Source organism: Balearica regulorum, chromosome 1 (genome assembly GCF_011004875.1).
Source record: "Balearica regulorum gibbericeps isolate bBalReg1 chromosome 1, bBalReg1.pri, whole genome shotgun sequence".
NCBI classification, from domain to species: Eukaryota; Metazoa; Chordata; class Aves; order Gruiformes; family Gruidae; genus Balearica; species Balearica regulorum.
Window position 1 is genome coordinate 29,942,394 of NC_046184.1, and position 71,846 is coordinate 30,014,239.

Sequence of the window (71,846 nt, forward strand, 5' to 3'; positions counted from 1 at the left end):
TGAAATGTATGTCTCCATTAACTGCTACGGTACCTTTCTGCTCTATTTCCTAGTTTTTGAACATAACAGTTTATCAGTGTACCCTCAACAAATTGAAATGGTTATTTAATTTTATCACAACTCTACCTATCTTTAAATAAGCATTTTGGAACTGCTCTCTTCTTCTGCAGACTGAAGTCTCATTCATACCTCAGGGCAGCTGCTATCAGATCATTCTTAATCCATAGTAATAGGAGATAAAATTTTAAAAAAATCTAGTGTGGAGAATGCTCACTTCATGGTATTTGTGTCGCAGTTGTTTTATTAGGTATTTGGGAGAAGAAAAGAGAAACCATTCTTCTAACAGTAGATAATCTTTATCTGTGGTGCTCATATGGGAAAACTATTGCATGCCTTTGTGTACTTACTGTAAAAAATTCTGAAACAGCATTAATATTCGTGGTTTCATTTGTCCTACCATCATTCTTTAGGCTCCTAAGTCCTGATCCTTCAAACCGAAGACGAGAGCACTAGCCCTTTTAATTTTATTGATAATATCTCAGGCATTAGCGTCACTGAGGCCAGACTTACCCAAACGAACTGTGCACCGAATACCATGTGTGCAGGGTAAGAGGTTTGGCATTCCTTGCTCTTCCTGAAGTATATTATACTGCCTGCAACATGTTGTCCCAAAGATAGAGCTCCATTTGATGTTGTATGAATAGACTTTGTTGTTCTCTCATCCTCTTAACTGAAAACTTGACTTGAAATTCAGTAAAGTCCCAAATAAACCACATGACAATATTCAAGAGGCAGGAGAGATTAAAAGGGGTTGGGCAATCTTTGGAATAGACAGGAATAGTTTATGCATACTAGAGATGTATTCCTTTATAGGGCATAGCTAATGATACTCAAAATATCTTCTCCCACACCCTCTCAGGACTTAGGAGGGGAAAAAAAGAGACAAGTGAAATGACACAGCATACCCTGATCTATCCACAGCATCACAGAAATGGATTATTCTCCATAGATTTTTAATTTTTTTTTCTGTCTCAAAAACTCACATGCAGCTTAGTCTTTCTCTGGGTGCTTTTCAGTACCCACAACTCCAATCAGACTGTGAGGTCACCTTAGTTTATGAGTCAGGCTATCATACCTGCAGTACAAGATTACAGGGATACAGCAGTATTTGCCAAGTTGAAAATGACCTTATGTACAGCTACATTGCTATTGAGCTGAACTGGAATTATACATATCTGACCCATACAGGAAGACTGGAATTTGAATCCCAAGAATTGAGAACATCTTTAAGGCTACTGGGTTCCACAGATGCACAAATAATCAAACATAAAAGCTTTCCTACTAGCACCTTGAAGTTACTGTGTCTGAATTGATTACTCAGCAAGTTTACCCATAGCAGCTGACAGAAACATGAATCAGTGCTAAAACCACATACTATTTTGACTGACATTGGAAGAAAACCAGTTAGACCTGCTGGATGTTTTGACATCTCTTGCTAAATCAAAGTGATTTTATGAGTTAATCTTTTATGGCAGAAAGAAATCAGCTGAGAAGAAACTCAATCTAGAAAGAGTAGATAGTAGTCTTTCTTAAAGCAATCATTATATTGACTCTCTTCATTTAATAATTCATACATTCCAAACAACAGAGGAATGTGCTTAGACTAAAATCAATGAAAACCAGATTTTTAAGGGAATTTGGGATTACTTTTCAATAATTTATGTTTATATTAAATGATCTTTGTTAATACAGTATTAAGTATGTTTGCAATGCTTATGTTGCAAGGAAGTTGTACAACAAAGTACAGCATTTATTTGAAAAATGCATTATCTGTTCTCAGCATTAAAGGACTGTTTTACTTTCTACACATAGACATAACATTCAGAATAACTTGGGTATAAGGTACTGGTTTTCAGTAAACATTTCAGTAGTTCAGCGGAATTTAATTCCCACTGTACTATTAAACAAGTGACAGGCTGAAGGGATTAACAAAGTCTTAACTTTTCCCTGCTGTGTCAAAAGAAACAGCTCCTTTCCATGGTATTTCTCCAGTTGGTATGTGCTGGCCACAGTGGAGGTGATGAATGTATTGTTTACCAGAAATGCTGGCTACTGTTAAAACTATTTCTGCCTTACTGCAATGCAAGCTAACAAGCAATAGACACAATGTCAAGAAACAAAATCTCCTATCAGTATCTAATTCTCGTGGTCTTGAGGATACATAATTAGACTCCATAATGAGCCGTCATGTGTGAAGGACTTTTCAGCCTTCTTCTCCAGGTTGTGTGTCTCTGCCTACTTGAGGAGCAACTTTAATTGGTCTTTCAATAGAAGAATCCTCTCTTTTCCAGAAACAAAATGTTTATTTCTGTAAAGATTTGGACTTCAGATGCAAAATGAAGTAAATATCAAGCCTATTTTTTCCACTAAAATACACAGGGGACTAAGTAATGGGACTGCTGATGTAAACTTACTTTTAGAGGTGTCAACCTCCAGGAATGGAATCCAGAATCTGTAGTTATAAAATTATTGTTATGGGGTAGCAGTTTTAATTACTATGCAATTTTAATTACTAAATTACTAAAGTGTGTAGTCTGGAGAAATGTAATGATGGACCAGCTCTTAATAATTGCCTTAGTGCGAATTCAGGGATGTGACTCCCACTTTTTAAAGCAAATTATCTTATTTTTGTGGCTTATAGGACTCCACGATTAATGAAGAAGAAAAATCTTAAATTCAAGGCAAATGTGCTATTACTGCGTGTTTTTCTTCCCTTTGGATACACGTAGTAAAAACTGTTCTGCATCTAACAGAGAACCTTTTACTCCTTTTAAATTACCACAATGTTTCAGTATTCCATTAAAATCATTACATGGTAATATTTTTGCAGATTACATTGCATTAGAGACTCTTATGATGTCATCGCACTGGAGAGAGAGTGTTGTCTAGAAAGGTTTCTTCTCTTTGATGCTGTGTCATTTTTTTTGGTTCCTGATAGAAGGCATGAAGAGGCTGAGAAGACTTGATTGTCAAAAGTACCACTGAAAAAGAGACGGAAGCAGAGAACTGCTGATTTGCGCAGCTCAGAAAGTTTTTATGTCACTTTTCTTCCACAGTTTCCCTGGGGAGAAAGACTGAAAATATAGGCTGCTGTCACCCTTCCCTCAGGAAGGAAGAACACTTCCACTTTGTATAATCTCGTAGTAAAGATGTGGGTTCAGATCCCTTCGGGCAGAGCAGGGATGTGAACTGGTTTTCCCACATCCTCAAGTGAACGTTCCAGCCATTGGAGCACTGGAAAGGGCTGGGGTTATTCCTCCTCCTGGTCTGTGAATTGAGACTTTTGTTTCTAAAGCTATTAATGAAAACTGATGGGCACTGAAATACTGCAGAAATGTCAAAAGAAACTGTTCTAGTCTGCCCTAAATCAGCTTTTTTTTTCTTTTTTTTTTTTTTTTAAGAAAGTAACTAGTACACAGAGGATTGGTTGGCCATTTCCTACATTCAAGATAGTAAACCCAGCTGCTCAAAATGAGGCTTTCCCAGATGGTCAAACTCCATTGTCCCCATCAGGACACAGGTATTTTATTGTCTTATCCCCTTGGAGTAAGCACACGCATCCTTATTGCTTGTTCTGCTCTTGTGCCTCGGGGACAATCACAAGATTTATGTTCATCTTCATTTGTTCCTTGAATCTTCCTGTACTGTGTTCAAGAAATGTATTGAGCACAGATGTTTTTCTTGGAAGGAGCACTGGGTCATCAGTTCCAGGCCTGCCAGAACCAGTCCTGCTTTAATTGCCTGCTCCATCACCCCCTGGGTACCTCCATACAGTGCTCTGGGGAAGCACCTCCTTCGATCGCTTTGCATTCGGAGTCTGTTGCTGGGAGCCAACTCTTACCACATATTCTGAGGTAAGTATCTGTGTGTCCTGAAAGCATAAAGCCTCTTCCTCAAGTATTTCATTTTTGTTCCTGGAAAAACTTGACACCTGATAAATGCTGTTTACTTGCTTATTGAAACTAAACTTCTAAGTTACTTCTTTAAGAAGGAAGAATGTATTTTATATCTTGGTCTATTTTCATGTAGAACCACTTCTGTTAAAAATTCTATACTTCTGTATTTCCTGTTTTTTAATAATAGCTTGTACACCTAGATATGAAAGTAGTCTGCATTAAAATACTGAGTTGGATTTTTCCCTTGTTGACATATTTCTAAAATATCAGAAAATAATCAAAATGTTGAAAATATAAAGCAACATCATTAACTTTTATTAAAAATGGAGTCATGTAAAAACTCTACAATGTAAAGTCATGCTAACAAAGTATGTCTAATATTAATACTGTAAGTTTTGAAATAATTGTGATAAATTAAAACCACTTTGTATTTAAAACTGCTTTGTTAGTTTTAGAAAGAATTCCTGAGAGCTGAAAAACAACAGTGATAACATCATTCGAACACTAACTTTTTATTATTATTCTGAGAGAGCATATTTCACATAAATGCAATTTCCCCCCATTTTCCAATTGTACAATTAGATTTCCAACTTTCCAAACCACAGATACACTCATATTTTGAGTGTGTACTTCTTGAGTCTGGAGGCTCGCAGCTGGGGATGTTGATGCTACAGCAGTATCTGTTAGGCATCCTCCAAATGCCTCCATCTCTTTTCTGTCTCCCTGGTACCCATACTCTTCTGAGAAGGCTCCCTCACTGCTCTCCTAGTATCATGCCACAAGCAGAAGACTGGCTCATGCTTTTCCTCTTCATCCTGTGTTTCCCCAAATCCTACACAATGTGAAAGTGGAAGGCACATTAACCACCGTGTAGGCTGCCTCTTAACCAAGATGTTCCTAGTAGTTATCAATGTAACCTCTTTTTATACTGACTTAATTCTTCTTATGTGGACTTGCATATAAAACTAGAAACAGAAATATTTTACAAAGCTGTCATTAACCCCAGAACCAAGTCTCCTTTCTAATTCAGATTTAACTCCCTGGATCAGTTTGGTGAATATGAAATACAATAACTCATATGAGAAGCTGACTTTCAGATGTTTTCCAAGTAAAGGTAAAATTAATATATACTGGTATTTTTTATTAATTAACATATGCTCCTTTTTTTTCAGTTTCAAAATTAAAAGAAAAATGTAACTAAAACAGTAATTAAATCACTACAATTCTCTTTCCTTTCTTAGTGCTGATGTTGGTAGCAAAAATTTAAATTCTCCTTCCAGCATTCTCCGGTACTTTGAGAAAAAAACCCCTGAAATACTCTGACAATAAAATACATAATGGTGTGTAAATATAGTGATGGAAGATCCAAACTATACTGAAGGTTTTTAAGCACTTAGCGAAAAATAACAGTACTGAAAAAGCTGGACCTTTAGTCATAATGTGCAACCCACTTTCAGAGCAATGGGTGCGAAGCAGTGTTTGCCTGCATAGCTCAGAGTGACATGAAAAAAGGATGTTTTTGCAGTCAATAACGATGAAAAGCTTTTGTTTGGACATAGCTGTTTCGTTTTGATAACTGGACTTTCAAAAAGTTTATCTGAAATGCAGAATACCACTGTGCTCTGCGATGACCTCTAAAATCTTTTTGGCAGGGCTGACAGGGCACTGATAAGGACCCGTCATATACCCTACCGCATGAAGTCGCATGTGTCACTGACTTCTCATTAGCATGAAATCTTGACCCTACCCAAGTCAGATTTGTCACCGATTTAATTGTAGCCGCAATTACCTCCTTAATGTTTTTGAACACCTTCAGAGAAGACAATAAGCTGCTGCTGGCCAAGTCAAACAAGAAAGCAACTTCATGGCAGATTTCCCTGCCGTGATCTCCTGAGGAGTGGTTTTGTCTATCCTATTTTCAGCAATGACTGCAAGAGAGAATTGAAGTTCTTTGCGTTTGCTGAAAGGTTGAAGCTGGGCAGAGAGACCTGTAGATGAAGGTCTTCCCCCGTAGAGGGCCGTTTGGCTGGCTGCAACTGTTGCTCCTGCTCCAGCAGTGCATTTCCACCCAAATAACGTCAAAAACTGTACTCCGCCAAGAAACGGGCCTGGCAGCTCCATGAAGACAGCCTGTGCTATTCAAATGCCTGCATCCACACCGCAGACACCAACTTACCAAGGTTCGCTTTAACTTATTTTGAATTCAGTTTGTTTCCACAAGATCTTACCACCCCGCTTCAGAGAGGGACCCACACCCCCAGATCTTTAAAGGGGTCTCTGGGGTAGTGTGTGAACTGAGGAGACACTGGGAGCACAGAGGAGCCCCTGCTGCAGCAGTGCCCTGGAAGATGCGCTGCCCCTGTACCCTTAACTTCTTTTCATCTGATTTCTCCTTATTAAGCACCACAGGGGTGACCTGCTCCAGATATGGGGTGTGGAAAGTTTTTCTGCAAATAACCAAGCCAACACCTCCAGGGTGCCCGGGGCGCGGCCAACCCCGTGTCTTCAAGGACGAGAGAGGCCACAAGGCACCGGGCGCCCCGGACGGCCTCCCCGGGAAGCCCATTGCCGAGGCCCGTTGCCGCCCGGCGGAGGCGCGGCCATGGGGCGGCGGGGACCGGAGAAGACTCCATCTCCCGGCATGCCGGGCGGGGCGGGGCGGGCGGCCGCGCATGCCCCCTTGCCATAGCGCCCGGCGCTCACGCCTCCCCCTCAGCCGGGCTGCGCGCGGCGGAGCAGCGGTAAGACCATGGAGGCTGTTCCACAGACACGGCCCCGGCCCGGTGGGGCCTCCGCCGCTGCCGCCGCTCCTGCCCCCCTCCTGCCGCTGCCGCCGCCCCCGGAGCAGGAGCGGAAGCTGGAGCAGGAGAAGCTGTCGGGGGTGGTGAAGAGCGTCCACCGGCGGCTGCGCAAGAAGTACCGGGAAGGTAACCGCGGGGGAGGGGGCCGCCCCCTCCGCGCCGCCCGGGCCTGGTGGTCCCGCTCCCTTCACCGCGGCAGCCGGGCCGGGAGCGGGGGGCTGTCCAGCGGGGAGCCGCCGTGCCGCGGCGGGAGGAGGGGAGCCGCCCCCGCGGGGGGCTCCGCGCGGATCGGAGTGTCCTTGTCCACCCCCATTCCCCCCCCGCGGGAGAGTCGCTGCGGGGCGACCCGGGTCCCCCCAGCCGCTGCTGGAGCGCTGCGGGCCGCCTGGGCCGCGGACCGCTGCCGAAGGGGGTGTGTCGGTGGGGGGGGGTGGCTGGGAGGAGCGCCGGGCTTGCTTCCTGCTCCTCCCCGGGCGACCGGGGCGCCGCTACCGTCGGCTGTCCGCAGCCCCACCGAGGAGCCCCGGTCGGGTCTGCCGAGGTTTTGCCGCTTTCCGTGGGCTCTTGGCGGCGGAGACCCCTTCGTGGTTCAGGAGGGCTGACGACGCATCTCTAGGAGCTTTTCCCGTGGGATGTAGGAGAAGAGGATTGGTGTGCACGGATAATGCTGCGAGGTGAAAACGTGCGTTTGGCTAAAGGTGTGCTACACCTCTGTATGGACATGGGTCCGTCCCTACGTTACCGCTCCGTGTGACGTTTAATAACTCATAGCTGCAGCGAGGCCTTTCACCCCAGGCAGCTTCTAAGTCGTACGGCAGTGTTTTCCAAACTGGGAATCTGCAGGAGTGGGGAGAACAGTAGGTCATGAATGCCAAGAGAGATTGAATGGTAATCTGGAGAGGCAAGGGTCTTTGTGAATTGTTTGTGCCTTCTGTCTTTCAGATGTTGAGAAATAGTTCACGCTGGAGCACTAAGCAAAAGAGTTGGGGAAAAGCTGATCTGAAATAAATTACTCTGAGTCCTTGAAAAATCTACTTTGTCATCAGTATTAATGCTCTTACGCAAGGTTCTTATGGGTGGTATTGGAATGCTTAAAACTTCCCAGAAATGCTTTCAGATGAATGTCAGAGTTGAGACTTGTTTGCTGAAATCTGTAGTCTCCTCAGGTTGATGGTAATGATGTGCCTAATCTTTGTAAGACAGTTAACAAAAAATCATCCATTCATTCTTTCAGTGAGTCCACAGCTCTTTGCTAACCTGGTGCATCCCTCAAGAAGGACGCTTACGAAGTGGGAACTCTTTCTGTTGTAGGCACTAGTTCTTCCCTCTCTTCTATGTCTGCCTATGACACTTCTGTTAAAGTAACAAGGTCATTCTGCTTTCTTCACATGTCTCTGTGGGAGCCTGTCCGTGGGATTTGGGCACAGATACCTACCTGTGTAGACACTGATCAGGAGTCACTGTTTATTTTGGCCTCGGTGAGCCAAAACTGAAGGGAGGATCTCCCTTGTTCTCTTGACATTTAAAGGAACATAGTGCATTTTAATAGTCAAATCCTGGCAAAAGAGCCCAGCTTTGAGAAGTTCATATTTCTCTGTTATTTCAGAGTGCCTGCAGATTAAGACAAGCATTGGCACTGTTAACTTTAAAAAAAAAAAAAGTGAGTAATTGCTATAATAACTGAATTTTTTTTAGATAAGAGCCTAAATTACACAGAAGTCTATGTAAGCCTACTTCTCAGCAAAGAGCAAGTTAGTATGTGAGGGTAAGTTGTGTTTTATGTTTAGTTCAATGTAATTGGTTAAATGAAAGAGCAAGTAGTACTCTTAACTTACTTCCTATGTCCTATAAATCATGTGCTACTGAAAACTTTACAGTGACTTTTCTAGTCACTCTAAATTAGCAACATTGTATGTATTTTCATGGAGAGAGTTAAAACCCAAACAGTTCATCACATCACATTTGTACAACAAGGAGAGTTCTACCTATTACCTACTCATCCAATAGTAGGTGGTCTTTACAAGTTACTAGTTAGTAGTAGTTGTAGTCCTTCATATATGTTAGGTTGTTTCAACTACAGAATTTTATTTTTGGAGTCTTTTCTCCCTACATTTATCTGTGCTTCTAAAAGCAGACTTGAGAATCTCCTCCCTAAATGACTTTAATGTCATTCTGAAATCGTAATACTAGTACGTGCTTGACCTCTGAGGGATCTTTTCCTGGGTTTTTTTGTTTGTACCCTGACAAAATCAAAGTTGACAGTTTGCTAAAGAGAAGTAAAAAAAGCAACAAATCATGTGTAATTTCTCAGTACAAATTGAATTATAACTTGGGTATGAAAAAGCAAAAGTAAAAAAAATGCACTCTTGGTTATATGCTTACAGCTTATTACACATGGAAAGCCTCTTGTCTCCACAGTGCAGTGCATCCACCTCCATATGAAACAGAGCTGTCTGTATTATTCCAGAATATTGTATTGTCTTTTTTTTGTTTGGTCTTCTTTTTTACTCTGCCTCTTCTCACATTTACTAGAGTTCTATGAAGCTAGTTTCCATTTTGTCTAAATAAACAAACAGTACTGGAATTGCTGTTGCATGGACTTCGGTGCTTTGTATGTAGATATTAAAATAGAATTGCCTATTAATTTTGTTGGTAGAGGAAAAAGCATGTTGAGTATCTTTCTGAAAGCTCTATGATTACGTTGCACGGAGTGCAGAAGTCTAAGAAAGCCCTTGGTATTGTAATATGACCTGATGTTGCTGTCTTCTGTTAGAAGTGTAGAAGGGAAATAGATGCTTCCTTGAGACACCGAGATGTTTGTTGATAGAAGTTACACGGGCTTGATTTTAATAAGCTGATTTGAGAATTGATTTGCCTTGCTGATGTTAGCAAGCCTTGAGTTTCAATGAGCAATTGTAAAAGGCAAGCTAGTGTGTTATCTGACTTGCTTATAACTGGCACCATTGTTATAATTTTGTTTCATTTCCCACAATGGTTTCCCTCCTTTTTGAAGATGAGCCAGTGGGAAAGTGACAATATGCTTCAAAACTGCAAGCTAACATGTTTCTGAAGAAGTTGCATACTTGTAAAAGTGCAAAAACAGTATTTCTAACCTAGGGATGCATTGCAACTAAATTTTTGGATTTTCTAGGGAATTACTAGAGTAAAGTTTAGTCAGCATCATGTCATCTAAAGGTTTGGTTTTGTGGGGTGTTTTTTTTTTCTTGGTGAAAAACTATAACTCTTGAGATTTATCAAAGCTGAATCTTGGCTTCTTTTTTAATTTCTGCATTTGTTGAACTACTTCTACTTGTAAGTATGGTGGATGGATTTTATGTGTACTTCTGTACTGTGGCTCATGTCATGTCAGCATGCCAGTGTATTTATGACAAGCATCTGCCGTGTTCAGAATGGTTCAGCTTAAATTTTTTGAAGTTTGCATTGAAGTGCATTTTTTTTTCAACAATTTTAACTTTTTTACTGTGTGACAAGTACTTACCTTTTCCTGTTTTTGGGATACTACTAATCTAATATGACTTCTAGTGGGAATATTTATAATTTTTCTCCTTTTTAATCCTTTTTGATTTCCTTCCCTTTCCCTTACACTCTGTTAATTAGTAAATAAAGAAGGGAAGCATGTAATCATAAGTGCCATGGCCGATTTGGTGTTTTGCAATGGTAGGATTCTCTTTCTTCCACTGTGGATCCTATGGTAGTATTATATGTCATATATTTTAAAATGGTTTAATGAAGTTTAAGAAAGTTTGGAGTCTTTAGTGTGGGGGGAAAGAAAGTGTTTGTTTTTTTTTTTTAATTAAGGTGTTGATTGGTCCTTGTCCACACTGAGTAAATATATCAACTAAATTAGCTAATCATTAATAAGTTGTTTGAAACTACTTTTAAGGCAGTGATAGAGACAGATAAAACCTGTCTAGTTCGTAAAAATACACATAATTTCTCGTGTTAGCCTATAAACTTTGTCTTCATGAAGAAAACGTTAAGTGAGACAAAGCACACTGAGGTGTAATGTGTTCACTTAGGAGTGTATCTCATTAGCATAAGATTCATGTTTTTCTGCCTTTTTACTTCTGCTTCCTGTCCAAATGGATTACTTTAATCTTAATTACTTTACTCACCAGGGTAAAATCCAAGAGCTGAAACAACTCTCAAGTGCTCAGTTACACACTTAGGAGAAACTTCAGGGTTGCATGCTTGACACAAGCATTTAGAAAGTACAGAAATCAGGGGTTTTGATGAGACTTGAATTTCTTCGACTAGCCTGTTACAACATGGGGATGGAGGGGAAAAAAACCCAATATTTGTTTTAGGCTCTTGCTCTTGCTCTTGTTGCCTGGTACTGTAGGTGACCCCCAATTTTACAGGATTTTCCTCTATGCATGTCTGAGGCACCTGCAGCCACGGGCTGGAGCATGTTGTATCGGTTGCATATATGATGTATGTTGCATATATTGCATGTGTGCTGATGTCTGTCAAGCCTGACAGACAGGCTTGTAAAAGCAGATTTAGTGGTTCGTAGGGAAATAAACATGACCTATTGAACATCTGCTATGTGATGTTTGTTTGTTTTTTCTGTTTCCAGTTGCTTACAGCAGCCAAGTAGGTTTAATTTTGACTGGGATAAAAATCCCTTCCCTGATACAGAAGCAGCCTTTTTTTCTCCAAGTTGCTTGTTACCTTTGTAGTCACGCAGAGCTGCATTAAGTAAACATTTTCTGTGCAGCATAACTCTGTTATAGATGGTTTTTGTATATAGTCTGGAAAGATGATTTACAGGACTCTCTACTTCTCCATGGAAATCCTGTATTGAGTACAAGTGGAAAAATTTGCTGAGGTATTTGTAAAGGTATTTTATGAAATATTTTGCTTCGTGTTTACTGAAATGTTTCATTTCTCCTTCCATACACCTGTTAAGGCTGGTCAGGCTTAGAATCACACAGAACTGGTATTTGTCCTGATAGTAGTTACTGGATCACAGAAGCTGATAGAAACGTTTCTAGGTGGTAGTTTGATTCCTTAAAAGAAAGATTTGTTGAAACTAAAAAGAAGTGGGTAATAACTTTATTAAGAGATTTTTAAATCCAGAAGATTAGGAAGAATTTACAGGACCCTGCCTGAGAATAATAAGTAGCCTGAGTAGGTAAGTGGTTTAGATGTTCATGGGAGAAGTGTCAGTTGTGTCGTGAAGTCAGTTGTTTTATGGTCTCTTCCTCTCTCATGTTTTTCATGAAAAACCTTGAGAGAGCTTAAGTTCTTCCTGATGTGAAACAGGAAACATTTTGAAATAGTGGCATTTTTCACAGGGCAGGAAAACTTTGTCACTGAACTCCACACGATAAGTGAACAGTTGGGTTTTTTTAAAATATAACTGGTTTACTGTAGAAATAGGTTTATAAGTTTTCAAGATCTCCATTTGTCTTTCCACACTTGCATTAATTTCTTGGAAGAGGGAGACATTTTATAATACTAAGTGTTACATTTTCAAGCAATAGAAAGTAAATGTCATTTCATTAAAATTAGAATTGATGCTATTTTATGGCACTTGCAATAAGATATGATTGCCCTTACTGTTTGCACACCACAGTTTTGCAGTGAAACTTTCATTAGAAATCCCATAATATTTTACGGTTTGGGGGATTGAGTCATTGGTATCATTTAGTTAGCCCACAAATTTTGAAAACCCACTGGCTCCAGCACAGACTTGCATGCACTGCACAACTGGCTATATGTAACCTTCTTCCCTGCTTCTTTATTGCCTTGACAGGGAAGATGGTGTTCCTATTGCAGGGTCAGCATAATGAAATCTGTAACTGTGCCCCAGCTGCTTCCGATTTTTTGCTCCTGTGTTTGCACAAATCTACCAAAATCAGTAGTTTCTGTAATGTGTTCATCTCTGCGTTGGTGGTGTTAAGGTGCAGCACGTAGTCCATCCCACAAAGTCAGGTTTGGGGGAAGGGAGGGGTGATAGTTTCCAATAGAGTAGAACCAACACCTGGGGGCAGTAATTGCTTTAACTATCACAAATAGGCTCCCCACTGTTTGTGTGACAGCCATCGCAGATCGGAGACACAAATCATTCCTTAGGGTGATATAAGCTGACCCCCAAGAGATGCTTTAAGTAGCAGAGGGATTGTACCCTGGCAGTCTGTTTAGTGTAAACAGATAGATAGGAAGTTTACCCAACCGGTCAGATGTAGAAATCTGTATTTGGTCAAATGTATCCTTTCTATGTGAGTAGAAGAGCTAGATAGAGGAAAATGAGTCTTGCATTCCTCCCCCCCCCAAAAAAAAAAAAAAAAAAAATCCTAAGAAATCCTAAGAAAAGTAAAGCAAATACTAGTCAGACAAGAGAAGAAAAGTATTAGCTCTGATTGCTTGAACTTTGCCCAAGTTGAAGTTCATGCTCTGTATTTAGACATGTAAAATTGGAAAACAGCAAGGCCAAAAATACCTAATGTCTTTCACAAAAATACTGGATATGCTGTTTTAGTAAGACAGATGTTCAGTAAGTTTCTAGTTTATCTTGTATATACTGAAAGTTATAAATAGCATAGTATTAGCTGATATTCCTCATGTAATTAATTTTATTAATCATTGCCACAGTATCCAGATATTTAGTAGTACAGCTAAATTTCGACTAACAAGTCACTGTTAATAAGGAAATTTTGTTGGATATTCATAGGAATTTGATTTCAGCTTTAGCCTAGTGGACAGTGTAGGGTTGCTTTTCTCATTTACTGTTTAGCATGTTGTAGATGCTAGTTTACTGTTTCCAGCAAGTACGTGAGAGGCGGTCTGAAAAGGCTAAAAATGAGATGGATTTTTTTTTTCATTCTGCAGTGCATTTCCATCAACAACAAAAAAGAAAGCTCAAAGATCTTGCTAGGCGTTGCTATGGCCAGCAGCCTGTCATCTGAAGTTATCTAGCACTGTCATGGACACTTGTTAATTGTGGGGATAGGTTTGCTTTGCACAGTGAGCAATTCAAAGAGTTTTATTAATACTATTGTACAAATATGAACATACTGCTTTTGCTTTCGTATTTCAGAGTTAGTTAATGTATTGAGCTTATTTTCTCTTCTTACCAACTTACTTGTAGTTTTCCAAAATGAAATAATGGCTGTTCTAATTCCAGTTTTCCTTAAGTCTTAAACAATTGTTTCTTTTGAGGGGAATTCTTGCTTAAGATCTAAAACCTCACTGCATCTACCACAAGTGCATGGTGTCAGTTAAATTTTGGAATGCAAGATCTTGTTTGGTGATGGATAAGTATGTTGTACTTGAGATTGTTTTGAGATTGTCAGAGATGACTGCACTGTTTTTTTGAAGGACGCTGAGGGAATTAAGGAAAATAGTAATTACAAAACCGGCTTTGTGGGTGCAGATAGTACCTTAAGTCTGTGATTTAACTATTTTATTGCTTGCTAAAACAGAATGATTCAAATAATTTGTTTGGGGTTTTGTCCCATTCTAAAATGAAAAATTCTGCCTTTAGCAAAACTGAGCTGTTTTTTATATGCAGAGGGTTGTGTTTTGTTGAAGAATTGACTAACTAATTTTTTGACTTATTGCATAAACATGCCTTAAATGACAGTTCCATTTAACACTCTATAAAGAAATGTCTTATAATAAAAAAAAAAAAAAACAAAATCTAGGATGGAAAAAACCTGGATTTTGTTTTTGAAAAAAGATTGCCTGGAGAGAGGAGTTATGGTGTTGGGATTGTCCCACCAAGAATGGCAAACCTGGTCTTCTCATGCTGTGCTGGGCACCTTTAATGAGATCTTGTAAATAAATGTGGAATGAAGGGAGTTTTTACTGAGCTTATATGATTCTTTCTTCTTTATTAAAAATGTTTTCAATTGTTGAAACTTACACCTAACGTTAGATCTCTATTGCTGTTACCCACAATTAAAACTGTCTTGTAATTAGGATCACTTAAAAATAACTTTTGCATGCCTGCCTCTGTGACAGGATTTGGTAATTCTTGATTACTCCGTGGTTTAGTTTGGGGGTGTGATTTGGCTATTCTTGGGCAATATTAATGTGGGTGGAAAATACTTAGAGGGATTCATCTGTTCTAGGTAAATTGTATTGGATTTTTGTTACTGCATTAGAAAAGGCTGTGTTAGGAAGAACCTATGAGTTGGTCAATCATTTCTTTACTGACAGAATTGTTAGAGGTGGGCTTTGGGCTTTTTGTTTTTAGAGGAATAGCTAATCTTCAAGGTGAAAAGTAGATAATCTATTCATTTCTAGGTAATTCTGGATAGAGAGGAGAATAAACATTAAATAATTTTAAAATAGTGTCACTGTAGTGATTTGAGAGGTGTGTGAAACTCCTGTTATGAGCCAGTCTTGCCAATCACATTTTCAGGCATAACTGGTTCCTTGATGGAGATCTGAGGTGTATGAAGATCTCTGAAGAGTCAGTGCTCAAAACAGGTTTTAAATTGCGTGAAAGGCGATCTCCAAGTGCATAGTTAAGTGTGTTGAGTACCCTTAAACTTTATATTATAGTAAGGTCATGAGTATGTGAGATGAAAAGTTTCATGCACAAAAATGAATATTAACTTTAAGATGTAATTGAAGATGCAAGACTTTTTTTATTCCTTTAGATTAGCCTACCACAAACGTCTGTTTAATTTACAGCAATATGGATTGCTTAACAGAAGATTTTATTTATCTTATTTCTTCAGTAACCATTAGTTTTGTGGTGAAACCTTCCTGCATATTTTACTGCCTTTTTAGTTACACAAACAATGATTCATAAATAAAAGTTTAACTCCACTAGAGTTAATACAGTATTGGCACATGGTTTATAATGCAGTGTTTGAAAAATTAATAAACAGTGGATTATAATGTATTGTTTGAAAAATTTAATACATAGCTCTACTGAGTTCTGGGTGTCAGTCTGAAACTGGATGCTGCGAGACCTGTTGTAGTCACTACCCTCAGAATCTCAACAGAGAGGAAGCGTTACTTGCATTTTCAACTCAAAGTTAGTGCAGAGTTCCTCTAAATCTGAAGCGCCTGTCTGTGCCTTCTCAAAGCACACTGTGGAGAAGAATGTGGGGAAAAAAAACTCCAAACAACTCACTACCATGGTACTTGCTCAAGGGAAACTGGACCTCAAATGCTTCTTTAAAAGTCCCTGCACAGTGGTGCCAGTATCTTAAGAAAATCCTTTATCTGCAGTTGTTTTGGAGCTTACATTAATGAAAGGGCAGACAAATGGGCATCATATCGAACCCAGTATTGACAGTGGGTTAACAGCAGATGCTTAGACAAGAATATATGAGAAGTCCTCCTGGAGTATCACTGTATGCTTGCTTACCATTCTGTCTTTCAGTGATTTCATGGTCTAGCAGCTCCTGAGTTAGCAATTGCATCTTCAAATATGGAGTTTGTCATGGATTTTCTTCCTTTAGCTTAAAGTTCATGTAGCTGGGCAAGTTTAATTATACATTTTGTGAAGAAACATCTTTTTTTCTTCTTTCTTTGAAGCTGTCCTTTTATGTTTTTCTTGAATGTCTCCTCTTAGAACAACCAGAAGTTGTTCCATATTTACCTTTCCTGTGTCACTCGTGATCTTGTGGAAGTCTGTCCTCTTCTGTCTTCATGCATCTTTTTCTAGCCTCTATTTAGGTGTTCCTCATACAGAAGCTGTGCTGTATCTGTCCCACGTTGCCATTTTCTGTATCTCTAGACCTGCTGTATTGCTAGATAAAAACAAACCAGAAGTGCACACAAAATTGACTTGATATAGGATGTATGATGGAATTATTTTGTCCTTAATTTTTCACTTTTGTTTGGCATGTATCTCCTAATAGTCTGTATCATTCCATTTTATTTTTGTGTCAGCTCAGTGCCAAGAAGCTGTTACTGTCATAGGCAGCTCTGTTGTAACCCAAAGTTCATGTCTTGGAGTGCTGGTAGTCAGCTCCCGGTCTGTTGCTATATATCTAAATTTAAGATCCCTTATCTGTGGACGCTTTTGCTCCTAATCTGACTTTGAGAGGTGCAAATCTCTGCCTTGTTCAGAACAAAATAAGAAGAGTTGCTATGAGAGCAGGATTCAGTGTTCGGAGGCGTTGCTGCTTTGCAGTAAGAAAGGACTGGCTAGGTAAGAACATCTGGTCTTTGCATATTTCTTCTTCCCCAACTGCCTTATTTCTTAAGTTTTAAGGAAAAGTGGTATTTGGAAATAGAATAATTGCTTAAGAATAGACCAAATGAAGTAATAGACTAAAAGAACAACAGTATTAAGTTTGGGATTTTGTATTTGTGATGTTTTCCCTCAGTAAGTGTTCACTAGTTCACTTTTTTCTTTTCTAATTAGCTGTGTATTTTTCAAACAAAACTTTAGCAACTGCGTGTCATTCGAGCATTTCACAGTTGTCTGGAGCATGCAGTAAGATTCAGAATATTCTGGCAGACAAACTATGAAACTTTAGATAAACTGCACCAGAATTAATTGGCTTTTGAAAATACACTTTGAACTTGGCTGCTGCTTTCTGGCTTGGTGCTGTATAGGTTCTGCACTTTGGCAAGAGAAAGATTCCTGAGAGTGGTGCTTGTTTTTTCCCCATTTGCTGATAGGACACCGTCTATACCCTTTCTTGCTCTCTTTTGTCAGCAGAGTATGTTCTGTCCTGCATGATTGTTTCTACATAAGTCTCTCCTGAAAGCTCTGGAAAAGCGACCAACGAGTTTTAGCAGAAAGCCTGGGGAGAGGGGTGTGCCTCCAACTTGGGTGTTTCTCTGCTCTGGTGGTCAGTTAATGACCACACTAGTGCCTTTTACTATAAAGCATGTCTCTCTGAACTTGGATCGTTCGGGAAATACTGAGGGATACTACTCAAATATAATGCTATAATTTTTTTTTGTCCAGTCTAATAACTTTCTCATGCTTGTTGAATAGCAAGCAGAATATGTGATTTCTTGCATAGCTTCTGTATTTTGTTAAAGCTAAGTCATATCCACTCCCTTCCATCTCTGAACTTCCATCTCACACAAGGGATTATAAACACCTAAGTTTAAACATGACTCATTTTAATGATTGTACAAGTGTGCTAGATGATTGTTTTTGAAGAGAAAATTGGTGCGACATCCCTAACCCAAACTTAAATAGGGAGTAACCTGGATGGTTGGTTTACCTCTTCTAAGTATACAACTACCTGTACTTGTCCATCAAACCCAGTCTTGCCGTAAGTGAGGCGAGGGATTGCTAATGCTTTACACACACGAGGTGGGGGGAGGTCGCCACTGGAAAAATTCTGTTATTACTGCCAATTAAAGTATATGAAAGAAATTGCCATAAGTGGGTTAGAAACAGAAATCTCTTACTGATATGAGAAGGGCAGGTCATACTATAAGCTACTTTCAGGCTGTAGCAGACATGAGTAGTTAGCACAATGTACGCATATGTGATTAAGAAACACAAAAGGAATTAGTGAAGAACATGCCAGTGAGCACATATTTTTCTTAGGGCAGAAATGTCCTTTTAATAAGGTATACCAAGGATTTGCGCACTGTAGAAACCACAGTAGGAATTGTGGCTAGCCACCACTAGCGTTTATCTTGTTTTTGTTTAGCAGTACATTATGTAAAGTTAAGCTAGAAGTGGATACTTAGCAACAAAAGAGGGAAAATCATCATGTTTAATTACATTGAAGTACCAGAATTTAACCTGCAAGACTTCTTTTTAGCAAGGTGAAAAGCATGAAAATAAGTCTGTCCCTGGGGATCAGCAAATTAATCTATCTGTGATTTTTCTGACTGTAGTTGGTTTGATTCTTCACTACCGTCTCCTAGAAGCTAACTGAGACTGGCTAGATTAGGCAGACATCAATGGAGGCTTCAATTCCTTTTCCAATGTATCCAAAGAAATCTATAGTCTAAGTTAAACTTCCATTTTGGCATTTTTGCACATATCCACAGCATTTGCCATGCACATGAATGCTACTAGGAAACTTTTCAGTTTTTCATTTCTAAAATGTTTGTCCTGTTAATGCTCATGCACAGAAATCTGAAAGCAAAATTTCCCAGGGACTTGAATTTCACAGAAAAACATGAACAAAATCAGTATACTGAGAATATTGCTAGTTTCTCAAGTACTCGATAGCCCCTTCCTTCTCTGAGACCTGGAATTCCGTGTTTGACTAGAGAAAGGGGACCTTGTTTTTGTTTCAGGCAGGTAAAGTAATCTCTTGGTGCATTATGTAACTTCTTTTACTTGGAAGATGGGGATTTTGCCGTGGAAACAATGAGACACTTTGTATCTAATGTGCAATTTTTTTGTTGTTGTTTTGTTTAGTGGGAGACTTTGATAAGATCTGGCGTGAGCACTGTGAGGATGAGGAAACTCTGTGTGAATATGCTGTGGCAATGAAAAACCTTGCAGATAATCACTGGGCAAAAACTTGTGAAGGGGAAGGCCGAATTGAATGGTGCTGCAGGTAAATCTTAACATATTTGAAAGATGTAATTGCATACTTCTACTCGCAATTATTTGTAATACAAGGCTTAAGCATTTTTTGCGCTTTTTTGTCATTTTAAGATTTCTTCTAAAACATGTTAATAATTTATTGCTTTCTAAAACAAGTACTTTCCTGATGTTCCAACTTACTAAGGAAATACAGGTTATGAAGTGTTTTGTTATAAGGTGGCCCTTTTTTAAAGTATCTTCAACAAACAACTTTTTCCTCAAACACTGAAGCTGTTTGCAAATAAACCTATGAAGTAATTTTCTATGCGTTTGTCTGAACCTAAACTGAACAAACACAGTGAGTGTAGCTCAAGTTTAATTTTCAGGGCTTTGATTTGATTTGTGTGTACAGTATTGTTTGATCTCTAAATGCAAATCTCTGATGCTTAATTTCAAGTCTAAATCTTGACTTTAACCTCTGTGAAACTTGTTTTAAATGGATTTTAAACTTTTAAATTCCTGTGTCATAAACATCTAATTTTTATTGGGTTGTCCTAATAGTAAGGTCATGAATTGAGTTCAGCTAAACTATTTCAATCCTTGAGGAAAATAAACTTCTGAAAGAGGAAGGTTCACTCGGGGTTCCTGCATACAGTTGGCATCCAAGGCATACCATGGAATCTGTACAACAGGCTACTGTTGAAAAGTAACTGGGAAGAGAATTGATCAATGGTCTGTCCTTTGGGAATGGAATGAATGTCCTTTTCACCTTTAGACAGGTGAAAAGTAATGTTGTGTGCCAGTCTGTAGGGTGTTGCAGTGTGGTGAGCAAAAGGCAGCAAAGAAAAGCGGGCATGGCATTGCTAAATTTAACTTCATTACATAGGCCCTTTGAGCCCGTAAACAAACAAACAAAACAAAAACGGAAGGGAGGAACAGCTATGACACAGTTGATCTAGTGTACATCTTGGTGGCAGCTCGAGCTGTTCTATGGCTTCTGGAAATGGAGAAAGTAGTAACAAGCTGGTTTCCTTTATCCCTACACAGACTCTTAAATATTTGAAAATCATTTCTTTATATATCAGTCTTTTATCTTTTAGCTTAAAGCCCCCCAAAAAATAGTTAAGTGTTTCTCTATAGACCCTCTTCTGGACATGTTTCATGTATACTTATCCCAGTTACAAGAGAGGTGAATCAGTTGGAAAGAACGACACCCAAAAATAGACGCAGCATTCCCCTGGCCTTGTCAGGGATAAATAAAATTAAATATTATTGAGGTCGTAGTTAACTCTTGTTATGCTGCTGACCTTGTTTGGTGGGTTTTCTGTTGGTTTTCAGTGTGGGGTTGGTGTGTTTGTTTTTGTATTGGTGTGGCATTGATTTATGCTCACTTGCGATCCCCAGCTGCCCGTTTCTTTTTTTACAGACTTCCTCAGTGGCTAGTTATTTTCTTGTATTTGTGCTACTCATTACTTTTATGGAAATGCTGAAATTTGTACTTTGTTTTTATTAAATTACATTCTCTTGAATCATACTGAATTGTAATTGGTGGATTTGGCAGTGCTAGGTTAACTTTTGGACTTGATGATCTTAAAGGTATTTTCCAACCTAACGGATTCTGTGATTTCTTGCAGTATCTTCCCTCCCACCCCACCCCAGCTTGGCATAGTTTGCAGATCAGTTAAGAGGAGTACTGACTGTTCCCAATGTTCAGGTTGTCTGTGAAAATACCAATTGTACTGGACCCAGGAACATTGCTTGCTATTTTCTTACAATTTGATTGTCAGCTATTATGTGAAACTTTTTTCAGTAGAGCTGTGTGGCTTACTTTAAAGTAATTTCAGCTAAACTGTATTCCTTTAGCTTGTGGCAAGCTTCTCTGTTACCCTGTAGGACAGGGTAATGTTCCTTCTGGACACAGTTGATGGCCTGTGTATTGAAATTGCTTGGCTCTGTGTCTCACTTGTTCTCTGTAGTTTCTACAAGATTTACAAAGTAAATATTTAAATAAGTGTCCAGTTTGGGCCTTGCAGCATCAACTCATATTAAAAAGAGAATCCACATGGTAAGAGACACTAAAATGCTCTCAGTATAAAGCTTCAATTAAAGCATGTATCTTTTCAGTTTGCAAAGCCAAGGGGTCAGGAGTTTTACGTCTAGAAGAGGGGGTACTTTTCACTTTTGTGTGTCTCAGATTAAACCAAGGCCTGGATGGCTAGATACCAGAACATATCAGATTGACTTTGTGTTCTGCAATTTTTTGTTCCTTCTCAAAGGGCCAAGAGGTGTGCCAGACAGATGGCAGGTCCTATTGTTGCTACTCCTCCTTGTGTCTGGGTGCATAATTGCATGCCAAAGACCTTGACTTGCATGAGACTCCCCTGAAAGCTTTTGCTCAGTGCTTTAACTGTGTCACCATGATAGCAGGAAGGTAGCTGATGTACGAGCTGAAGTTTAATTTCAGAGTGGAATGCTGAAAATACTTGGGAACCACTGGTGTATACCCGCTGAAGGAAGGATAGTCTGGGCTATTTTGTTTTTCTTTGAAGAAATATCTTTTCCAAGATCTGAAACTTAGAAGTGTTTTTTCCACTAGTTAAAAAAAAAAGATGGTTTTTTAATCTTCATTTTTCTTGTGTGCTCTTATAAACAGGCATCTGATAAAATGAATCAGAGAACGCAGAATAACCACTAGAGAAGCCATGAGGATGTCTCGGGATCAAGAATAAAATTTTTCCCCTTTTGAAATTTTTTCTAGCTATTTACTTGAAGCCACTGGGAAAATGCTTATTCTGATATTAATTCTTAAACCAGATGACATAAAACTTACTATTTTACTTCTTCATTAGTTGTTGATTTAAACAAGCACGTATCCAAACTTTAGAAACTGTAAAAGATGGAAAGCAGTACCTGATAGACTGTGCTGATGACCATATGCTGCATTGTAGAGGGCCAGTTTTATTTATTGTTTCAGTGCAACATTATACAACTTTTAGCTGGGAGGGGAAGGGGAAGAGGGGTTAAAACTTTGTCCTTTCCAGTTGCACTTAAAGATCCCCTGAGTGGTGGTGTAAAAAGCCTGCAACATTCAACTGTCCTTCCCTTATGTTCTTTTTATATCTTTAGAAAACCAAATGCAGTAGCATATGGTATTTGGAAACTAACATTTCTGTTTCTTTTTTCTTTCATTTCTATTACAACACAAAACTTAAACCAAAATGGGGTAAGATGATGTTTACCCTGATTAATAGTCCTAACTTAATTTTTGCTGGCATAGGTAGGCTGATGAACCTTTGTAGGAACGATGAATACCAGCCTGTTCTAGTTAGAACAAAATAAGCTAGGCCAGCAGGTTTGCTTCTTTCTGTTGCTTTTGCATTAGTGTTAAGACTTGTGTTGACTTGGCTATTTTTTAAATAACAAAAAAATTCTGCACTTCTAACTTAAAAATAGCTATGGTAACAAAGCACTATTTAGACCTGCATTTTTTAAAAAAGTCTTTTGACTCTTTCATGAGCAAACCAAAGAAATACGGACTTGATGAAGTTACTGTCAGGTGAGCGCAGAACTGTTCGGAAAAAACTTGCAGAGAATAGATTAGAAGGTTATCTTAAAAATGTGATTTACTGAGGAGGACTCTGTCAGTGTCTGTCCCAGCATCCATTACTAATCAATATTTTCATTAGCAATCTGCTAGAATAAAGTCTCTTTATTAAATTTTCAAATGAGATAAATCAGAAAAGAATTGTCACTCTGAGAGGGGATTAAAATTAACAGTGTTGTTAACTAGACCAAATATTATCAACTATGCAAATACAGGCTAGGGAGTAATTGGTTCTGTCAGGCTTTCAGAAAAGCATTTAGATTCTGTAGCAGGCCACAAGCTGAATATAAAATAGTCATGGGATGCTTTTGCAATAAAGGCAAATATCATACTGGAGCATGTTAATCAGATTGTTCACAAGATATGTAAAGTACTCCTCTGGCTTTATTTAGCATTGCTCTTAGCCAAAACATCACCTTGGCCACTGCATTTAAAAAATAACAAACGGCAGCTCAAGTCCAAGACAGATAAAGAAATTATTAAAAAAAATATATATATTTTTTTCTACAAAAGCCTTGTGGTTTTTTTTCTAGAAACTGGCTGGACCTGTGTAGTCAAAAGAAGAGAAGGCTAAGTGATCTCTTAGAGGATCTTTGAGAATAACAGATCTCTGCTAGAACTGGAAAGTTGATCCTGTTTGTGTCTGGAAGATTGAATGAATGAATATGTTTAAAGTCCTTTCAAAACCATTGCAGCTTTTCTTGATGAATGCAGTTAGTCAAGCAATTCACTTTCAGGAGAATGGAATTAAAAGGGAGGTGGCATAAACAGGAGGAGGAAAACCATTTAAAATAGAAGAAAGACTTCATGTTCATTGTTCATCTTTGATAATACTTGGTTCTGACAAAACTATATACATTTGAACAGTAGAGCTAATTAGAGCAGTGATCATATGATAACTGCTAGCTATTTTTGAATTCTTGGAATCCCCCAGTAATGAAAGATATTGCCTCCAGAAGCTAGCTTGGGGTGGATGGGTGGACGCAACACCAGAGAAACATCTGATTACAGACTTAATTGTGTTTCTCGGAAGGAAAATGTCTCAAAACCCTGGAATTGAGACCAGGTATGAAAAAAAAAAAATGGAAAAATGTATTGTATACAAGTTTCTCAACTTGAAGTTTAACAAAATATAATTATCAGGAAAAAAAAAAATCTAATACTTTAGATTGAGAAACCTAGTGCTCTCACTCATGCTGAATACAGGATTTCCTTAACATAAAGTGGCGTGCACATGACAACAGCAAAGTATTTTCCAGTCCAGAGGAAGCTTTTCTGCTGTTCTAGGTATGATTAATGGGTACAAGGGAAATTGAGAATTCTCCTTTCCTTGATTTTCTTGGGAGGCTGGGAGGTGGATGGGTTAAACCTATAGAAGAGTTTACACTTTTTTTTCAGGCCAGCAGCTCTGTCAATTGACATTAATAAACTTATTCCTCAATGTGTGGGAGGAGTGGAGAAACATTTTGCAGCTCTGAAGGGAAGCGTGTTATTTCTTTGTACCCTCACTGAGCATCATCTTCAATATTAGGTTTTGGTTAGTAAATATTGTAAGGAACATAAGTCAAGCTCACCTTTTCTTCAGTATAAAGCAGAAAGAAAGAGATGGACTGTGTGAGTTCTTAACCTGCAAAACTGGCTGCTTGAAACCCTTGAGTATTCATAACAGCTATCAGAAACTCCTTTTTGCCATGATAAAAGCTGACCACACCAACTTTCATTTAGCTCATTATTACTTAACAAACTTAGTAAGATTATATTAAGTTCAAATAATTATTACTTAAGAGAACTAACTACTGATTCTTTCATGGCTTTTAAATTTCATATAGTGTTTCTTTGGCAATTTCCCTCTCCTTTTTTAAAAATTATATATTCTACTGAACCCCTTGGTTTTGGTCACTGTATTTGAAAACAAAGCTTCTCTCTCATTGCTGGAGAGTATTAAGAAATTAATATGTATTCATATTGGCTTTTACTGAAACTTTCTATATGTGTCCAGCCCACATGGCAGAGCAGGGGGGGTCAACTTGAACAGGTTGTTTACCATTTGAGATTTGAAGTATGGAAAACAAATTTCACTGAGGAAATACTCAGATGATTTTTTTTATTTATTTTTTAAAAGCCAAGATTTGCACTGGACAATTCACCCATGTCTCTGCCAGCAAACTTAAACAGTTTAGACCCAAAATGTTTGTTTCGCAGTTTGTGTAAACTGTAGCAAGTGTTAGCTCAGGTAGCTCAGTACATTGCACAATTCTTCACCAACAAGTATGTTAATTGTAGAGCTAATATTGTATCATCACAGACTGAAAGTTTCAATGTCAGTTAAAAATGGAGCCATGACAGTTCTCAGAATTATAAAATAGATTCCTTAATTTTATTTCCCTTTGTAGATAATTAAGGGATGTACTGTTCATTACTTGAGACAGTTGTTAAATGTAGAATCTTATATAGCTGCATATTCAAAAACACAGTGTGATCCATGATGGCTTTTAATGGCCATGAAACGTGTGGCATGTAACTTGTACATCACCAAGTTACCATGGGATAAACTACTGAGTGCATGACCTCTGGTTAGCTACTGTGGAGCGACTGCCCATGTGCTTACTCTTACCCCAGGGTAGGTGCGAGGTCTGCTCCCATGAGAGGGGTACATAGACAGCTCCTCTGAGGCCACAGGAGCCAAAAGGGCAACACGTAGCTGTCCTGCCAGAATTACTGTAACTTCAGAAAGGCATGAAATGGAGATAACCATCAGTGGTTATGAAGTGCAGTGTTGCCAGGGTTTTTTTGTTTGGATGGCTGTATTTGGTGGGGTTTTTTTGGGTTTTTTTGCTTCCTTGTGGTACTGCACAGGTGTGCAGGCTGGCATCTGAACATGAAGAATTTTACCCAGTCTTGGGCCTTCTGTGGCTCCGGCCCCTCCGTTCACTAGCAAAAACCCAGAAGTAGAAGATGCTTCTCCTCATGGTTGACTTTGATAGTGTCCTATGTGCAGACATTGAAGGTCAGTTAAGAAGAACATAGAATTATGAGAACTCAGTTGACAAGATAAAAAGGGGTAGAAGGATGGAAAAAATACCGATCTGCACCAGTACCGAGAATGAGGAAGAAATGGCTTCTCAGTGAGAAGAGGAGCTTATGCTACACTTTACAAGTAGGTGGTTCTCCTGTGCAGCAGCTCATTAAGTGTCAAGCAGGGCAACACATCAGCTTCTAGTGAGTTAAAAAAGGTTGACAACATCAATAGTTGAGGAGAAAAAACAATACATTCTCCCAAGGTTGTGAACTTTTTGATGTGTTCTGACTGACATGACAGCATCAATGACAGTGCAACTCTATTTAAACTGCCATTGATTCTGGATGTTTTAAGAGATGTAATGAGAAAAAAAGACTTAGAATAAAAACAAAAACATTGCAAGACACTAACAAAGTAGCAAGGTAGCTGATAAGCAGTAAGGAAAAAGATATTTTTTTCCTGAGTTTCATTTCTTTGACTAAGTGACACACAGAACTAAGTAGTTCTAAACTGATCATATGCTTATAAACAAATAATACAATATAGTGTAAAATACAACTTTAATTAGCATACCAGCAATAATTCAAGTCTGTTTCCTGGGTTCTCTTTTGTTTACTGATGTTTTTAATCTCTCTCCTGCTAAGTTAAATGATTGGCTCCTTCTACTTTGTCAGTTTTAGAATTGCTGTCTTTCCATACCTGCAGTCTCTAAGTGATGGAGTTGGTATGGTTTCACAGTCTATTATATCTGGGAGTACTGCAGCCTGGACTGCTGTTCACGCTTCTGCGTGCGATCTTACTCCATACCGATAGGATGTGGCTTTTATTTCTTTATTCCACCTAGCTTCTCTTTGTTCTGAAAACAGCTGTGGTTAGTAAGGAATTCTAACTTGTTGATTATAAATACAATGTTTACTGAGTTTATTTCTCATATAGCTGTCTTTTCTGCTCTAAGGTTACTGTCTGCATTTTAGACTTTCTATGTTTAGTGCAAGAGTGCCTAGGGCCTGCTTGAGCAAACAAAACTTGTTTGTGCTTTGAATTTGTTAGATGCAGGTCAGTTTTGATCTTGAGGTCCTGTAAGTACGTCAGCACAGAAGTGTGTCCAGGAAAACTTGGTTTTTTTCTCCTGTGTTGGTTTTGCGTGGCAAGGTTTTGGTAGCGGGGGGGGGGGGGGCTACAGGGCTGGCTTCTGTGAGAAGCTGCTAGAAGCTTCCCCTGTGTCTGACAGAGCCAATGCCAGCCGGCTCCAAGATGGACCCACCGCTGGCCAAGGCCAAGCCAATCAGCGCCTCTGTGATAACATATTTAAGAAGGGAAAAAAACAGTTAGAGGGAGCTTTTGCAGCCAGAGGGAGGAGTGAGAAGATGTAAGAAACTCTGCAGACACCAAGGTCAGTGCAGAAGGAGGGGCAGGAGGTGCTCCAGGTGCTGGAGCAGACATCCCCCTGCGGCCTGTGGTGAAGACCATGGTGAAGCAGGCTGTCCCCCTGCAGCCCATGGAGGGAGGATGAGGGGGTGTAGAGATTCCACCTGCAGCCCGTGGAGGACCCCACGCCGGAGCAGGTGGAGGCACCCGAAGGAGGCTGTGACCCCGTGGGAAGCCCACGCTGGAGCAAGCTCCTGGCAGGCCCTGTGGACCCGTGGAGAGAGGAGCCCACGCCAGAGCAGGTTTGCTGGCAGGACTTGTGACCCCGTGGGGGACCCACGCTGGATCAGTTTGCTCCTGAAGGTCTGCACCCTGTGGGAGAGACCCACGCTGGAGCAGTTCGTGAAGGACTGTAGCCCGTGAGAGAGACTCACGTTGGAGAAGTTGGTGAAGGACTGTCTCCCATGAGAGGGACTCCATGCTGGAGCAGGGGAACGATGAGAGGAGTCCTCCCCCCGAGGATGAAGAAGCGGCAGAAACACCGCGTGATGAACTGACCGTAACCCCCATTCCCCGTCCCCCTGTGCTGCTGAGGGGGAGCGGAGGTTGAAGCCAGGAGTGAAGTTGAGCCCGGGAAAATGGGATGGGTGGGGGGAGGTGTTTTAAGGTTTGATTTTTATCTCTCATTCCTCTACTCTGTTTTGCTTAGTAATAAATTAGATGAATTCCCTCTCTAAGTTCAGTCTGTTTTGCTTGTGATGATAATTAGTGAGTGATCTCTCCCTGTCCTTATCTCGACCCATAAGCTTTTCGGTGTACTTTTTCTCCCCTGTCTAGTGAAGGAGGGCAGTGATAGAGCAGCTCTGGTGGGCACCTGGCCCCCAGCCAGGGTCAACCCACCACACTCCCTCACAGCAAGAATTAGTAACCTGGACATAATATGCTACTGTAAATGCATTTACTGATTCAAGGTGGTCATTTCCTACCAGCTTTGGAGTAAAGTGACTCCTATCTGTACCTGTTTAATTGTGTGTGTTTCCCTCTAAGAAACTCAACTCTAATAACTTGTTTTTCCCTTCACATCTTATATGGTGGAGAGACTGGATATATTTGGTGCCTATATCACCAACCCTTAGATAAGGCCTGTGTGTTCCAAGTCCTTTTCTCTGTGATTTAAATGCAGCATTATACCAACACGTCCTTTCCTGAATCTGTGGTGTAAAATACTGTGGTGGTATGTTGTCTTGATCCTGGCTTGTATAAGGTGTTATTAAACTATACTTGATTCATGTTTTCTGGAATGTTTCCTTCAAACCTCTGCAGCTTTGTTAGAGGAAAATTGAGTGAGTTTCAAGAAAGTATCATAAAAATGGGTTGTTATGAAAACATCATTCAAACAAGTACTATTTTTGTTAAACTTTCCATGCAAATACTTGGCTGGCGCATCTAATTAAAAATATTGCTTTGTGCAGGGTGAGTCAGGCTTTTTAATTTCACAGCAACAAATTGTTTCCAATTCTAGTTCTGTTTTGTGGACAAAATTCAGTTATTCTCTAACATAATGGTTGCTTCTCGTACGCTAATGCTGACTACTGGTTGAAGTATGCAGGTGCAATTTAACTTTTTTGATAACATTCATTCCTTTACACTGGTTAACATTTCTGTTCAAGTATGACTAGATTATTTTTTTCTGGTTCCTATTAGCAAAGTAATTAAGTATGGGAAAAAAATTGAAAGCTAAAGTAAGTTTTCCACAGTAATACAGCTACCGCAGATGTGTTACTTAAAATCTGAAAACACCTTGGGCAAACTCAATTAAAATTAACAACTGGTGTATGTAAGTCAGCCCATAAGCCTGATTATGTTTCTTTTCCCCCACATTACGTGCCTTGCAAGACACAGATGTTTCAAAAGCCCCTGCATTTATGAGGAGCTAGTTAATAACTCTTAGTTACTTAGTGAAGAACTGTATTGCTAGTTAATAACTCTTAGTTACTTAGTTACTTAGTGAAGAACTGTATTGCTCAGGTCACACCTCCAGTTTACCCTCTGGTGATATTCTGACAAGACTTCTGCTGTCTTGCTTTAGAAGTCTATCCAGATAAAACTATTTTGAATCTGTTTACTCAGCTGTGACTTATGGCCTAACTTTTGGAAATAAAACACCACTCGACTTCAGCTATGTCTTTGGGTGTATTGCATCTTTCCTAAAGCTCATTTAAACTGAAAGAGGGTCGATTTAGATTAGATGTTAGGAAGAAATTCTTCACTGTGAGGGTGGCGAGGCACTGGAACAGGTTGCCCAGAGAGGTTGTGGCTGCCCCCTCCCTGGAAGTGCTCAAGGCCAGGTTGGATGGGGCTTTGGGCAACCTGGTCTGGTGGAGGGTGTCCCTGCCCATGGCAGGGGGGGTTGGAACTAGATGGTCTTCGAGGTCCCTTCCAACCCAAACCATTCTAGAATTCTATGATTTACCAAAGTTGCAGTAAACCCCAGATTTGTTTAAAAGCTGATAGCACTTGCATCTCTTAAACCTCTGTCTTGTGTCTTATCTATAGTAGTAACCAAAAATAGCATTCTATTTTTCTGGGGAATTTTTCTTTTTGTCTTTTCAGTGTATGCCGAGAATATTTTCAGAATGGTGGGAAAAGAAAAGCACTTGAGAAAGATGAAAAAAGAGCACTTCTTGCTTCCAAGACCACTCCAGCTTTAAACGTTCCGCAGACTCCCAAGATTGAAGATCCCTTGCCAAACTTTGGCTTAACAAATCATGAAGCTATAACAGAAGAGTAAGTTTTACTTGTTTTCCGGACTCTTTTTTCCCTTTTGTGTGTGATAAGACTTACCTGGACATTTTCTCCCCATAACATACTAGATCAATCTGATATATTTTTAATAGTTAAGAAAGGGCACTTTCATGTGAACATATATGCATGTTTCAAGAAATACTTATGTTGTATTATATGTTGGTGGATGCCATAAAAAAATTGCTTTAGAATGACAACTTAGTCATCTTCATTTAAGTGTTAGAGCAATTTCACTTTTGTATGTCATTGGTGTGCAGTGCAATTTATATTAAACCTTGAGGTGAAATAAGGGAGACGTTAATTAAGTTAGAATCTAATGGCTGTTCAGCATTGTTGAAAAGTCAATTGCTTATGTAAGTACTAAGTGCCAAATGTAAATATCAGAGTACTTAAAACTTTCTCTTCATAAATAATTGCAGAGAAACTCTTGATTCCAATTATACACTTCAAAAGCAATTTTGAATTATAACAATTTTAAATGTGCTAGCTTTCTGATGACTGGCTCCGCAGAAGTTGTAGTATCCTTGAGGTGTTTTCTTAATAACAGTTTTAATTTTGTTTTTGACCTTCACTCAAGAATTTTATTTTTGGCATTCAGGACTAGCTTTATTTCAGTCACAGTCTCATTCTCCTTTTTTCCTAAATAACATTGGTCACACTTTTGGCTAGTCTATGTATGACGGAAAGAATTTAATATTCTGCATGTATAATGGCATAATGAATGCATAAGCATGTTGTTATTAAATGTTACACTTACTACTTGCTTCATATTCTTTATAGGCCAATTCTTACAACTGTCTGCAATGAGTGTTTGTTCTGTGAAGAGGTTTTTCTCATTACTGTAGCCTGTGTTCTGTGAATAGCACTTTAAGTTAGATACCGTATGAGTTAGGAAAGGAATGAGCATGTTACTAATTCTATGAGCAGATGTGTCTGTCCTTATGATCTGGTATCTTCTGTGATTTCTCATGTTTGTAGAGTAACTTGCAAAAGGCATAAAGATTCCAAATGTGTATGTAGTTGAATAGTTATGTGCAAAATGAAAACATTTTCCCCGCTGTTGCCCTATTATGACAAGACAAAACAGATGCTTCCAAAATGTAGTAGCTTCTCATAAGCTGGCTTCCCCCACCAACTCCTGTTTAGTGCTCATTTTGCTAAGTCAGCCTCAAAATGTGAATACCTGTTTTTAATAAGAACTGCAAGACACTTTCACACAAAGGGCTGATGAGATATTAATACCTTCTGACATCTCGATAATACTGTCATTTTGTTAACGCATAATTTTAGCTTTACTATAAATAGCAGCTTGTTGGTACTTGTTTGTTTAAATCAATAGATTTGATGATCATACACTACTTAAAGTTGATTTGTCTTCCAGTGGGAGGCCTTGTCATGATAAAGCATTAGCTCTGTCTTTGCATGGGCTCTATCTTCATACTTTGTACAGAATTTATAATGGCCATTGCAGAACTAACTTCACATGAGTTTCTTCTTGCTGCCAGTAGTCTGTAGCCTTACCTTTTGTTCTGACTGTTGTGTATAGAAAGTAGTTAATAGAGAAGTTTTTATTTAATAATTTTAAAAGTATAGTGAGTGATGATTACTTTTATCTTCATTCTCAAAACTTTAAAAATACATACATCCATAAAGACATACCTGGCAAAGGCAAGAGTTGTAACATTGACCTGAGTAAGCAATAAATGAGAGTAAGGTTTTTAGTTGCTGTACAGACCTTAAAGCAACAAGGCATAGCTGTTTTAAGTTACTGCCTAAAGAAATAAAAATTCAGTTCCTGCTGCATGTCTTATAGAAGAAATCAGAGTTTATCAGAATAAAAATGGATTGCGCATGACACAAAGCATACTTTCCTCCTGAAATGCTTTTCTACCATGTCTACACTGATCAGTTAGTGAAGTTTTTCAATCTTGGTGAGGTCTTGGTAGAAGGGGTGTGGGGGACCTTCCCTCCCACACACTTGTTCAAATACTGCCACTCCATTCTGGTCATGTAACTCTACAAGTAAGAGTGTGGCATTGTCTATAGGTATGGTTAAGTCTGTGGCTTTTTGCTTTACTCTGGTAAGTGTAAAGACAATGATTTTGTTCTTCCCATATATGATCCCCTCTGAAGTAGTATTGAAAACAGGTTGCTTTTGTAGGAGCTCTTTCTGAGCTTACCTTTACTGGCAAGCCATTGTACAGAGACTCTAATTTGCTTGGTAAGGAGCAAAGCTAGCTCAGGAATGAAAGGTCCTACAGATAGTGAAAAAGATGCTGGGAGATGTGGAGAGAAGTAGGAAGCACTCAGCCAGCTCTTAAAGGCAATGGTACGAAACATCACAGGAACCAGAAGTGCAAAGTTTACTGCAACTCAAAGTCACTCAGCGCTTTTGGTGAACCTACTTCCAGTTGCTCATGTTGCTCACCTCTTTGTCTCACAGAAGTAAAGAATGTGAACAGTCCTCATTTACTTCCATCTGTATGAAAAGTAATGTATTGTCCACAGTATGTACTTCCATCCCAGAATGAGTTCTTATGTCTCTAGCATTACTACTGTGCCTGTTGTGAACCTGGACATTAAAGTGGCACAGGCTTGAAAGATAAAAGAGTCTGTTATCTGCTGTTTAACAGCTACTCCCTTCAATAAATCAGTTCCCCCTTTGTTCTCTTTTTGAGTATTGTTTCTCTTCTGTCAAATCAAGCAGTCTTGCTTTTTATCCTTAATGTTAAAAATCACAACCTTTTTGGTATGGATTCTTCTCAGGTGCTAGTTCAACTGTTTCTAAAGGTACAACCTAAGATTCCTTCTTTCGTGTATATCTCGGCAACCTAGATCTTTCCATTGGATACCTTATGTATGAATGTTACAAAAGATTTGAGGCGTACCAGTGTTGCCACTCAGAACCAGATGTATAGCTTTGTTCTGCTCTTCTGACAGCAGCATTCTGACAGCTTCTGAATTTTGTTCCACTCCCATCCTTGATAAATAATAGAGTAATTGAAAACTGTAAACTAGGAGATCAGCGCTTTAAGTGATTAATTTCAGAGATAAAGTGACTTTCCTTATGGTCATATAACTGTGTTCTATTTCTATCTACTAAGAGAAAATGTGCCTTACCTGTACAACACCTAGTTGAATAATACGTGCAATTTTAAGGGGCGTAATAATCAAAAGCTGCAGTGCATTTAATAAAGTTCTTGAAATAAACAAGTGCAAAAATGCAGTCATTCCCCAGGTTATGTACACTTCTTTACCACTTTAATTTTTTTTCCTGCAGTATTCCTTACTGCTTTGTTGTTGTTATGAGTACAACCATGGCTTTGTTGGACTCCATTTGCCCTTTAGATCTGTTTCTGAAAGTTTTTGCAGTTATCTGTCTCTCTAGGGCTCAGTCTTTCCCAGAAAGATGTCAAATGATATTTTGGAGATGCTAGTTGGACTTAGCTACAGAAACTTGAAGCAAAAAGCAACATTTGCTTGCTGGAAAGTTAGATCATTCTCCTCCCTGTGAAAGCTGTGAGTTCGCCTTTGTTTGCCTCTGTTAATGGATTTTCGGTATTCTAAGATCTTACAAATCATGATGGAAACTTGTAGATTTCCACCCTGTAAATGATCCAATGGAAAAAGCTCGAACTGTTGGGTGCTAGTGGTCCAAGGGATTATTGTTGACTAAGCTGTATATTTTCTTTCTTTTTTTTTTTTTTTAAATACATGGATGCAGTCATCAAGTTGTTTTAAAGAACAGGCAGATGTAAAGTCTGCACTAGTGGACTTGAACAGAAATGTTTAACTGCAGCATTTACTGGTTTGTTGCAATTGCAAAGAAAGAACAAACAGCAGGGGCCTCCAAATTCAGAATGCAAGGAAAATGAAAAAATAAATAACAATGTCTTTGATTTTAGGATGTATTCAATAGCTGAGTTCTCGATATTAGTGATAACTGAGTGCAACATTCAAGTTCTGATTCTTTCAAGAGAGATGGCATATCTATCAGGTTAGACACACTAAGTGCCAGGACAAGGCAAAACATTGTAAGTGATGACAAGATAGCTGACTGCCAGTACTTCTGTACAGGTCATTGATCTTATCTGATGCTACGTTATATATACTGCTAACTGCCTTAGATATGAAGAAAATGCCTATGGTTGCAAACTTGAAGACCACAAATGTTGCTTGAGGCATTGGTCAAGGAGACTGTCCTTTGGAAGATAAGAATTCTTTCAGAGGCAAGGCAGCAGTCATTATTCTCAAAAGTTGCCAGGCATCTTTTTTTTTTTTCTTATTTTTTAAACTATTTATTTAACTTAAAGAAAAGAGCAGTGATGTCTTTATCTTCATAAAGGCATTTCAGATTGGTTTTGCAGTTGGTCACAGATGATGTCAGAGCTTCCCGAGTAAAGACAAATGTCATCTGCCAGTGTCTAGCATATCTTCTGCTATGATATAATGGGAGCTTCCACCAGACACTACAACAATATCCTCTCTTCATTTCTTCATTCTGCTATTTTCTTTCTGATCTCCCGCTCTTCCAGTTTTTTTACCTCAGGAAGTTTTGGCTGAGATTATCATGGGCCAGTCTTTCAATGTGTGATTGTTTTGGGTTTTGATTTTGGTGGTGTGTTTTTGTGGTTTGTTTTTCTCCCCCCCCCTCATTGTCCATGATGTTTTGGAAGGGAGTATTTGCATCTCTGCAGCATTCTGGAACTAAAGTATTAAAGTGTCCTCAGCAATCTATCAGCCTCTTTCAGTCCAAGCAGTAAGTCATGATTTCTCAAGTTAATCCCCCTTCTTTTTTTTTTTAATAATTCACCTTTTGTTGTTTGGTAGCATAGTTAAGTATATAGCATTACAGCCATTGGCCTTCTTGCCTATAATTTCACCCTGAATAGTAGGGTAACCACATAATGGCAGATAAGGAGATAGTGGTTTGGGTTTTTTTGGCTTACTAAAATGTTCTCCAGAATTCTTATGGAATAAATCTTCATTTTTGAGTATTTCAGAAGTGCTATGATTAGGACTGTCATTCTTAAACCAGACGGCTATTTTTGACTATTTCTCATTAAAAACCTTTTGGATACTCCAAAAGAAAACTGATTGCATGGCATGCAATTTCCTTTTTTTCCCAAGTAGTTTTGAGGGAATACTTCATTTAGATGTTTGGAATAACTTCCCTACAACCTGGGCAGCCAGCTCTGCATAAACTGATCTAACTCTTTCACAGCATCCATTGAGAATAGAATTGGAGTGAGCCTCCAGCGTTTTAAAAATATTAGCTAACATAAAGCAAATTTTTTTTTTTTGCAGGGAATAAATAAATGCTTTAATTTTTGTATATTTTTGTTTCCCTTGGAATAATACCATTATGTGTTCTCTTGTCTTTATTAAACTAATTATGGCACTTGACTTCAGACACCCTTTAAAATGGGACTGACAAGTAGGTAGGTCATGAAGTGTTGTCAGTTTCTCTTTTAAACTCCTGAAACTTCAACTCTGACTTGTGTGACTTCAACACCAGTAAATACCACATAAAGGTAAGTGGGAAGCACAAAGCAATAAAGAAAGCCTATCTAGTGGACATGCAAGTTGCCATTTTAATTTCTTACAACAAGTTAATAATATTACAGCGGCTCTGAACATAAACTCTTCCACTTGAGGACCATCTGCTTTATTAATGGAGCTTCATTCTTTAGGTATCTCAGCAGCTGAAGGCATTCACTTCTCGTAGTCACTACTGTGGTGTTCTATGAGAAATTTTTTGCATTATTTATCTGAAATTGTAATTCAGAATATAGCTTCAAAAATAACATTCGATACAACTGTATTCTTGCTGCCTCTTAGATTGCTCCACTCTTTGGGGAAGATCAGATTACTTGATGTTGGTAGCTGCTTTAATCCATTTCTGAAGTTTGAAGAATTTCTGACAGTTGGCATAGATATTGTTCCAGCTGTTGAGGTAGGTAATGTTTGCTCAATTTAATATAAATTTGATTCTCACATATTTTGGAATGCTTCAAAATGACTGTAAAAAAAAAAAAGTAGGTTTAATATGTAAGTATATATCCTAAATATCTGTCTCTTACTACATCCTTTCCCATGAACAGGCGCTGAACTGTAGTTGTGTTTTGTTTTAAAAACCCAATTTTTTTCAAGAGTTATGCCTTTATAATGCAATTGTGAATCTTTAAATTGGAAAATCTTAGTAGCCATCTTTTAATGGCATTTCAGATAAGTCCTTGCATTTTAAAAGGCATATATGAAAATTGAGTAGGCTTATGTTTTGGCATGAACCTCTCAGAAGTTGCATTCGCTGACAGAAGGAAATGATCAGTGACGTGCTTGGTGAGTTTTTCTGGGGAGTTTTGTTAACCAGAATTGCACTGTAAGGGGGCTTTTCAGTTTACTGCTACAAGTATTACTGAACTTCTGCAATCCTGAGGACAAATTTATCAGAATTTTTGGGGTACATTGCTTCATTTTCTCTAGGTAGTAAGGTTCTCAAATGCATTCATTCTGCTGTAATCGTATGTTCTGTCTTTTGCTCTTGACCCAACTTTTGTCAGCCCTAATTGTCATTTTGCTTGGCTGATAAATGCTAAGTGGAATGAAAATAAAAAGATCCAGAAAGGAATGCATTTCTGCCAGAATACAGAAAAACCTTTGGCCATACACATCTTGATCCCTTACAGTTTAAAATCAAACTCTTATTAAAATCAATGGCCTAAGGTAACCTTCTCTAGAAATGGAGAGGTGAGAAGTGTACGAGTACAATAATACAGTTAACTTGAAAGCTGTGTTCTCTAATTTAGTCCACTAACACCTAATTTATATTTTTGTATATATTCTTAGAGGTAATGAAAGAGATTCTTGAAAAAAATCTTGAGTCTGAGAAATTGCTTTTTAAAGCAAATCAATGTTAGTCTCATCTGAAACACAAAAGCCATTTTGAGTGGACTCCATCTTGCCTAACTTGAAGAATAGGTATCAGTTGCCCAAACATGATTGCCTTCCACCACTTCAGAGGCTGTAGGACATCTGCATAGGGCTGTTGGGCATGACACAGGATGTAAAGGAGACACATGCCACTGCAGTGGCAGCCTATGGCATCTAACATGGTAATACTTGGCAAGTAAATTTCCAGCTAAGACACATAGATCATGGGTGCCTACATCTGAGGTTCTCTGTTCCGGTTACAGTCAGTGGAGATCTATTAAAATAGTCAGTGAAACCTAAATGTCTGCTGTTTCACAGTGAGGTGAACTGTGTTTGACCTTGTGAGCTGTATTGACCAGCTCTTCAGAGACTATAATGGGTGCCTAGGCACCTGCAGATACATGAGCTGAATCTAATGAGTAATTTTTGGGTATGCATAGTTAATATTCTGCTATCTAGTCTATCGTGCTGTTTTCATAAGAAAATTACTTTTGTTTTCATGAAAATCAATTTAAATGTACAGTTATGTAATGGTTTAACCCAGCAGGCAGCTAAAACAACCACTCACTCCCCTCACAATGGGATTGGGGAAAAGAATTGAAAAGAAAAAAGTAAAACTTGTGGGTTGAGATAAAGACAGTTTAATAAGACAGAAAAGGAAGAGAATAATAATGAAAAAAACCAAGTAATGCACAGCACAATTGTTCACCACCCAGAACCAATGCTCAGCTAGTTCCTGAGACACGCTGCCTCCCAGCCAACTCCCCCAGTTATATATGGAGCATGATGTCATATGGTATGGAATATCCCTTTGGCCAGTTTGGGTCAGCTGTCCTGGCTGTGTCCCCTCCCAGCTTCTTGCGCATCCCCAGCCTTCTCGTTGGCAGGGCAGCGTGAGAAGCTGTAAAGTCCTTGACTGCTGGGCAACAACTAAAACATCAGTGTGTTATCAACATTATTCTCATCCTAAACCCAAAACACAGTGCTATGCCAGCTGCTAGGAAGAAAATTAACTCTGTCCCTGCTGGAACCAGGACAAGTGACCAAAACCATTATGGGAAGACTCCCACAAAGGTTACTGTGGATGTAATGGAGGAATGTGAGTAATCCAGGCCAGAACACAGGAGAGGGAGTAGTCAGGTAGCTGCAATTTCTGTGTACTAACCAGTTCTTCAGGCTCTCTCCCAGTACAAGAGAATGATAAGATAATTGATTTCTTGTCATCTGACATAGTACCATAGCTTGATGATAGGAAGTCCCTGGAGTGCTACTGTACAGACCAACATAGTTACTGTGAGACCTGTCTCAGGCTCACCAGCTTCTCTTACTTCCATTCTCTTGGATGCTGTGGTGTGTTCAGGGCACCTTGAAACCTAGCTAGCAAGCATTCTTGGAGTGACATGGAGTACAGTTTGTGCACTCAAACGCATCTGCTGGAATAAGCTTAGGCCCACCTCCAAACCAGAATTAATAAGCCCTGACATATTCAAGATGACTCTACTTTGAGCTGCATCAGCACCATAACCTCCTGAATAAATTTATCTTTAGGCCAGCAGTTGCCTGGGCTGATTTAAGACTTCAGAATAACAGCCAGAGAGTTCTTATGGTAGTTAATGTCATCTTCTGACCTCAAAATTTGATCTGATAACTTAGTGGTAGAAGCTGAAAATAGAAGAACTGGTAAAGTCTTCTGATTTAGCAGATCTTTTAGGTAAGATACCAAAATATTTTCAAAACACACTGAAGCATAGAGGCTTCTTAGGAAGTCAGTTTCTTGAATAATGTTGAATAGAGGGTTAAATAATTCCTTATTTAATAAAAATAGATTAATCCACTTTCTGCATACAGAAATGCTTTGGATATAGACTAAAGAGTTGAGTAAAATACTTCAGCTAATTTGAGGAATAAGAAGGATGTAATTGTGGAAAAATTAGGAGAGGAACTGAAATGTTATGTAATAAAAGAATTAATCTCTTTAAATTGTGTAGAATCTATTTCATATAGAGAGAATGTGTAAACTGTAGAGAGATGAATATGGAAATATATTTCCATTAAAAGGTTTTGTGTTTTGAGATGGGGCGGGGGAGCTGCACCAAGAAAAGATCGGTATTCTCTTTAGCTAGGCATTGTTCACTCATCATTTTCGGTGTCTTGGTGTAAGGTAAGAATCTCCACTTTGGGAAAATCCAAATACAGTTTCATGCTTCTGGGAAACATGCTGAATATGCAGCAGATGTTGTATTGAAGTAAATATAATCTGAGACAAAAAAGAGGCTGGAAGGGTACTGGAATTAAAAATTAGAATATACAAGTATGATTGTGTTCTTAAATGTCAGTGGATGCACTGAAATATGACTGTTTCAGTGTCTAGAAGGATTTTAATGTCAGTTCAACTTGTATATCTAGCGTTTAGTAGCAATCTCCAGTTTAACAGCATTTTTGTCCTAAAACTGCCTGCAGAGTTCTGAATCCACTCAAAATGTACTTTAGTCCTGAAATTCTTTAGCATTATTTCTACATAACTGTTTCATGAGTATTTTTCCACTACCAAGAAATACTTGCAGTCTAAATTGTTTTTTTTTTTTAACTGTGTATGTATAACCTCTAACTTTTTAAGTCTTGCTTCTAATAAAGTTAGTATGTTACTCTGAACAATTATTCTTCAAAGCACTTCTTTCTGTTAAAACTTATTAGAGGATATCATGAAATTACTACTGCTGATTTCCTGTTCTAAATATTACAAGGAAGTAGAATATAGCCCTGCAGGTATAATGGCTGCAATTAAAATTTCTTGATTATAGACACATAATGCAAGTCTCTTTTTTTTTTTTTTTTCATATTGGAGGCCAAGATTAAAGCTACTGAAAAATAAATTACAGGATTTTTTTGAACAATGATTATTTTTTCTAATTTACTGCATCCTCTCAGAAGAGAATGTGATATTATATAAATAGAAATAACATTTTTTTGCTACTTGGAAACAATTGTGCTTTATGAATACTTTTACAATTGTGTTCTAGTGATCTCTCTTTTGAATATTGTTTCATAAAACATGCTCTAAATATTTTCGTGGCATGAAAATGCAACGGATCTAACTCCACCTTCAGATGTGCTCCACAGAATATTTTGTCTCTGCTTTCACGGTCACTTACCTGTTTAGAGTGTGCACTACACATTCTCTAGACATTAATAGTAATTTTTGTTTTGGAGAGGTTATCATTGATTTCCTGGGGGTTTGGATTGTATTTGCTCTTTAAACTAACCTTGATGTTTGGTTCTCTGTTTTTTCTTATTCCACCAGAGCGTATACAAATGTGACTTCTTAAATCTTCAAATTCAGCAACCTCTCCAACTTGCACAAGATGCTATAGATGCCTTTCTTAAGCAACTGAAAAACCCCATTGATTCTCTACCTGCAGAACTGTTCCATGTTGTTGTTTTCTCACTCCTCCTTTCTTACTTCCCATCACCCTATCAGCGATGGATATGCTGCAAGAAGGCACATGAACTTCTCGTATTAAATGGCTTATTACTTGTAATAACTCCTGATTCATCTCATCAGAATCGCCGGGCTGTGATGATGAAAAGCTGGAAAATTGCCATAGAGTCCTTGGGTTTTAAACGCTTCAAGTATTCCAAGTTTTCTCACATGCACCTGATGGCATTTAGGAAAACTTCCCTGCAAACAACAAGTGACTTAGTGAGCAGGAACTACCCAGGAATGTTGTACATCCCACAGGATTTCAACAGTATAGAGGATGAGGAGTATTCCAACACTTCCTGCTATGTTCGATCAGATACAGAAGATGAACAGCTAGCGTATGGTTTTATGGAGCTACCTGATGCTCCTTATGACTCAGACTCTGGAGAAAGCCAGTCTAGTTCAATTCCTTTCTATGAGCTAGAAGATCCTATATTGCTTCTAAGTTAATGTAGTCATTGAAATGCCCTTTCAGTCAAACCTCTTGCTTAACTAATTTTGCTATACTAACATGGGCTCAACACACACAAATGGTTTGCATAAAGAAAATGCAAAGGTTTACAGAGTTTGCTATTTTTTTCTACTTTTGAATTTTAAAATTTATTCTTATATGAAAGTGAAAAAGTACAAGTTTTATGCAAATGACTCATGTCATAGCATAAATTGCTGTTACTTTCTTTAGATTTGTATCACTAATTTTTTTTTTTCCGGAAAGGTACCATTCTTTTCTTTAGTGCTGTGAAGTGTGAATTCTATTTAATTTGCTAAATGTTGTTTCAGTATTTTAACTCAATGTGGTTGAGCTTAAGGCACTGGAGTTGGTGGGCTTCTGAGAAGTATATGTAGGAAGAAATAATTCGCACTTTAATTAATGTGCAGATAGGTTAAGACACTTGGTTACCCATGTCCCTTCTTAATTATGGAACAAAACTTTTTTCCAAAATTTGTTTCATTCTGGTTAAACCTGGGCTGGAGAAACTATAATGCTTGCACATTTGATTTTATGTTTATTGCAGCCCTCTTGAGATAACACCAAATCGAGATAACACCAAAACACTGGAATAAATTCATCCATAGTTAAACATACTGTGTAATTTCATTGCATAAATAGTAGTTAGACATGAGATTTCTGAAGAGGTTATCTCCCCCCACCCTGAGGAGTATGGTACGTTGAGACAATTATGTTTCACTTCAAAGCTGGAACATGGTTTTGCAATTTTATGAGTGTACAAGCACTAACATATATCAGTATTTCCCCGATGATGGTGTTCTGTATTCTCTTCAAACTGTGTTTTTTGGGGGGACAGGGTTCATTTTGTCATGTTTTAAAGTAAATTATTTATGCATTTTAAAAACAAATAACTCTTTATTTGTCCTTATTTGTAGACCTCCCAAGTTACACGGTAACTACAGACAGATTTTGTAAAAAGGAACATAATTATACAGGTTTCTCAAGGATACACATACTTGCACAAGGCAGTGTATTCAGACCACACAAGTGATGTTAACATACACTATTTGTCTACTTATTTGGACCCCAAAATCTTCTGTTTAGTTAAATAAAAACTCCATAGCTGTCTGAAAACTAGTCTGCACTGTAAGGAGATGGAACAGAAGTGTTTTACATCTATTCAGTTTTTTAACTTGTGTAATAAATTTGTGAGTTTTTGCAGGAAAAAAACCAATTCTGTTCAGTGGTAAACATAGAGGATTCAGAATTAGTTTAGCTTAGATTTCCCTCCATTTAAGAATAATGGCCAGAATTTTCAAATATGAATGTTAGGCTGTTAAATCTATATGTAAGTGCCTAATAATAACTGATTTGAACTAGGTGCCACATCATGGTTTTAAGACTGACTTCAGCAAAACAGTAGAAAAGACTAATATATAGTTTCACAGGTGGTTGTGATGAAATATACCTTACACCATATTAACCTACCATGTTGTATTTATAATACAGAAGTTACCAGATAAACTGAAGTTGTAGTGTGCATTTTACAGCAATTGCTACAAAAATGAAACTTACTCCTTCCATGGAAGTTTTGCACTGGAAGTGTCGCAGTTTGACCTACCTGTTTTTCTTTTATACTGTCTCCTACATAGTCATCCCACATTGGTCCAGCTTACACTCAAACATGATCTGGACTGCAATGCTTTATTCTTTAACGTAAGCTTTTTGTGTCTCTTCTTAAATATAAAGCATCCCCTAATACCTGATTCAAATTTGTTATTCAATCTGAATGATATAGTTATACAAACCAAACAATTATATTCTGATATGTTAAAAAAAAAAAAGCTTAGACATACAAGTATCATGGTTGACTTTTTAATTTTTTTTTTACAGAGAATACTTCTCTAATTAAATACACAATGGCTTCAAAATTGGCTCTAAGTCAGTATTTGCATCTAATGCTTTACCACTTCACGTTCCGTAAAATGTTTGTTAGTCAGAGCCTTTCACCTTCCCAGTTAACCACTGACTCCAGCAGTGCTCATGTTAGAGCTAAAATATTGGTGCTATAAATTCAGCTCTTTATGGAAACTTAATCTGTGCATACTTCAAAGTGTACCTAACCAGCTAACATACATGTTGGTATAGGTTAATGTAAATTAGTTTGTGATTCATACAAAAAGGCAATTCAGACCAAGATTTATCCCCCCAAAAAAGTTTAAAATATTAACATTTAAAATTTAAACCTTGGCATGTTGGTGACACCATTGTATTTGTGGTTTAGGGAGCTGAGATTCATAAAGGCTTGGGGTTTTTGCTGCTCATTCTAAATACCTGAAGTGGTTTTTTGTTTGTTTAGGGGTCTTTTGGGGGGGGAGGGTTGGATTTTTTGTTGTTTTGTTTTTCAAGGGACAGTAGATTGTGGTGGAGGAGGAAATTTACACAAATACTTATACCTCCCTGAACAATAAAGTGGTGATATCAGGAGTTGTTGGATATTTGACTTTGGTGCAAGAAGAATGTTTCTAGGTTATGAAATGTTTGAAAATTATGACTGTGCAAGAGATCTGTTGTTAAGGTGCTGGAGAAGAAAAGGAAAAAAAATGTATATTTGCATTTCTGTTGTCTTTATGTCACTACTTTTTGTGAACAAAGCACATTTATTAAAAAAAAAAAACCAAACTGAAAAAAATTTAAAATTGTTTCTTTGGGGTACAGGTGTCATCCTTTTTTCTTCCTGTGCAATGGGTTATGTTGAAATCCAGTGAAACCACTGCATAGTCATTTTCCTTATTGTCAAGAAAATAGTTTTATAAACAACTGAATTATAGTAAAGATGTTAAACTTTGTACTTTCAGCTGCTTCATCTCCATTGGGGTTTTTGCTTTACAGAAGGGTTTTTGGAGTTCTTCCAGTTGATCCTGCATCATGTTTCTTTGCCTGCTTAGGATGCAATCACTTTCTAATACAGTTCCTCTCTTCTCTTTCTAGATGTTTGGAATTTCTGTTCCATCTCCCTGAAATACCTTTGCAGCACCCCTTGTACGTTGACCCTTTGAGGTCATTGTTCTATTTTTCTGTATGGTGATTTTGAGTCCTGGAGTTGTTGGGAAAGGATGGCAATGGAAAAAGAACCCCAAAGGACTGAAAATGCAAAGCTCTGAATCAGATCCAGATTCTAAGAAAATTAGATTTCAGCAGACGCAAAGTGTGTCCCCAGCACTGCAGAGCCCAGCTGGTATATTCTGGCCTCTTACTTGACAGTGAAGATCAGAAAACATGATTTCACAGCTGTTCTCAGTATTGCTTCCTGCAGAATCTTTCTGTCCTCTTCTGCTGCAGGGAGACTTGCTGACTGGCTTTAAAAGTGTGATCATTCTAAGTCTTTTTAATTGCATCTCCGTTAATCATCAGCATATCTTTGATTCCTTGCAGTTGGGATAGGTATATGTTCAGGTTTTCTGCTCCTTCTTCCTCATTTCCTCAATTTTCCTCAATTCATTGTTTGTACCTGTAAATAGCAGAAAGAATTCTTCAGAAGGGTTGCATGTCACAAACTTGCACAGAAACTTAGTTGTGATGGGTTTGGGTTTTTTTACTTTTTAAGTAAAATTTTCTCCCAAGAAGTTCAACAAATAGGTGTTTGGAGAGTATTCCTAAATCACAGTTGGACAGATACAGTACCAACTAAGTGTTGTCCATGATGTGGGTAAAGCATCTGAAGCAGGTGACATTTACTAAGCAACTGAGATGTCTGCTCTTCTGCTTGTTAAAGAAAAACCTCTTAGGTTTTTTCTTTTTTAACTAATGTGGCTTTTAGGCCTGTTGGCCAGTTTTATTTAAAATCTGAAGAGGGGTAAGGATTTTTGAGACAGCTGAGGTTCTTGTGAATCAGTTATCTGAACAATTGAGGCAGGAAAGACTGTCAAAGTTGAGATGTTTGAGTATGCAGCTGCCCCTGGTCAGCACTCGTGCTTCTTGACTAAGGGCGTGAAGGGGCTGGTTGTGATGAAGGGATTACAGAACAGAGGACATCAATCTGCAGCAGGCCAGCCCTCTTGCAGTTCAGAGAGCCCCTGTGCAGCAGCTGGCTAAACTTGCTCAAAGCCGAGCTACCCTTGTTTTGCCTCTCTAAGCAATGGAGCTATTAAGATCAAGAAACTTCCCGCTCTTGCCTACCTGCCTGCGAGGGCCAGTTCAAAACACGTGTTTCTAACACAAAGTGTCATGAACCACAGATGGTCGTGGGCCTTCTGTACAATGCAAGGGTGGTGAAAGCTTCTGTTTGGGAAGCATGAGCCAGTCCAGGACCAGGGTCCTCTTCAAGAAGGCTCCTGCTAGCAAATGGTGGAAAAGGCTAGAAAGGGGTCAGTCTCTTGCAGTCCTGATTCAAACACAGCTTTCCCTCTTCTGTGTCCTAAGCACCAGTGGACAGTGTTTATAGGTTTGGGTTTGTTTTGGTTTTGTTTTGGTTTGGTTTTTTTTTTCCATTTTTCCAGCCTATTAACACTGCATTTGTTTATGGGGGAGAATGTGCTTTCACTCTTGCCTATCATCTAGCTATTACTGAATTCCGTAAGAGGGAGGCAGCTGTGGGGCTGGAGCTGCTGATGGGAACACTCTGGCCCATAGACACCAGGGGAGATGTAGGTGACTCTCCTTGTAAGAAAATGTTGCTCTGGCCTCCAGACAGCTGGAGCATCGCAGCAGGGCCCTGACTGAGGCCTGGCCCTGGCAGGGTGCAATACTAGCGCTGCTCTCCTCTCTCCTCACCTGCCTACACGTCGTGGACCGGACGGCTCAGTGCTGGGTTCAGCTACAGGGGATGGGCCATGTTGCTCTGGGTGTTTCCTCTCCACCCCAGGCAGCTTCTTGCCCCATGGCCCCTCATAACATCACTCCCTACCTCGCTCGGGTACAGCGGTCTAAATGAGAGCAGAGCTTCCCTCAGAAGCAATACAGGGTGCAATATAGCAATAAGTGTTTCTGTTAAGAAAACTCTTATTCCCGCTAAAGGTGAGGATTTTTTGCAGGTTGCCCTAGGCCCGCGGGGGTCGGGGGGGCGCACCCCCCCCCCCTTTCTCCCCGCCGCCGGCAGCTGCCCCCGGTCTGGCTGGTGCCGCCGGAGCGCAGACACCGTCCCACCGAGCGCCTCGTCGCTCGGGGAAGGCGCAGGCCCGGCCTGGCCGCCGCGGCGAGCTGCGCTCCAGCAGAGTCGCCGGCCTCACCGTCCGGGCGGCCGCGGCGGCGTTTGAGCCTTGGCGCGGCCCGTAGCCGGGACGCCTCACTCAGCCTCGACATGGCGGCGGCGCTGCGCGGGGGGTGGGAAGTTTCCGGGACGCCTGTTGAGGTGAGAGCGGGCCGGGGCCGGGGCCGGGGCCACTCCCACGGGCGGGAGGCACGGTGGGGCCTCTGTCCCCCGCGGCTCGGGCCGGGCCTGCCCCGGAGTCGTGTTCGTGGAGCAGGGCCCTGTCTCCGCGACGAGGCGGGGGCTCGGGCAACCGGGCGGCCTGGTGGACAGTCCCGGGGGAGAGCGGCCTCCCCGGGCAGGCCCGGGCCCTGGGCGGGGGCCGTCTGCACAGAGCTGCTTCCCGGGTCGGCGGGTAGTGGTCAGCGGCGTTGCCCCGGCAGCTTCGCGGCTGGCAGCGCCCGTTCCACAGAGTCAAATGCCCTTCTTAAACTTCCCGGGCCGGGCCGACAGCTGGTGCTTCGGCCGGGTGCTCTCCCTGTGGCTGACACCGGTAATCTGTACTGTGGGCTCAGTATTAACGTCTGAAAACTAACGGAGTTGTTCTTCTGAGGTTTAAGGCTACTGTACTAATGCGTTAGCTCATTACGGCTGTTTGTTTAAAAAAAAGACTCGCAGAGTTGCTTTTTTAAAAAAAATATGTGCTAAACTGGAAGAACAAAGCTGAAGGAAAGTGGGTCTGGTGTTTTAGATAGGCCTCAGCTGGACTTTAAATCAACTGCAGTTAAACTACTGAACCGTCTTGGGATTTTGGTTCTTTTTTCTACTTTCTTAGGTAAATTAGGGTAAAAATTACTTTGGGAATGGTGTTCCTTTACATACAGGAAAGCTCTTGGATAAGTTAGTCTCTAAATCTACTTAGACTCCAGGTTTTGCTTAAGATTGTGTTTGCAAAAGTTGACAGATACTTAAAAGTGGGTTTACACATTCTGCTTTGGAGCTAAGCGTGATTTGCTCAAATATGTAGCTCAAGTGTTGCAACTTGAAACTCCAAGGCCATTAGTTCAAAAAAGAAACAGAACTATCTGCCAACTTTGAACATTTTTTGGTCTAAACAGTCAAAATCTTAACAGAATTGAGTAACCAATAGCTATGTTTTAAAGAGCAAATGAGAACTGAAATTTCCTATTAAAAACGGCTGAATTGCTGCATTCCTTTTATTTAGTAATATCTGCCTGATGGGATACATTAATCATGAAAATGCTGCCTTTTCCTCTTTTTACCAAGAGGTTGACCATGTGTTTTGGTTAGAAAAAGACTAATGATTAATAGTGTGGTTCAGCAGTACATCTTTTTGCTAATTGGCTAGAAGATCAGGAAGAGGAGGTTGCATTCATGGTTGGAGCTGTCATTTTGTGAATACTTTGTGCTTGAGCGGACTTTGTGTCTTTCCACTGGGAACGGGCATGTTCCCCTGCCCCGGCACCCGGCGCAGCACATGGGGCAGCAGCAGAGGAGCTTCTCTTCCCTGTTTCTCACGATACAATGGCAGCAAAACTCCGTCTGCTTGGCACAAGCTGAACCAGTCAGAGTAGTTTTCTGTCAGAGTGGCTGCTTGCCTGCAGGGGAGTTTGCTAGTGCAGTGATCCCACCAGAAAATAATTTAGTGACAGTAGCAAGATTTTAAGCCAGATGTTAGGCGGGAGCTTCCGGCCTTTGCGAATGAGCCAGCCTGCTGACTTCCGTGAGGCCGTTGTCCCAGTGAATACGTACAGTGTTAGTCCCTTGACTTGGAGGGGTTCCAGAAGGGCTCAGGAATCGAGATAACAGGACAGAGTGGCAGATGGGCTTCAGTGTGGCAGTAGTTGTGCGTTAGTGTCGTGGGTTGGAAGGAGATGTGAAATCGTTCCTCTGTTCTTGATGATCTTAAAGGTCTTTTCCAACCTAAATGATTCTGTAATTCTATTCACGGTTTGAACGAGAGATAACTGGGAGGGTGGAGGGGCATGTGTAGGATTTGAAGTAAATGGCTCAAGTTGTCATACATGTATTCTGTTTCAATTAAACAGATTTTTAATGCTTAGTTCGTCCAAGTAATATCTGCAATGTTGTTAGGTATTTTGCATAATATGAAAATATATGTTAGCAAACTTATGTAATTTAAACAAAAGTAGTAGCATGTCTCTACATGAATTACTCAAGCTGGTTTTACAGTGGATGTCAGTCTTCAAATCAGCAAATCACTTTGTCTTTTGTTGTTCACTGGTTTAAAAAACAAGAATTTAAAAATCAAGCAAGAATAAAGTCTAAGTTTTGAGTTTCAGTCAAGATGTCCTTTCATACTTCCTGCCCAGCATTATAAACAAAAGCAGTAAGCTATAACCTAGCTCTGAGTGTTCTTGACACATTGGCTGCACTCTCGTACCATTAACTCTTTGGAAGTCTCTTCAAGATGGGTAATTAAAAAATGATAAAGGCTACATGTGAGTCTCCTTACTTGTTAGGGACTCTGCCCCTCACCTTTATAATCATACTCTTAGACAAACTTTTTGTTAATAACTTTAAAAACAAAAAGTTATACAAAAATATAAGTACTACATAGAATTTCAGTAAGTTCTAATTAAAGGAATTTGGATGACTGGTAGTTTTGGGGCTCTTTGTAATTTGTGATACTTGTTAAGAAAATTAGAGATGAAAAAATACTGATGTTGATTTTCTTGTTTCTGTGTTTTCTTGTGATCCACCTGTTATTTTCTGCCTTGTTTTCTCTGGAGGTATAGGGTCTGTTTTATTTGTTCAGTGACTCCTGGTTTAGAATTTCTAGGCACAAAAGGATCAAAAATCAGAAGTAGATGTGGTTCTTTTTACACATAGTTTCACAGAAAGCTTGTTCTCTGAGTAATTCTTGTCACTTACAACACATTTTGCATACAGAGCAGGTTTGTGGCTTCAAAGTACAAACCTTTTTTGCCTCTAACGAGAGCTCTGAACTATGCCTCTGACAACTTTGTGGTAAGTAGAAAAGTATAGAGATACAGTGAGATGGAGATTTTAGTGGAAATAGAATTTCCTCAACAACTATTCTGTTTCTAATGATAGCAATTAATAGTATTGTTTATATGTAAACTCAGTAAGTTTTAACACCAGTAGGATTGCAGTGGTCCTCGTGTTTCAAGACTGAGTTGAGACCAGGGAAACACTTATCCCCTAAGATACTAATGATCTCCAGTGAGAGGTCCCTAGCCACGTTTTCTTACAAAATTCCCCCTAAAAATACTACTATCTGTTCCTATACCATACTGAAAAGAAAACTGTGTCTATTAAATGGATCTGGGTCGGACAAGCTTATGTTTGAAATACAGTATTTATCCTGATTGTTTTGTTTGGTTTTGTGGGGAAAAAAGTGTCTTGTGGAGTGAAAATAAAGGTTTTGATTGTATATTGAGAAAAGTCTGAATTTTGTCTCTGAAAATGTTGCCTAATCAGTTGATGCATCTGTGTGTCCACCCTCCTCCTGCAAAATGGAGATAATGGTAATATCCTTTTTCATGATCTACTGTGGGTTTAAGCTCGTTAACTGATTACAAAGTTCTTTTTGTAAATCTTGTAGCTGTTTAACAGTAAGTAAAAAGAAGCTTTGCAAAGCATAGTGAAAAGGTTTAGTATAAAGTGAGAACTTACCAAATGTAATGGTGAAGTAAAACAATGTTTTAAAATAATATTAAAATAGTTTAGAAGGTAATGGATATCATAGGAATATTTTGGATATCCATAGATATCCAATATAGATACCCAGTGGAAGTTTTTTGTGGAAAAACTGCACAGGCCATGTTTGGTTTACCTTTTCCTCTTGCTCACATTATGAAATAAGATTTATGCAAACTCTATTTTATATTGGTTTTAATAATGACCCCAATTTGGATGACCGTTAGCAACACACTTGATGTTCATTATGTGGTTTTTGATTTAGAAGTTAAACTCCTTGGTGAGAAGGGATGTGTCATGTTTATGTAGTGTATGATTAAAAGGAATTATTTGTCACTAACACTTATTTTAATTCTTCTTCCAGGACTTCAGTGATTCTGGACCACTGTTATTGCAATGATATTACAAAAGGCAGCTATTGGTTTCTGTTTGTTGGATGAAACCCAAATATTTACTTTCAGTGAAGTGGGTAAAATCCCTTAACTGCAGTTTTCATGTGTAGGTCACTGCGTTACTGTGTTAGTCATTGTCTCTATGCAGCAATGACCAGGCTAGAAGAAGCAAACAGAGAAGCGAACATGCATTCGTCAGTCAGATACCTTGGCTATCTTGCCAGAATCAACTTACTGGTTGCCATTTGCATGGGCCTTTATGTCAGATGGGAAAAAACTGCAGATGCACTGATTTTGGTAATATTTATTTTGGGGCTCTTTGTTCTTGGAATTGCCAGCATACTGTACTACTATTTTTCAATGGAAACAGCAAGTCTGAGTCTCTCCAATCTTTGGTTTGGTTTTTTGCTTGGCCTTCTCTGCTTTCTTAATAATTCTGCCTTCAAAACAGATGTGAAAGAAGAAGCTACTAAATATTTACTCCTTTCTGCCATTGTTTTAAGGATATTATGTGCTTTGGTTGAGAGGATTTGTGGTTGTATCCATCATCGACCAACTCTGCTGACAACAGTTGAATTTTTGGAGCTAGTTGGATTTGCAATTGCCAGCACAACTATGCTGGTAGAAAAATCTATGAGCATTATTTTGTTGGTCATGGCTTTGGCCATGTTGATTATTGACTTACGTATGAAGTCTTTTTTGGCAATTCCAAATTTGGCAATTTTTGGAGCCATTGCATCCTTACTTTTTTTTCCATCACTGCAAATCCCCACAAACCCATTTGCCTTGGCATGTTTCTTCAGCTGCCTGATTTCAGATCCCCTTCTCGACGTTTACTTCAGTGGACTTTCAGTTACTGAACGATGGAAGCCCTACTTGTACCGTGGTAAAATTTGCAGAAGACTTTCTGTCATCTCAGTTGGAGTCATTGAATTAATCTTTTTCATTCTTGCAGCCTTTAAACTACGTGATTTGGATCTCTGGTATTTTGTGATACCTGGTTTTTCTATTTTTGGAATTTTCTGGATGATCTGTCATGTGATTTTTTTTATAACTCTTTGGGGATTTCACACAAAACTAAATGACTGTCACAAGGTATACTATACCCACCGTGCAGAAAACAACAGCCTTGCCAGAGTTATGGCATCCAAAGGAATGCGACACTTCTGTTTAATTTCGGAACAGCTAGTATTCTTCAGCCTTGTTGCAACTGCTGTTTTGGGGGCCGTTTCTTGGCAGGTAAATAATAATCTCTCTATCTCGATCTCCTTCTTGAGAATAGTCCTGAGAATTGTTGGTTCCTTAAAATTCCTGTGGCATTTGATGTTGTGCTGTGGCTCAGCAATTCAGAGTTGGAACCCTTGGCTTCACCAGTATGCTCTTCAAATTTAACACTTTGTGCTGCTGTGACTGTGGCCTGTTAAGGCAACTGGAACATACCAGCTTCTTTATGTGGGCAGAATGGAAAGAATTAATGCTTCTGGGGCAAAAGAATTGTGCCAAGTATTTCAAGTTTACCTGCTTACGAAATTATTTTGGTTTTGAACTCATTGTGCTATACGAGTACCTGCCCATATATATATATATGCCAGCCCCCTGAGCTGGAAGACAGGGATGTGGAGCAGAATGAAGCCCTCATAATCCAAGAGGAAATGGTTAGTGACCTGCTACACCACTTAGACACACACAAGTATTGGGGCCAGATGGGATCTACCAAGGGTACTGAGGTAGCTGGTGGAGGTGCTCACCAAGCCACTTTCCATCATTTATTGGCAGTCCTGGCTAATCAGGGAGGTCCCAGTTGACTGGAGGTTAGCCAATGTGATGCCCATCCACAAGAAGGGCCCGAAGGAGGATCTGGGGAACTACAGGCCTGTCAGTCTGACGTCAGTGCTGGGGAACGTTATGGAGCAGATCATCTTGAGTGCCATCATATGGCACATACAGGACAACCAGGTGATCAGGCCCCGCCAGCATGGGTTTATGAAAGGCAGGTCCTGCTTCATTAACCTGATCTCCTTCTATGATAAGGAGACCCGCTTAGTGGATGAGGGAAAGGCTGTGGATGTTGTCTACCTAGACTTTAGTAAAGCCTTTGACACCATTTCCCACAGCATTGTCCTGGAGAAACTGGCTGCTCATGGCTTGAACGGGTGTACTCTTCACTATGTAAACAACTGGCTGGATGGCCAAGCCCAAAGAGTTGTGGTGAATGGAGGTAAATCCAGTTGGTGGCTGGTCACAAGTGGTGTTCCCCAGGGCTCAGTATTGGGGCCAATTCTCTTTAATAGCTTTGTCAGTGACCTGGACAAGGGGATCAAGTACACCCTCAGTAAGTTTGCAGACAAGACCAAGTTGTGTGGGAGTGTTGATCTCCTTGAGGGTAGGAAGGCTCTGCAGAGGGATCTGGACAGGCTGGATCAGTGGGCCGAGGCCAACTGTATGAGGTTCACAAGGCTCAGTGCTGGGTCCTGCACTTGGGTCAAAACAACCCCATGCAACGCTACAGGCTTGGGGGAGAGTGGCTGGAAAGCTGCCTGGCAGAAAAGGACCTGGGGTTGTTGGTCAACAGCTGGCTGAGTATGAACCAGCAGTGTGCCCAGGTGGCCAAGAAGTCCAATAGCATCCTGGCTTGTATCAGAACTAGTGTGGCCAGCAGGACTAGGGAAGTGATTATCACCCTCTACTGGGCACTGGTGAGGCTGCACGTCGAGCACTGTGTTCAGTTTTGCGCCCCCCCACTACAAGAATGGTGTTGAGGTGCTGGAGCATGTCCAGAGAAGAGCAACAAAGCTGGTGAAGGGTCTAGAGCACATGTCTGATGAGGAGCAGCTGAGGGAACTGGGGTTGTTCAGCCTGGAGAAGAGGAGGCTGAGGGGAGACCTTATTGCTCTTTGCAACTACCTGAAAGGAGGTTGTACCCAGGTGGGTGTTGGTCGCGTCTCCCAAATAACAAGTGATAGGACAAGAGGAATTGGCCTCAGTTGTGGTGGGGAGGTTTAGATTGGATATTAGGAAAAATTTCTTCACCAGAAGGGTTATCAATCATTGGAACAGGCTGCCCAGGGAAGTGGTTGAGTCACTGTCCCTGGAGGTATTTAAAACACGCATAGATGTGGTGCTTAGGGACATGGTTTAGTGGTTGGACTTGATGATCTTAAAGGTCTTTTCCAACCTAAATAATTCTATGAAAATTTGTTTTCAAAGTAAATGACAGTGTTGAACCCTAGTAATGCTCACTAGATTGGGGGCTTTTCTTATGGACTATTTTAATTGAATCAAGGCAAATTTATGTTTTAAGAATGATTTTTTCATTAATTTTGCTTTGCATTTAATGGTGTTAGAGATCAACAGATAAACTGTGAAATTGTTATAGCATGTGCTCTAAATGTCTTATTTTCACGTCTGGTTATGCACTACATGGTATGTCCTCTGAAAGACTAGTTCTTAAAATCTCTCAGCATTCTTTGACTTTTCTTTCCATTTCTGAATTAAGGACATTGTCTTTTCTTTAGCAGAAAGCGTACATTTCTCTCAAAATGCTTGTTCGGTGCCTAAGTGCATTGTGTGGTGTCACAGTTGCAACAGGGTGAAAATGGAGTTTGCTGTCTATTTTCTTTTTAGTTGATCTGAAACCCAACAACAATTGTTTCTGCACCTGTGCATCTTTTAAATGAATTACATATATATAATAATATTACATAAAAATTATATATTATTTATGGCAGATCCAGCTTATAGAAATAACATAGTGTTTCCAACACGATTTGCTGCCCATTCCCATGGATTTTCTTAGATTAAATAACCTCCTGGATGAAAGGTGTTAAAGAACTTGGTGGAAAAGGAAATGGACAATTGTTTTGTGTGTTGGGTTTTTTGTTTGATTTGGTTTTGTATTTTTGTTTGTTTGTTTGAGGTTTTGGTTTGGGTTTTTTTTCATGAAGAGCACTGGAAGTTAACAGACAAGCCTGCGTAGTTTTGCATTTTCTCTGGAAAAGTATCAGCACACATAGCTATAGTGGAGGCTTGCAGAAAGGACAAAAGGAAGAAATAGAAGCAAAAAGAAGTAGAGAAGAAAAATCCCCAAACTGCGTTTACAGAAAGTGAAGGTACTAGTGCACTGAAAGAAATGGGAAGGTGGTTTGGGAGACAGAAATAATAAAGATGGAATATCAGCATGCTAATATTGATAACTTCCATACTTTTCCTTCTGAGACTTGTGTGCTTTTATCAAAATGTAATTTTTTAATTTTTATGTGCTAGATGACTGTTTTTCAGTAAAAGCAATTTTTTACCATCTCTGTCAAATAGTCTTATTAATTTCCTCTTTTAACATGCTGAGACACATTAGTTAATTGTTACATAGTTTTAAAATTACTTGGATGGAGTCACTCCACCTAGTTACACCTAAGAAAGCAGTCAGAACAAACAAAGCGCAGAAGTTGTCCAGATTGCCACCAGAGAGAGGCAGTTTCTCTTGGTGGAGCCCAGAACCTATCTGCAGGGACTTAACCACCGGGCTTGGACAGGATCTCCTGCTGTGGCCCTTCAGCGGAAGAGCTCCTCTCCCCATGCCATCTGTTTAAAGCACACAGGCACTTCCTCTAGAACTTGCTTCCTTACTGCAAGCTGTCTGTGTAAGCAAGGAGGATTGGATTCATACCCATCTTACTACTTTTTTCTCTTCACATTGATTGATAATTCATTGTCATTTTTTTCTGTCTCTGTCCTCTGCCCCAAAATAACTGCAGCTGTTACATGTCTGATAATTTTCAGGCCTCTCTAATTCTGAAAAAGTGTGGGTGTGCTGTGGAATGACTTGTGCAGGACCATTCACGAGAAGCAAACTGGCAATGTGTCTAAAATCTTAGTATTTGTTACTAGCTAATTTCAGTTTCTAGTGTTCTGTGTGTAAATAAGATAAGCCGTTGCTCATCACCTCTGTCTGATAGGTTGTGTATTTGCCTATTCAGTGGGAAAAAAGAGTAATTGTAGTGTCACAAGTGAAAGGCATCAGATTGACTACTTCTACTTGTCAGGAAATTCAGTTTATTATGATAATTTAGTTTTAGTAGATAATTACATTTACATTTCTTTTACTATATTTATATTTCTTTCATCATGTATTTGTAGTAACCAATTAGATTAAGAATGCAGTTGTCTCCAACTAAAATAATTTCTACTTCAGAAGATGTTGTGATGTTTGCCTTGCAGATCACTGTGCCTATTCCATCTGTTGTCAGAAAATGAAATACTGTATCAGACCTGGCCAGAACATAATTTAATAAATGGATGTATTGTTCATTATAGCAATTGCAGGATACTGTGGCCTTTTCTGTATTTTTCTGGATAGTGTCAGGTTTCAAAATAATTAGAAGTAAGAAAACAATGATGCATGAGCGCACAATTTACCATTTTGCAGGGCATTTGTTTTTTTCTAGAGTTTTAAGGAAACTAGTCTTTTTTCTTCTTTGTAGGGGGAATTCAAGGGCTCAAGACTCAACTTCAGAATCTATTGCTGGATTTTTGAGTCTACTGTTTCAGGAGGTCTAACAAGCTCGACAGTAATGCAGAAAATAAGCTTTTCCTGTGAATATGTACTTTCCTTATGGTGATTTATATGTATTGTAACAGTTAAAGAGACAAATCAGAGTGTTAGAGAACACTCTCTGCCTTTCGTCTTTAAAAAATAATAGTTATTGCTAAATACTTAATGGGTTGGGATTTCAGGATTTTGTTTCAGTTTGGTTTATTTTTAAGAAAACTTTGCTGCAGACAAACCAGTGACGTCAGTATGTGGCAGAAAGACATCTTACGGCTATATTAGATGCCTTTCCATGAAAACATCAGCTTAATGTTTATTAGTGGTCAAAAAAGCAAATTAAGTATTGGGTATTATTAGGAAAGGACTGGAGGTATCATTATGCCACTGTATAAATCCATAGCTTCCGTATTTTGAGTAACATTGCAATTCTTACTTGCCATCCTATAGATAAGAAAACAAGCAAAGCTTCGGAGAAGGGTGATGAAATTCATTATAGACATGAAACAGTTTATGTGGAGGGAATGGATAAACAAGGATGCTTCAGTCTGGAAAAGAGAAATCTAAGTGCAAGTATGATGAACATATAAAGTATTGTATATGATGTGAGAGAATGTAAACAGTAAGAGATAATAAATGAACAGTTCCAGTGCAAAAGTTGAGGGGATTCAAGTTGGCAAGGAGCAGGCTGGAGCCAGACAGGTGGGAATAACTGCTCATAGAGTGCTGAGTTAGCTCTGGGGCTATGTAGCGTGGCATGCTGTGTGTGCTGAGCAGTTGCAGAGGCTCAGGAGGAAGCTGGACAAGTTCATGTAAACAAATTCACTGAGGTTTACATACTATATGGAAACCACTGGTGGCTCAGGAAGTCCATTTGGCCACCTAGGAGACAAGACATCCTTCTAGATGGACTTTTGGTGCAGCCTAATACAGCTACTCTTACATCCTTGTATTATGGATTTTTTTACTTAAATTTTCAACATATTTTTTCCTTACATTCTTAGGAATGCTAAGTATTCCTCAGTCACCAGTTCCTGAAAATGTGTTTGATCTTTTAAAAATCATTTAAAACATTTTTCATACGTGCAAGATGAGAGTTTTCTTTGCAACTTCAGTTTGGGATTTATGTAGTCGTAAGTAGTCGTAATTAGTAAGTGCTAATTATATTTGAAATCTGCTAAGTGTCGCCTGGAAGGTGAAGCATTTTTTATTTATACCTTTCCTCACTCTGAACATGTACTGAAAGCTTGTTTAATGATACTGCATTTGATAAGAGAGGTGGCTTGAAATCACTTCATGGTCTGCCATTTGACCTATATAATGAATAGAATTGCCTAAAAACCTGAGCCTTGGAAAGGTACCTCCTAACAGTCAGCTGTAAATAATTAGCTCTAGCATGTAAAAAGTCTAGCTCAGCTGTCTGTGTGAGGTTACAGCCAGAAACGGGGTGGTGGAAGGGAGGGAAAGTTTCACGGAAAACTTACAGGCTCATTGCGTATGCCCTTTTAACGATTTTAATAGCTGTAATATCTGTGCATCATATAAATCTCAAGTGTATGAAAGGTCAAGACCTAAAGAGACAGTTGTCTGCTAATTGGTGGCTAGAAGTATCCTATTTGATTAAAATTGTCAGAAAAATATCAAATCTCCTTTTGTGGAAGGGCCTTTAAAGTGAGGTCAATTAGCTCGCTGTTGCACACACAGTAGTTTTGTGACACATGCAGAACTGTTGAGGCTGAAAGTCCTGTTAGCCAAGGACCTTTCTTTAAGGGGACCTTAGCCCTTGTAATAAGCCAAGAGTTGAAAGTCTCTGTTCCTGGTGCTTCGATATGTGCTTGGGAAGAGCTGTGGCTCCTGAAAGCAGAATCTCTCTCTGACAGATCAAGCTTTAAATGTGAAGAGTGGAATCATCAGGTCTGTCTGAAACTGGAAGAGGAAGAGCTCAGGAAGCCTGAGAAGTATGAAAGTAACTTGTTAAAGCTGTTTGCATTCAAAAATGCAATGACAGCTTTTCAGTGGGGCATGGTTCAATTGGGACATGGTCTGTCTCTGAGAATAATCCCTGCTTTAGCTGGAATGGAAAGATACCTTGACTTGTCTGTGGGAATACGTTGAAATTTTCCTTGCAAAATCTGCAGGAAGTGTTCTGCACCTGCCTTTACATTTCCGTGAGTAATTTCAGTCAGATCAATAGACTCTTTAACTCCAGCTTACTCATTTCAGCAATTACTCACATGCCTGTCCATAATTAGGCTTTTGGATGGGACAGGATCCAGCAGAAGTCAGGCAAGTGATTCAGGCGTTACTTCTTTCAGAAGCAAATGAAATGATGAAAAATTTGCAGATGGAGGTCTTGGAATTTACAGGCAAAGATCTTGGAAAGGTTTGGAGAAATCTTTTTCACAGAAATTTAAAATCAGATTTTGCTAAGTGCTCTATGCCAAGGTAACAGTACAGTTTTTCTGAATTGCTGGCCAAAGAGAATTATTATCCCTGGAAGACCTATATTTAATATTACCAAGAGAAAAATTAACTATGTCAGAGACAGGTGGAGTAATGGAATGCAGTACTTTCAGTACATTATTCTTGATTTTAGTGAATTTTATGGGTTAGTAAAATAATAGTATTCATGATATGCTTGAGTGTTTGTACTCAAATGGAAGTACTACTGAAATCAAATTATTAATAGAAGAAAAGTTAGTTTAATGTATGCATGAGTATTGTTGTGGGGAGAGTTAATGATTTTGTAGTCTTTATTGTGGTCTGATTGCCTGGTGTTTCTTGAAGGCTCAATTGACGATGTGTTAATAGAATTGAAGATGGTGACTTTTTTAACTTCTCTAAAAACAACAATATTTTCTGAATAGCAAAAAGTTTTCTAGGTAACATCTATATTTACTTGCACATTTGTTAACATTACAGATTAAATAACTTTTCTGAATGCAGGTCATATCCAGTCTTTCTCCCTCATTTTCCCCATCTTTTCTTCCTGACTTGTATTTTTCAATCCAGTCCTCCCCAGGCTTTGCTTGTCCAGTTTAATTTGTTTTTCTTTTTTGCCACTGGAGGCCCTGCTGCATCCTCTGGCCTCTCTCCATATTTTCTCAAATAGCCATGCTACTCCTGCTTGGTGGTTTTTTTTTTTTCTCCTCTCTGTCTGGTCATCATCAGTTCTTTTCCTCGCTGACAGGTTTTCCCCTCCTTGGTGATTTGACTTGCATATAGGGAGAGCAGTGGATGTTGCATACCTTGACTTCAGCAAGGCTTTTGATACCGTCTCTCGTAACATCCTCGTTAGCAAGCTTAGGAAGTGTGAGTTGGATGAGAGGACACTGAGGTGGGTAGAGAACTGGCTGAATGGCAGAGCCCAGAAGGTTTTGATAAGCAGAGCAGAGTCTAGTTGGGGGCCTGTAGCTAGTGGTGTGCCCCAGGGGTCAGTGTTTGGTCCGGTCTTATTCAACATATTCATCAATGACCTGAATGAGGGAACAGAGTGTAACCTCAGCAAGTTTGCTGACGATACAAAACTGGGAGGAGTGGCCGACACACTGAAAGGCTGCGCTGCCATTCAGCAAGATCTGGACAGACCAGAGAACTGGGCAAAGAGGAACCATATGAAATTCAGCAAGGGCAAGTGTAGGGTCCTGCACCTAGGGAGGAATAACCCCATGCAGCAGTACAGGTTAGGGGTTGACCTGCTGGGAAGCAGCTCTGCAGGGAAGGACCTGGGAGTCCTGGTGGACAACAAGCTCTCCATGAGCCAGCAATGTGCCCTCGTGGCCAAGAAGGCCAGTGGTATCCTGGGGTGCATTAAGAAGAGTGTGGCCAGCAGGTCAAGGGAGGTTCTCCTCCCCCTCTACTCCGCCCTGGTGAGGCCACAGCTGGAGTATTGTGTCCAGTTCTGGGCTCCCCAGTTCAAGAAAGACAGGGAACTACTGGAGAGAGTCCAGCGGAGGGCTACGAGGATGATTAAGAGACTGGAGCATCTCTTGTATGAGGAAAGGCTGAGAGAGCTGGTTCTGTTCTGCCTGGAGAAGAGAAGACTGAGAGGGGATCTCATCAACGCTTACAAATATCTAAAGGGCAGATGTCAAGAGGATGGAGCCAGACTCTTTTCAGTGGTGCCCAGCAACAGGACAAGGGGCAACGGGCACAAACTGGAGCACAGGAAGTTCCATCTGAACATGAGGAAAAACTTCTTTACTCTGAGGGTGACCGAGCACTGGCACAGGCTGCCCAGAGAGATTGTGGGGGTCTCCTTCTCTGGAGATATTCAAAACCCGCCTGGATGCGACCCTGTGCAACATGCTGTAAGTGATCCTGCTCTAGAAAGGGGGTTGGACTAGGTGATCTCTAGAGGTCCCTTCCAACCCCTACTGTTCTGTGATTCTGTGTCTCGCTATTTCTTTAGAGACTGGTCAGTTCAGTTTCTTTTGTAATACATTTATTACATCTTCCCCTGCTCTTTCATTATCTCTTAAGCTGGATCCTAAATCCCCCTTGCTCATTGCTCATCATTGCTCCTCAAATTTTTGCTGCCCATCTTCCTCTCTGCGGTAGGTGCTCGGCCCTGCTTGGCCTCTGCAGTCCTGTCCCGGGGCTCTGAAACTTTGCCTGCTCGTGTCCGCAGTGGCAGCACACCTTGCTGCTCTCACCACTGCTTCCAGAGGGGATCTCTGGTGACAAGAGAAAGGAAGTCATTGTTAGTCTAAGGAATCAGATTTATGGGTTAAGCTTTGCTGTCAAAGTCTCATTAATTTCAGAATTCAAATTTTTATATTAAAAAAAAAAAATCAGAAATCCATTTAGTATGCTTTTAAATTGACAACCGCTTCTGGTTTTTCCTGAGACAAATGTATGTAGACTAAAGCACAGACTTCCCCGTGGTTAGAACACGAGTCAGGGATGGGAAACATAACACATTAAATCTGTCTGCCAATGAATGTGATGAATATTTTCTACAAACTGTTTTCTGGATTTTCCCAGTTCTGTTTTAATGGTCAGAAGTAATGGATTATGTATTGTTCTCCAGAGACTATTCTTCCATTCAATAATTTGTTATAAGACTGTTTCCTCTGGCAGTTGATCTACATTGTAACTTTACAAATTTTCTCTTTAAGCTTCTTTTTACCTGTAACATACATACCTTGTTTTCATTTCTTGGAATAAGCTATCCATCAAATATTTGTAGATTAGTTCTCATGTTATCCTTTTTTCTCCTGAGCCTTCTCCTTTATGGAGCATGTACTACTTTAGTTTTGCAGAGTCACTGCAGAGGAGCTAAGCAGAACTGTTTCTTTTATATTTCCTTATATACATGTGTGTGTTTGTGTGGATATATAAAAATAGGCCAATATTATTCAGCTTGGATAATGGAAAGCAAGGCAGATTCTTTGCTTATAAATACACAAAGACATCTTTGTAAGCCTCCTCCGTTGTTATCTGTTGTGTGTAATCCTGAGCAGCCTGCTGTAGGTGGCCCTTCTTGATGACCTCCAGAGGCCCCTTCCAGCCTCAACCATTTGGTGATTCTCTGATCATCTTAGTTGACATCTGTTTAGGAATTTATTTTAATCAGAAGAGCTTTTCTGTAGGTCTTTGTAACTAGCTTCCAATTTAAACTAATGTTTCATGTCATTTTTCTTCCTCCTCATTATTTTTGGCCATCACATGTCAGTAATGCTCCATTGTTAAATACAGTTCCACTTTCAACAGCAGTTTACTCCTTGGGACTGGAGTTACCCATTAATATAAAATTATGTATCATGGCTATAAAACACCTTTAAATACTTCCGATGTTTTGACAAAGTTACATTTAACAATAAAGTGTTGCTTGAAAAGCTGAAAAAAGTGGAGAGAGAATACTACTGGCAAATCTCACCCAACTTTTATTGTCAATTGTTTCAGTAGCCAGAGGAAAGAAGAATTATTTTTTTTTACCTTTTCCACGTTATTCGAAATGAGAACACACTGTGTATTTCCTAAATATTCATCTAGAAGGAGAGAGGCAAAGGCAAAAACCCCCAAAGACTAAGAGATAAAATGGCTTCTCATGTTTTCAGTGGGATTGCCAAGAATGGTCCCTGTCTTCTGTTTGCTTTTTGAGCAGTCTGTCTGGAATGAACGGGCACTTAGAGTACAGGGATGTACTGCAGGCTGAGATTGCCAGTGCAGTCAAAAACAGAATGAAAAAATGGATTGAACAAATGAAAGAACAAAATCCCTTTCTAGCTCCGCCTATGCATCCATGGCCATCTGCTCCATTAATGACCAGTCATCAAATCTTTTGGATTTAGTAAAGCACTGACAGTCTCCACCTGGCATCTTAGCTGTTATCTTAAAAGAGGGACCTATCTTCAGGTTTACAGTAATTACTAACTTAATTAGATCTTATATTTTGCTATTTGAAGTTCTTATAGTTTAAGTATTTTAAAATGTCACCATTTTTTTAGCGCTGAATTAAAATACTTTATTTTCTTACTAAAGAGCTGCTCTAAACATCATTGATCAGTCTTACATTTCTTCTAAATCAAAACTGCTGAAAAAATACTGACAGCAAGTGCCAGCATCTTTATATTAGATAGATGTCTATACATGTAAAATATCCATTACTAACAATACTTTCCTACTTCATAGTGTAAGATGGCCACTGAATGAAGATGAAGTTGAACCTTCAAATGAAGCAGAGTTGATTCATAACACTACAGAGCATATTTCCCATTCCTCTTTAATATTTGATACAAACTAAAAGCAGGATATAGAGCAAGGTGGATCCCTGAGATGATCCTTACTGTTTCTGTGTAGGATCCTTATCTCAGAAGTACTTGTGAATTTTCTTGCCAGTATTTTCATATTAGTAGGAATATTTTCAACAGTTAAATGTAAATATTTTTTTAAGATATCAGACTCAATCAGAAGTTTGGTGAAAACTATTAATCTTTGTGATGATCTCAAGTTGTGTTACTGTAGAACACTCTGTAGGCTTAATAACTTGCATGTGGTTTAGGGGATTAAGGAAATGCAGGGAGTGTTTAGAGCAACATGGCATTTTGTAAGAAAACTTCTACAGTAAAATTATATAAAATAATAATATAGTAATAGTCTTTAGGATAATATGATGGCTGTAGTTTTTATGGGCAAGTATGGTTTTTATTTTGTAATGTGTTTACTGTGATCAGAACACTAATGCAATGTAAGAGCAGTTTGCTCGAAGAAGATCCAAGAAAAGTCATATTTATATGTGGTGGAAAAGCTGAATTTGTCATAAAAATGCATTATACTACTTCCTGGTCCATGTGTTCAGTCTTTCCAAGGTTTAGAAAATCCTCTGACTAACCGATCGCAAATGGGAAGCTTTTCCAGACAAGCCCTTCAATTTCTACAGGATCCAAGTCTTTCTCTTCCCTCCCCTTCCTTTTCACTTAAAGCAAATTATCCCTTAGGTGTCTACAATTGCAAAAGTAAGTCTCCAAATCTTGAAACTAATTTAGCTAGAGAGCTCCACTATTTCATCAGTCTTATATTTTGCAAGGTTTCTATAGAACAGAAAGTAATCTTTGTAAGTTTTTATTGCTGGTGGTCTGAGTCCTTTTTATTTTCAGAGTGTATTTGGAAAACTGAGCACTTTCTGCTGATACATTTGAAACAAAAATTATACTGTCTTAATTACAGAATTTTCTTCTCTTTATTGACAACAAAACAAGTTGAGGTTGCACCATAATTGTTACACTCTTTTAAGCTTTCCTGTCTTCTGGTGATTTCAGGTAATTGTGTGGATTTGGGGGAAATTAATTCTGAAAATCCTTATTCTCTGACACGAAACTTGAGAATCACTATGCGAATGCTTGTCTGCGCTTGTCCTCAATACATTCCACCTGCCCACTTCCTCATTGATTCTGACCTCTGAGTGTAGGCAAGATGGAGACAGGGAGAGGCAGTAAATCTGGAATGATGCCATGTACCTCCTGAGATGGCTAAGAAAACAATGTACGTAAAAGTGATTGTGAATCTCCTGTAATGTGTGTGCACTTCAAAGGCACACATTGCTCCTTGTAGCTTCAAAACATCAAATTACATTATACCACATGAAATCGGATCACAGTGTTAACACTAGCATTACCACCTATTGATGAACTTGTTCTATCCGAACCAGTTTTGTCGCTCGAATGTTAGCAAGTCAATGAACGTATTAATTACACTTTTGTGATAAGGTGTGCGAGGTTGTGGGTAAAGGGAAGCTTTCCGTGGTTGTTCTGTAACATGATGTAATGTCTGCTCAATGTCATGTCCTCACATTCTTGAGAGCTAGAAGCTAAACAAATAAACTTTGTTTGTCATGAATTGTATAAAGCATAGTAGGAGCTGGATATAGTTTTATAGTGGTTCAAGATGTTGGAATTTGAGAATAATGCTATCAGTTAATAGTTACCAGTTATTTGAGAACAGTGCTATCAGTTAATAATGTTATCAATTATCAGTTAATAGCAGATTCTGGTGTTTATTTGTGGTTAAAAGTATTGCTGTCACCATTTCATGGACACATAGGTGAAATTCTTCTGCCAGAAGTACAATGGCAAACAGTATTCTTCTTTAGGGCAGGAAGCACATTAGGTTGGTAAAGTTGTTCTTTCAGACTAAGTGATGTAATATTTACGTGTTTAAAAGCTGAATATAGTTGAATTAGTGCCATGTGCCAACAAGAACTGAGTTGGTTTAGGTGTAATTTTATTCAGTATAATTTTCTTTCCAAATTAGTAATACCTTTGTCTATGTGTTAAGATGAACTACCAGTCAACATCAAATCACTGAGCATTAAACAATAAGGCAATATCCAGATTTTTAAAAAACATTAATACTGTAGATTTATGCAGAGGGGGTGGATATGACATCAATGTGGTCAGAGGCCACAGGACTCTTCTCAAGACAGAAATCCGTAGCTATAAATTTATTTCCTTTGCTACATAAAAAACATTAATATTTAATAACTGCACCATGGATATTAAAGTTCTTGCTTAATTATATATTATAATACTGTTTCTACCTTTCCTAAAGCATGTAATGCCTCATTAAACGCAGTCACATCATATTAAAATAATTAAAACGAACCTGTATCTGTTCTGCCTCTTGCTGACAGCTGGTATTTCAGAAGTCCATTTTTATTTTACTAGTACTAGTGGTTGAGACTTAACTTTTGAAACTTGTTTTTTTTACAGAAACCATCTACGTATCAGTGAGTATAATCTTTTCCAAAACTGTTTTTTACCTACAAAACAGGAAAGCTCAAAGCACAAAGCTGTGTGAATGCTACAAAGTCCTGTAGTAGATGTCCCTTCTCATCTGATATTAATGTAGCTGATAAAGAATTGTCTTTTTAATTGCAATAATATTCATTGATGTTCCCACAAGTCATCTTTTGTGTGATACATAGTATTCCACAAAGAATATTTTACAAACTCTTGATGTTAAAAAGCTGGAGTGGTTAAATCTGTATTTTTAATTATGTAATATAGTATGCTATCATCTGATGCTAGGTATGTAATATTCTGTGTTGTACTTTACTGATTAAGGCCTAATCTTGCAGATATTTACAGATACTCTTATTTTTTGTACATAAATAATTTTGTGGCGTTTGATTTTCCTGCTTAAATGGGTAAAGCTAAGCTATGATCAGGGCTTTTAAACCTAAGTCCTGTGCTGTTAGTGTTCAGATGCATTTCTTTCAGAAGAGTGATCCCTGCGTACCACCCACCTTCTCCTCAAACCCCCAGACTGGCCTTTCATTTGTCCTTAGAGTACTTCACCGTGTAATATGTGGGAAAATAAGTATACGTTACGTATAACAACTTGCATGTTTCAGGACCCAATTATGTTTCATCAAACATGGGGAATTATTCATAAAACCATAACCAACAGATAGGAAGGATTTTTCATGCAATACATAAATTTCTCTGTTTTCTTTTTAGCCAACCAATGGGATCTTCATGAGTGCATTTCTCATCATTTTACCTCTGGAGTCCATGGCTCATGGGCTTTTCCATGAGCTGGGAAACTGCTTGGGAGGAACATGTGTTGGGTATGCTGTTGTGATTCCCACCAACTTTTGCAGGTACAGTGAGCATATATTTCAACTTCACAGTACTGTAAGCGTACTGTTAGCTAGTAGAGGCAATGGAGGGCTGTTGCTTGTATTTTTCCATAATTACATACAAATTTAAATAATAGGCAGATTTTGTATCTTTCCTTTTCCTCACCTGTCCAAAAAGAATGAGTAGCTCCAACTCCACCTTTTTAAATGTGTTTAATTTGATTTTAGAAAGCCAATGAATGCTTTACGAATCAATCGTACACAGGCAGATTCCACAGTCTGTTTCTCACCCAAAGAAGGATGGGGGCATTTGACTGAGTGGAGATATTTTATAACAGGAGATTTAACAAACCAAACAGATCAATTTAAAACAATTTTGAATTCTATTAAATGAGATGGTGTCTACATTTAATGGACGGTGAAATTAGATTTGTGAGTGGACTATATGTCAGTTATTGGTATTGTGAATTTACAGCTGATTTTTTGTTCCAGTATAATGTTACCATATGAGAAATGCTTGGAGGTGGAGGAATTGTACTATTGTTTGTGCATTTATGTGTTTTTCTTACAAGCTTTATACTTGCAAATCCTTCTTTAGCCGTATAATTAAAATTGCACATACACATTTTTTTGTAAATGATAAACAAGATCTATGTAAGCTATTTGCATTACAAGAGAAACAGAGTGGTAAGTTGAAGTGAGAGGCTTAAAAATAGAACTGCCAAATTTATGAAAACTGCCCAGCTCACAGTATGTGTAATGGATTCAGTGGATAGGGAAAAAAATCACAGGCAAAGAAACAGAAGGTAGTGTTTCTGATCTTAAGTGCTGATCTTAGATCACTGTATCTTAAATAGTGCAAAATACCGTAAAAACAATTTTTTTGAACTTCAGTCTACAGTCTTCAGCTGTGCACTCTTTTTAAAAAAATCCATGTAGTCAATTATTGTTAGGGATACAAAAGGTAAATTTTCAAAATTTACATTACAATAGAAATAAATTCTTTTTGTTCCCATGGCAATAATTTAATTCTTTCATTGTATTATATTATTCTGGTTGTGGCAGTTCCCTGTAGTTTCTGAGTGAATGAGATACTCTTGAGCAACTGTTTAGGACCTGGCAGAGCTAAACTTACTTATTAACAAAGGTTGACTCTTTCAGTACTGGGCCCAGTCTTCACTTGCTAAGACACACAGAAATTATGATGTATTCAATAGAATTGTAGTAGTGGAATGTTAGCCTTCATGAAGGCACTAGACAGGTGAGGAGGTACAAAATTTAACTAGCTAGACCAAAAAAGAAAGCAGGTAACTTTGCATACCAGCTTGCAAACAAAATACATGAAGAATACATACATACACACATAAATATATTTAAGAAACTGAAGTTCTATTTTGTATTAGTAGAGTAAGACCATCTCTGTATTTTAATCCATAAAATCCGTCCATTGCCCAGGGAACCCAGGGACTCTTTTGTTATATATGCACATCATATACATCTATATATACATGGTTTGTTCCAGGTCTAGTTTGTAATTTTCTCAGAACTTTCATTTTCTAAGTTTCATCTGAAACACATTTCTTATGCTGAAAGATCAGCATCCGAACAGCGCACAGAAGAATTACTGTATTTATGTGAGTACCATATTGAATAACGGCTAGTTTAGAACGGAGAGAAATTAATTCAAAATATCTGAGCAAAATGCACACTTGGATTTCTCTTTAGTCTGTTATTAGAAACTAGTTTGCATGATGTTTTGTGCAGACTACCAATCATTCTCCCTGCGCTTCTTTCCAGTTGTGTGTGAACAAATGCCTGTCTAAAGACAGTGCCATTTCCGTGGGACTTAATGAAATCATTGAAGCCCAGCGCATTCACATCGCAGCTTCTCTCTCTCCCTCTCTGTCTCTCAGCTGCAGGAATAGCATGGGATTGTGTAAGGACTACATTTTGAAGTGAAGTGTGACAGAAGGGAGGGGAGATAGTGGTCCCTCACTCAAATACAGTAATTTGAATTGTTTATAAACTGTACATAGCAAGTAAATTTGAATTTAGAACAGTGCTACTTCATAGCAGAGAAAATATGCACAGGGGAAAATATCACCAATTGCTATAAGTCCACTAAGGATGAAATAATTATAAATCATAATCATAGGTGTTTTTCTTTTCTTTAGTCCTGATGGCCAACCAACTCTCCTTCCACCCGAGCATGTACAAGAGTTAAATCTGAGGTCTACTGGCATGCTTAATGCCATCCAAAGATTTTTTGCATATCACATGATTGAGACATATGGTTGTGATTATTCTACAAGTGGACTGAGCTTCGATACCCTTCACTCCAAAATCAAGTCTTTTCTTGAACTTCGGACAGCAGATGGACCCAGACATGATACCTACATTTTATATTACAGTGGTCACTCCCATGGCACTGGTGAATGGGCACTAGCAGGTAACTGGTTTGGGGATTTTTTTTTTATTAACAGTTTTGGCATTGATAAACTTTCCAAATCAATTAATTATTTCTTTAAAAAAATCATACCATATTGCAAAACTTTGAAGTTTTGGTCACATTTATTATCTGATAGTCCAGAATGGCAAAGGGCCACCAGTCTTTGGATAACAGGTTCATACAAGCTCCTGGCAGGGAAGGAATAAAAGAAAGGGTAATACACAGAACATGGCTGTTAGGAGATTCAGGGACTACAAGGAATCATCAAAATAGGCAACTGTCTGTGCTAGTGGGGAGAATGGAGAAATGCAGAAGCCCCTTTGGTATGCAGTTAACTCGATCTAAAGAAGCTCGCTCCAGGGGCATCTGCTCTTGGACAGTGTAGACAGATCTGAGCTTTGTTGCGTGGTCATGCTGAGGAGTTCAGGTGCAGGTCAGTTTTCCTCTGGAGGCCGTGTACCTGTTTTGGTGCAACTCCATGCCTTAACCGTTAGACCTGCAACGTGTATTTATTTTCAAAGGCTTCATCTGTATCAGTGATTTTAAAAAAGCCACAGCCATACTCAGAGCTTAGCACGAGTGATGTAATGCGGTGTATGCGTTGGGTAATGCAGTGAAGAATGACTTCTCCGAGAATAGAGCGGTCTTATCATAAGTGCAGCTGCCGCCCCGTTGCCAAGTGTGTCCATACATTGTGTGGAGCAGGCTCGCAGCGAAACTCTGCCTCCCACTCGTGCTGCAGCTGGCAGCATCGACACAGTTACCTCACTAGTGTATATAGAGCTAAATGCAAAAATTAGACAGCTCCCAGCCCAGTGTTGGCTTACATCTGGCCAGCCTGGAGTGTGACAGGGGAGCTCAGGTCTCTGTGTATTTGTTCAGGTAGCTGTAGCCTAAATTAAACGCTGTCTTCAGTTTTAGGATAAGGGCCAAGGTAACCATTACAATAAAAAGAAAGTTTCTGTGCTAAAAGATGCAGAGTGTGAATGCAGTGGTGTTCAGCTTTCTCACAAAGTTGCTTTTCAGTTTCCTACCCCTCACAACTTCACCTTCTACTTGGAGAGATACGTAGTCACATAAAGGAGAGGAACAGGCAGCTGTGACGTGTCTTGCATCCTTTTTTGTGATTAATTTTAGATAAATCACGGAGTGGAACCCGATACTCCTTCCAGATAGCACTGCCTCTGAATGTAACTTGAAGTATGAACTGGAAAGATGAAGGCTGTTTGGTTGTGTAATTGTACTGCATGTATCGGACAGTGGCGTTTCGTGACAGATGGAATATTTGGTCATCAACTCCTGTAGTGTGTACCATCCTCTGACCTCTGGAGAGGATGAAGAGAGATGGCAACAAGGAAGTGCAACATTTGGATCTAATAGAAAAAGTAGTGTCTCGCTGTCAGCTTATGCCATGCTACGGCACAGCAGTAGCAGTGTAGTCTTTGCTTTGTAATGATATTTAAAAAGGAGACTTACTGGATTTATTAGTTCACTAATGATGTTTCTCTGTTGTTGGAAGCTGAGATGTAACACAGTGGTGTATAAAAGAAACTGTTAACTAGTCATACGTAAAGTATGAGCAGTCAAATGACCTGGGTGGTCGTCATGTTCTCCGAGTGAACGCAAGGGCAAGATCTGGGCTGTTGCGGAACTGTCGGCTTAACCGCCTGCAAAACCTGCCAGAGCGCCAGAGGTGGCCGGAGCCTGGATTTCTTACACAGCTTGGTGTCGAAATCTTGTGCTGGCCGATGACTCCGTGTGTTTGAGGTCAGTGGGGTTAGAAGCTGAGCATGTGTTTGTGTGTGTGCATGAAGGATGAGACTCTTTTCTTGGGGCAGTTCTATCCGGTAATGTTTTGAAATCACATACACCCCTGCATAGTTACACTAAAATAAAGTTTATTTATAAGCCTTTAAAACATGAACAAATAAAGAAATTTATACTGCTAATTGACCCAGAAGGCTTACCTAGAAAAGGGAAACTGCTTCTATACAAGTCTCTGCTGTAAATAACTACAGCAATTTGTGGATCATGTACCAAGATTTTGTTTGTTACTAAATTTTCCAGGTTTGGGGATTTTTTGGGAGCAAGTTGTAGCCCTGTAATTTTGCTTTTACTTTAACTGTGATAGCATTCTCAATGCTTTAACTCTGAGCTATTAATTTGGAGCACTTTTTTGTCACCGCTTATAGGTAAAAAATGTAAGTGCTGAAATACGCAGCTATTTTTGAGATTCATCTGTGCAGTTTAATTCTTACTACCAAGGTTTTAAACACTGTTAAATGTACTTACATTCCACAATGAAAATCGCTATGGAATTAAAATGCAGTTATTTTAAATCACATTTTTCTACCTTTCTTCTAAAAGTCGTCTTTTTTTTTTTTTTAAAGTTGCCATTTTCAAACTAGAGTGTTTTTGTCGTAAATCTGTATCATAGCTCCAACCTGCTGACACCTAGACATATCAGTTCTTCACATTAATAGTCGCTGTGGAGCCAGTGGAGGTTTATTCACTTGTTTGGAAGATGTTTTCTTTAAGCACTTGAGTAAGTAGTCTGCTTTTCAAAGCTACAGAGATCCTGCAGTAGCCATTGCACATCAGCAGCAGGACTCCCTGCTATAGGTAACTTTAACTACCACCTGCTCTTTCAAACCATTGTTGCAGCAAGAGCTGAGACAGAACATGAGAAGTTGGACACAGTACTTGCCAGTGTTTCTGAGCAGATAAGAAATAAATATTGTGGGAAAATTCCTATGAAATTTTTGTTTCAGTGAGTTGTAAATCCGTATTAATTTTAATTTTCTCAAAGCTCTGAAGACAACCCTGTCTGTGAGTGAATCTTCCATTTCTGATCACATTTTTTCAAGCCAGAGCGATGGTTGTGCCTGCAGATGGCTTTCTAATTGTGCTTCAAAACTGTTAGCATGTGTTGTGTTCCAAAGTCCTCTCTTTTCCTTAACAGAGGAGTCCTTTTTAATGTTAATAAAAACATAATTAAAAGAGTGCTTTTTCCCATTAAAATATTAAGAAATTAATAGAAAATAAACTCTATTTCAGGTTTTCATCCCTTATTTAGCTATTCCAGATTTCTTCAACAGACTGTAATTTCTGTCACCCTGTGAGGGAATTCTTTTTCTTTTCCCCCTCCCCCCCCCCCCCCTCTTTTTCCCTCCCTTCTTTTTCCCCCCCTCTTTTTTTTTTAAATCAAGGATGAGTTGCCTTGCCACAGTAAGTCAGGTGGAATCAGTTAATATCTCTCTGGAGGTCTGCAACATCTACAAGCAGGGAGGATCAGTTGAAAACTTCTGTTATCTCTGTCCAGGTTGTTAAAATAAGGGATTCTTGGAACCACAGTCAAAATTCTACAGAGGTTTCTGTTTCTTCCTGCCAATCTTAAATACTTTTTCCTTCTGGCAGGAGGTGATGCTTTACGACTTGACACACTTCTGGAGTGGTGGAGAGAAAAGAATGGCACTTTTTGTTCTCGACTCATCATCGTTTTAGACTGTGAGAACTCTCAGCCCTGGGTTAAAGAAGTAAGAAAAGTAAACGACCAGTACATTGCCGTGCAAGGAGCAGAAATGGCCAGAGTTGTAGACATCGAGGAAGCAGACCCTCCA

The 71,846-nt window shown here is 39.2% G+C and overlaps 2 protein-coding genes and 1 long non-coding RNA gene across 4 annotated transcripts in view; all 3 read left to right on the forward strand.

Annotated features, from left to right (window-relative positions):
- The first annotated feature begins 6,635 nt into the window (after positions 1-6,635).
- On the forward strand, positions 6,636-40,978 carry SAMTOR (S-adenosylmethionine sensor upstream of mTORC1). Its single transcript, XM_075744184.1, has 5 exons — positions 6,636-6,883; positions 19,095-19,236; positions 29,810-29,983; positions 35,843-35,957; positions 40,236-40,978. The coding sequence occupies exons 1-5, from the start codon at positions 6,706-6,708 to the stop codon at positions 40,863-40,865; spliced, it is 1,239 nt and encodes a 412-aa protein (XP_075600299.1). The 5' UTR covers positions 6,636-6,705; the 3' UTR covers positions 40,866-40,978.
- LOC142600386 (uncharacterized) lies at positions 23,337-29,803 on the forward strand. The gene is made up of 3 exons (XR_012833847.1): positions 23,337-26,965; positions 28,112-29,146; positions 29,197-29,803. It is a non-coding gene; the product is annotated as an uncharacterized LOC142600386 (long non-coding RNA).
- A 4,982-nt stretch (positions 40,979-45,960) lies between the features above and the next one.
- The window catches only part of TMEM168 (transmembrane protein 168), a 30,282-nt gene continuing 4,396 nt past the window's right edge, over positions 45,961-71,846 (forward strand). Inside the window, exons 1-5 of one of the 2 annotated variants that reach the window (XM_075744117.1) lie at positions 45,961-46,216; positions 50,124-51,390; positions 65,656-65,798; positions 67,952-68,226; positions 71,644-71,846. The exon at positions 71,644-71,846 is cut by the window's right edge and continues 4,396 nt beyond it. In XM_075744117.1, coding sequence (XP_075600232.1) covers positions 50,254-51,390; positions 65,656-65,798; positions 67,952-68,226; positions 71,644-71,846 — 1,758 coding nt within the window. In that variant the 5' untranslated portion in view covers positions 45,961-46,216; positions 50,124-50,253. Of the gene's footprint in view, positions 46,217-46,324; positions 46,608-50,123; positions 51,391-65,655; positions 65,799-67,951; positions 68,227-71,643 lie in introns of those variants that run through there. The other variant, XM_075744110.1, reaches the window with a different exon arrangement.

Coding starts and splice junctions, on each gene's coding strand:
- SAMTOR (XM_075744184.1), top strand. CDS start 6,706: ATGGAGGCTGTTCCACAGACACGGCCCCGGCCCGGTGGGGCCTCCGCC. Junction 6,884..19,094: donor GCGCAAGAAGTACCGGGAAG/GTAACCGCGGGG, acceptor TGTTTTGTTTAG/TGGGAGACTTTGATAAGATC. Junction 35,958..40,235: donor ATATTGTTCCAGCTGTTGAG/GTAGGTAATGTT, acceptor TTATTCCACCAG/AGCGTATACAAATGTGACTT.